Below are 72,089 nucleotides of genomic sequence, written 5' to 3' on the forward strand. Positions count from 1 at the left end.
TCTATTTTCACTAAATTGGTTATGGTTATTTACAAGCTCTAACAACCTGTCTCTTCTTAGTTTCTTGATAATCAAGAGAAGCTCTTTGATTATGTCCCTTGTTATTGAACAACCCTAGACAAGTGCTTAAGATTTAATCCACCAACAACATTAACCCCTAGAGAGACCACCAATTCTAGCCTACAAAAACACAAACTTCATTCATTTAGACTAGATTATATACCTTCATAACATAATAAAAAATCAACTCACTACAGCAAAATGGGCTTTTAGCGGCATTTTTAGTGTCGTTTTTTGAACAAACGCCGGTAAATACTCATACATTAGTGGTGTTTTTTTATAAACGCCGCTAATTACTATACTTTAGCGGCATTTTTGTATAAACGCCGCTACAAACTCGTACTCTAGCGGCGTTTTAAGAACAAACACCGCTAAAGGCCCCTACATTAGTAGAGTTTTCATATAAACGCCGCTAATTACTATACTTTAGCAGCGTTTTTGTGCAAACGCCACTAAAAGCTCTTATTTTAGCGGCGTTTTAAGTACAAAACCTACCCATTTTCAATGAAATTATCGCATTCGCCATAAAAAAATCCCCCCCAAATCTCACACCTTGTCATTTTCAAAACCTACCCATTTCTCTTTAGTCTTTACTCCTACCTGTTGTGCCTTTTGCCTCTCTCTCTCTCGACAATGGCCGCTGCCGCTACTTCTCCTCGTGCCATTTTTATTTTGATTTTTTTTATTTTCTGATGTCAAACCGAAGACTCCATCGTAGGTGTAGTTCCTAGTTTTGTCTTTCCTAAAAGGTATGATCGTTGTCTGTCTATTTGCAATGCAAATGTCGCTCTATTCGCTCCATTTTTTGTTTCTTTCTTAAATCTTGAATTTGATTACAAATAAGAAATAAGAAAAAATGGTAGTCATTTCGTCATTCTTCACCTTCATTCAATTTTCTTTTGATTTTTTTATTCTCAATTCGGCTTTTCTGATCTGACTTCGCTCGTTTGTTCTTAGTTCCTTTCTGGGTATTTCAGGTTTTTCTTTGTTCACTTCTGGTTTCATCCTTCAGTTTTGATTTACTTCGCAATCTAGTTTTGTGTGTTTCTTTTGGGTAAGTTTGCTTTCAACCTAATGTGCTAGTCATTTTTCCTATTTGTGTGTGTCTTATTTGTTTTGGTTTAGCTGCTTGGTATATTGACTTCACTTTTGATGTACATAATTTATGTTATGAACTATTTTAATTCGAATTCGGAACTGAACTTCTTTCCTGTTAGACGCTCAGAGATGGCATTCAACATTGGTTGAGGTCCAACTGTGGAAACCCAGGGTAAGTAATTTATGCTAATAAGTTTACTTTTTTTAATTATTTATTTTACTTTTATAGTCAAGATCTCTTATTACATATTCATGTCTAGGGATAAATCCCCACTTGATCAACTTTATTCATTGTGCAGCAAGGTATTGCGATATAGAGAGTTGAGACAGGAAACTAGTATGCCGTCTCATGAGCACAATTATTCTATGCCGTCTTTTACATGTTTTTTGATTTAATAGAATTTTACCCCTTGGATAGCAGTACAGACTAATCTTCCCTTAAAAGCCTTTGGTGATTATTTAGTACATAATGCATAAATATATCTATTTATGCAGAGTTGTATGTACATATGCACAACAGAAGGGATACATACAATACTATGCAGTACCTTATAAATAGAAAAGTAGTTTTTAGTTTATTTACTTTGAAGGATAATGTGATAGTTTCTATGGTGCAAGTTGATAACATTGATTTCATCTCTCTTTCCGATTCTATTATCCACTCAAGATTATTAGAATAGGGAAAATATGTCTTCTTTCCGATTGTTGTTGCTCACTTTATTTGTTGATTTAACTTACAGGAACCTCAGTCAAACTTGGAAATAAAGTACCTAGTAATCCCAGTGTGTAATTTTGGACATTCTGAAGTTTCTTCATCTCTGTTTTCGCTTGAGTTCTATTAACTTAAATGATTTGTTGAAAGCATCATATTACATGTTATTTCTTCCTTCGTTTTTCATTTTATGTACAATGCGTAAAAATCAAATTTTAGAGTGTGAATCTTATTCATTTGTGTCATTATATAACTTATATCCACACACTTTTGGTTGCCGTCTTGCAGGTACTACAAATGTAGCAGAAGAAGCTGAAGAGACTAAAACGGCTGGTTTGACTAGCCAGCTTATTCCAAATCCATCTGGGGTGAGTTCATATCTGTTCTTTTAAAACATTAATAGAAGCTATGTATGTTATGTCAAGTCATTATTGGTATCTTTTTCCACCTTTAAATTATAAAAATGTTTTGACCAGTAGATTTTGAAGTTACTGCACAGTAGCTGTTTGAAGCAACTGTGAGGAAATTATATATGGAAATTAGAAAAAGAATGTAATTGATTTTCTTCTTTTTGATCTACTCGTAATTTACAAATATGGAATAAATATGTTAATATTTCATGTTTTGGTATTTCTTTAATAAATGAATGAAAGAACTTATACTTCGAGTTATATTTGAAAAGTTTGTTGTTTATAATCTCTAACTGCAGGTGGAATCTCTAATCAGAGATGTATGCGATACAACTTCCATTGCAGAGCTTGAACTGAAAGTAGGTAGATTTGATTATTGTGCCATAAATATCTTTATTAATGTGAATGAATTTTCTACTTGAATTGTTTTGTTTTGAATCGAAGCAATTGCAGATGTTGAAATTTATTCTTACTCTTTCTGCTGCCTCCGTTTTAGCTTGATGGATTTCGGCAATACATTGTGAGGAACTTAACTGGAAAATTCTAAGGGAGGACGATGGTACGTCTTTGCCATCTTTTCAATATACATTTCAACTTGTGGTATTTTACGGTGTCCCATGGTCAGTTATTCTAACTTTCTTTACTTAATACGACAGATTCCGTTGGATACGGCGATGCTCTCATTGCACTTCTACCTTCTTTTCCCGGGATAAAGAAGCTGCAGTAGATGATTCGATAATTTCGCTCGTTACCAACTGGTTTGTCGCAGATGTAAGCTTTGTGTCATTTAGTACTTGAAATGTGGAACTTGTGAACATCACTGGGAATCTACCATTGAACATGAAGCATTTTCATTCATTGCAACCATTGAACGTACATTTTATGTTATTTTGATAACTATCGAAACAATGTTGGTAACCATTAATTTATCGTTTGTAACTTTTACTACATTTTAGCTATTTTTAAATTATTTGATACATTTTAATACAATTATTTTAATATCTGCAATATATGCTTTGATTTGTAGATCTGATTATTACTGTGGGTGTAAAGAATGTCTTTAATGGTGTTTTATGCAACTTATGCAACTACTCCTAATAGTGACATTTGCGGCGTTTTTAGATGAAAATGCCACTAATAATGGGCTTATTTACGGCGTTTTTAATTACAAATGACATTAAATACACAGTCAATAGCGGCGTTTGTAAAGAAAAACATCATTTAATACACAATAATACACAGTCAATAGCGGCGTTTGTAAAGAAAAACGCCGCTAAATGCACAATCAATAGCGGCATTTGTAAAGACAAACGCCGCTAAATACACAGTCAATAGCGGCGTTTATAAATACAAACGCCGCTAAATACACAATCAATAACGGCATTTGTAAAGAAAAACGCCGCTAAATGCACAATCAATAGCGGCGTTTGTAAAGATAAATACCGCTAATACATAGTCAATAGCGGCGTTTATAAAGACAAACGCCGCTAAATACACAGTAAATAGCGGCGTTTATAAAGACAAACGCCGTTAAATACACAGTTAATAGCAAACGCCGCTAAATACCAATACCTATTGCGGCGTTTTTTAACAAAAACGTCGCGAACTTTAGCGGCGCTATTTTCAACGGCGGTTTTCGCGGCGTTTGTCTTAACGCCGCATGTGTTTTTAGCGGCGCTTATAAACGCCGTTAAAGGTAAAAAAAAGTGCCACAAAAAGCCTGTTTTGTTGTAGTGACTATGTTACTTTACCACTAATATTAGAACGTTTAAACAATTACAGATTTAAAGTTCTAAATGACAATTTATCAACATGATAATGAACAACGGGCCTTTTGCAACAATCAACCAAGACAATAATTCTTAATAAATACAGAAGATATATAAATAGTGAAGAAATAAAAGAACAATGAAAATTATTTAGATCTCACAATCCTTGAAGAACCAAAACTTCAATTATCCTTCAGTTGGAACAAAAGTATTTAACTACTCATAGTTGAAAGAACACCCAAAAGAAAATAAAGATGAAGTCTGCCCAATAATCCTAGCGAAAACTTTAACTTAAAAAAACTTAAAAACTATGAAAACCCTAGCTCCCCTTTTATAAGGATTGCCCTATTCTAGATAAGGAAGTTTCCCCAAAGTAAATCCACCAAAATAGGGGTTTTTAAACACCCTCATCCTTTTCTAAAGATAAGAATGATTCAATAGTCTTTCAGTCGTCATTAAACTCATTTTCCCTTGTAAATTTGTAACCTTAATTTAGGGCTATATGGACTAGTAAGGCGTGCCCACACCTTAACTATAGACTTCTTTTACGATAGCTCAGGATGAATAAGTCGTTCCCACGCCTTATGCAAAAACCTCTTCTGGTCTTGCCAACTTCTTGATTTCCAATTTTTCCTCCTTAATTTGGGGATTTCGTGAAGATCATGCTATCCATTGGATTTTTAACTTGTTTAATCCAAATCTTCAACCTAATCCACAAAATATGAAATATAATACAAATCCATGATTTAAGCAATTTTAGTTATTCAAATATGAGGAAATTACCATAGAATATATGGCTAATATGCATCTTATCAAATTCCCCCACACTTAAAATCAATGCTTGTCCTCAAGTATACAATAGTTCAATTTCATAACTCTTCTCAACATCAATCCTTCTTCTTCCTTTACTTATCCTTCCACAATCAAAATTGTCATTCCTTAAAGACTCAAATCTAGACACAAGTAAGGAACGAGCAATTCGTAGAAGAAATTCTCATAAACCAACACATATGAATATTCACTCCATCAATCTTTTAGAAAGCAAAATGCAATAGGATCCAACATATTCCGATCTTCTCAAGATAATTTGAAATTTCCATGTGATGAAGCTCATATAATCCTCCAACTCAAGGTTCAAAAGAGGGGAAATTAACAAAAAGTATTTGATATTTGCTTATACCATGGTTAATTTCAAACAAAAAGGATCAAGCTCAAAATTGGCTTTATAAGGATGAGAATTAGGGTAGGCTCTTTACGAAAGCTAAATTGGTTTCCAACAAAAAGGATCAGGCTCAAAATTAGCTTTCTAAGGATGAGAATTAGGGTAGGCTCTTTACAAAAGCTAAATTGGTTTCATCTAAATGCCCTTATCGTTCTTGATGCATCCAAATCTAAAATGCGGTATTCAAAATGTATAACAAAGCAAGTTCTAGAAAAATCAACTATGTATGGCAATCACTCAATCAATAAATGGAGCATGCTGTAAAATGAGTGCTCATTGGCCCAAAAACTCGCATAAAGGGTAAACATGTATCATATCCCACACATTTTTCATTCAATCAGTCATCAAGAGTAATCAACTAGTGCGTAGCAAATAAGAATTCAACTACTCAAGCTAGTCCTATATTATGCTTCAACTTAATTCGATAATTCACAACAATCCAAATAATGCAAGGACAAACATCGAAAGAATCTAGAATTTCGAAGAGAAAAATCACAAACAATAACTAAAGCATATTTGTTTTTTTTAAATTGAAGCAAAATTATGTTCAAATCAAAACCATATATGAAATACTCTCCCCCACACTTAATCCATACATTGTCCTCATTGTATCAAAAGTAGATGCTCAAAAACCATAAAAGAATAAGAGGAAAACTCCCCTAAAAATGTTGAGCATCAATCATAATATATGTAACGAGCTGGGGGTGAAGGTGTTGTGCGTCGGCTGAGTTGGTTCTCGGACTAAGCGGAGTCATGGGTCGGGTGGAGCAGGGAGGAAGGCTGGTGGCACACGTTCTTCTGAAGGAGAAGAGAAAATAGAGAAAAGATAGGGCACATTTATATTTTAAAAAGTTTCTTTGAATCTTGCTTCCTAAACCAGAAGTGGTGTTGAGTTTAGACGTGGGCACGTCTTATACAAAAACATCTTCTGAATGGTGAGAGACTTTATGAACAATTCTAATTTTGTAAGGCATGCCCACGGGTTACAAAAAATCATCTTCTGACCTAAAGAAGAAAACAAGATTAATTGTACATCGAAAAATCAAGAATAAAAAAAATTAAAAATAAAAACAAAAATTGAAATTGAAAAAGAAAAATTGGGTTGCCTCTCAATAGCGCCTTTCTTTAACGTCTTTGGCTAGAAGTTGTAGCTTCTCAATCATCCTATGTTGGGTACTCCAAAATGATTTGACCAACAACATGCACCTGAGAGAACCTTCATAAAAAGGTTTCAAACGATGATCATTGACCTTAAATATTTGACCTTTATCCAAACTTTGTATTTCAATAATAGAGAAATTTTTCCTCCACCCAATAGATTTATTGTACTCTCTAATCATTCGAATCAATTTTTCTTCTTCTAAGCAAGAGAGTTTGTTGGAAATGGTCACTGGAAGAGTTTCCTCTTCTCCTAAATATGCATGCTTCAGATGATTTGGCAAAGGCTTTATTTCCAATTTTGGTGTCTGCACAAGAGAATGAAGAAGTTTGGTGTGAGAAAGAGGCAACTCAATAAAATATACATCATACCTCATGTGTTTGAGTGATTCTAGTTATTGTATTGCATCTTGCAAATCAAGATCCAATACAAACTTTTTCATGATTCCCTGCAATCCTTCAGAAGTGAAATTCATGTTGAGTGCAACTTTCAACTTTTCATCATCATTTAAATCAAAAGTTTCATGCGCTAGAGAGTCAATAACATCCATGACAAAAACAGAAGATACATCACTAGGATATCTCATGGCATCATAAATATTAAATTTAATAGTTTCACCATCAAATTCCATGGTAAGTGTACCATCATTTACATCAATTTTTGTCCTAGCTATTTTAAAAAATGACCTTCCTAACAAAATTAATGTTGATTTAGAAGAATCATTTTCTTGCATATCAAGCACATAAAAATCTGCGGGAAAACCAATTCATCAACTTGCATCAAAACATCCTCTAAAACTCCCTCAGGATATACATTAGATCTATCAGCAAGTTGAATAATCACTCATGTCTCTTTCAAAGGACCAACATTCAAAGATAAGTAAATAAAAAGAGGCATGACATTTATTGAGGCTCCTAGATCTAACATTTCTCTCTCAATCCTAACATTACCGAGTTTACAAGGGATAGTAAACATACCTGGATCTTTGCACTTGGGGGTAGTTTTTTCTGGAGGACGGCTGAAACATTTTCCCCCATACTTACCTTTTCATTACCCTTGAGCTTTCTCTTGTTGGTGCATAATTCTTTAAGAAATTTAGCATATCGAGGTACTTGTTTAATTGCATCAAGCAAAGGAATATTTACCTCGATCTTGTGAAATGTCTCAAGAATTTCTTTCTCTTCTGCTTCTTTCTTGGACTTAGCAAATCTAGCGGGAAAAAGAGGATTTGTGACAATGCTTTCGATTGTTCGCTTGGGAGTCCTTTGGGTTAGTCTTTCTGAGTCCGGGGGTAACAACTTCCTTTTTAGTTTATTCCTTTAAGGCTCTCCCATGTGCCAATGGACTAGGTTCCTTTAACTCATTCCCACTTCTCAATGTGATTGCACTAGAATTTTGCTTTGGATTAACAATGGTTTATGAAGGTGGCTTACCTTGGGATTCTAACCGACTCACAGAGGATGCCAATTGACTCGTTTGATTCTCCAAATTTTGTATTCTTGTTCTTGTTTCTTGCTAAAATTATTGTAGATTAGTTGCAAGTGATTTGATTATTTCTTCTAGAGACATACCTGGCTTTGAAGAATAATGCTCAGGTGGAAAACGCTGGAATTGTGATGGTCTTGGTCTATAGCTAAGGTTAGGATGATGCCTTAATCTTAGATTATAGGTATTTAAGTAAGGATCATACTTCCTTTGTGGTGGGCCTGGAAACCTTCGAACTATATTGGTGTGCTCATGAGAATCATCTTGAAGTATAGGGCATATATCAGTTGGGTGACCAATCGTAGACAAGCTTTCACTCAACTAGTTATTGACCAAGGGAGGTGAGATGTGATAATTGATGTTCAATGGAGAATGAACCTACCTCTTTCACCCTTCTTAAAGATGTGTCTTTCCTAAAGCCAAATTGTTATGAATTGGCGGCCATGATAGAGATCAATTCCCTAGCATCGCGATGAGTCTTATTCACTATGGCACCTCCACTAGCTGCATACATCATCTTCCTCTCCATGGGTAGTAGTCCTTCATAGAAATATTGTATGAGAAGTTTCTCAGAAATCCCATGTTGAGGGAAGCTTACACACAGTTGTTTGAATCTTTCTCAAAACTCATGAAGGGTCTCAATATCTTTTTGTTTTATTCCACATATCTCTCTTCGAATGTCAACGGCTCTTGAAGCAGGGAAAAATTTATCAAGAAACAACCTCACCATCTCTGCACATGTAGTCATAGAACCAGAGAGTAAATAGAAGAGCCAATCTTTAGCTCTATCGGTTAGCGAGAACGGAAAAACACGTAGTTTGATCTGCTCTTCAGCCACTCCTTGCGATCTCATACTTGAACATACCACGTGAAATTCCTTCAAATGCTTGTGAGGGTCTTTATTCTCAAGTCCATGAAAGTAGGCAACAAATAAATCTAACCATATTTTAATTCAAAAGCTACCTCCAAAATTGGGTAGTCAATGTAGAGCGGTTGTTGATTCACATTTGGTGAAGCCAATTCTCTTAGACTTCTTTCTTCATTGGCCATTGTTCATTCTATTTCAGAATCGCTGGATGAATCAACCAAGTTGAGTGTAGATTTCGATTCAAGGGATGAACAAGAAGAATCTTGTCTGTTGCGCAAGTTAGTTTATTTTCTTAACTTGCGAGCGGTCTTCTCGATCTCAGGATCGTATTGGAGTTCACCTGTACGAGAAGAACGGGACATCAAAACACGTCTAAATGACACCAATCCCCGGCAACGGCGCCAAAAATTTGGTGGGTGTCGAATCCAATAAATAATAATACCTGCTTTTAGAAATATAAATTGTAGTAGCGATAAGCAAGGTCGAATCCATAGGGATTAAGTAGACTTATTTTAATGAAAATTAAAGCAAAGAAAATGGTTTTGAAACTGAGAAAAATCAAAAGAAAAAGCAATTATAATCAACCAAGAATTTAGAGAAATTAATATCAAGCAAATGCCCAACTAAATGTATAATTTCATAATTGGTTCAGAGAATTGATCATAGATGTAATAATAAAATCTTCTATTTTTCACTAAATTGGTTATGATTATTGAAAAGCTTTAACAACCTGTCTCTCCTTAGTTTCTTGATAATCAAGAGAAGCTCTTTGATTATTTCCCTTGTTAATGAACAACCCTAGACAAGCGCTTAAGATTTAATCCACCAACATTATTAACCACTAGAGAGACCACAAATTCTAGCCAACAAATATACAAGCTCGATTCATTTAGACTAGATTATATACCTTCATAACATAATCAAAAATCAACTATGTCACTTTATCACTAATATTAGAACGTTTAAACAATTATGGATTTAAAGTTCTAAATCACAATTTATCAACCTGATAATTGAACAACGGGCCCTTTGCAATAATCAATCAAGACAATAATTTTTAATAAATACAGAAGATATGTAAATAGTGAAGAAATAAAAGAACAATGAAAATTATTTAGATTTCACAATCCTTGAAGAACCCAAATTTCAATTATCCTTCAGTTGGAACAAAAGTATTTAGCTATTCATAATTGAAAGAACACTCAAAAGAAAATAAAGATGAAGTCTGCCCAATAATCCTAGAGAAACATTTAACTTAAAAAAAACGTAAAAATATGAAAACCCTAACCGCTTTTGTAAGGATTGCCCTATTCTAGATAAGGAAGTTTCCCCAAAGTATATCCCACAAAAATAGGGGTTTTTAAATACCATCATCCTTTTCTAAAGATAATAATGATTCAATAGAGTCTTTCAGCCGTCATTAAACTCATTTTCCCTTATAAATTTGTAACTCTAAATTAGGGTTTACGGACTGGTAAGATGTGCCCACGCCTTAATAGTAGAATTCTTCTGCGATAGCTCAGGATGAATAAGTCGTGCCCACGCCTTATGCGAAAACCTCTTCTGGTCTTGCCAATTTCTTGAATTCTGATTTTCCTTCTTAATTTGGGGATTTCCTGAAGATCATGCTATCCATTGGATTTTGAACTTATTTAATCCAAATCTTCAACCTAATCCACAAAATACGAAATATAATCCAAATCTATAATTTAAGCAATTTTAGTTATTCAAATATGAGGAAAATATCATAGAATATAAGACTAATATGCATCTTATCACTTACAGAAGAAAAAAGTGGTAAAGAAATAAATTGGACACTGTGAAGAAATAGTAAATATTTGCACAGAGAGAGAAAGATAGAATTTGTATGGCAGACGATGGGGTTTGCTTTTACAATTTTTGAGCCCTCTTTTTCCCCAAACACACAGACCATAAATAATTTATACATTAAAAGAAAGAAAAAGAAAATTAAAGTAGTGGGGAGGATGTGGCTGTTTCTTCCCCTTTTAAGCTTATAACGTAATTTATGTGTTCGTCATAACCACATTTCAAACATATTTTATTTTTTATTCAGTATTATATTTTAGAGATTAAACACAATAATTGAATTGATTTTATTTATAAAATAGAATGTTATTTTTTAAAATATTTTAAATTCGTACAATTATATTTATAAAGAATGTATATATTGTCCATCGATTAATTTTTTTTAACATATAATATCTTATACTTATGTCATGCTATTAATATATATATACACTAGAAATTATAAATTTACGTGTATTTAGTGTAACTATCTTGAACTTGCAAATTTAGAGATTATAAGTTTTTTTTGTTAAAACATTTTTTTTTATTAATATAAGATAAGCATAAGATAATATTTATTCAAAGATAATTCTTAAGATATTCGAATCCGAAACTTTAAGAAATAATAACAATTTCTTTTACAATTAAAGTTACTTGATTCATGTTTTCACCAAAATAATTCAAATATTATACGAAATATATAATTTTATTTATATAAAAAGTGTATGTTTTTTTTATGTTACCTTGTCAATATAAATATTTACAAATAATATAGAACAATAATTGTACTTTTTATAGAATCTACTAATTTTTAAAAAGAAAGAGGAAATATCTTGAATTACAATAAATTTCACAATCATAATCGTAAATTAAGAATACAATTAATACATTTTCCTATAATCATTGACATAAAAATTAGTCATTTATGATCACATAAGAACCATACAAGGAAAGGTTAAAAAACTAACCAAATTTCTTGGAAAAAATATATACAAATAGATATGATCGTATCGACAAACGAATCACAAAAGGATATCAAGTTACTAAAAGACTATCGACAAATCGCAAACATAGTCGAGCCACTTTAGAAAACTATCCACTAACGCAAATCGGGTATCCAAATCCAATATAAAGGTCCAAAGCAGTAAATATCATCATGATAATAAATACACATCATTTTGATCAATCGTAGTAATATCAAATCAATCATTGAAAAAAATAAATGAAAACAATGAAAATGTGTCAAAAATCAAAAAAATATCATAAAGACAAAAAAATATATTATAAATATAACTTTATTAAAAATTAATAACAATAAAAAAATAAAGATGTGATATAAAACAATAAAAGAACAATAAGATATATTGACAACCACTATCAAAATTAATATTACCACCAATCAATAAAAAAGAAAAAAAAATAGTGAGCGGCGCACCAAAAATAATAAGAGAAATTAGGTTTTAACAACTCACATATATTTTTATTGTAATTGTGTTCCTTTCTTTCTTTATTTTTAGACTTTAAATATATTTTATGAAATGAAATTTTTATATATTTTTTAGATTTTTGAAATTAAGAATTCATATAGTCTAACAACAGATTCCATAACTGTTCATCTTGTTTGTGAAACTTTTTTACATCTCTTAGATTAGGAGTTGAAATACTGTATTAACAAATCACATAATTATTTTTGCATCATCCTTGACATATTAACTTTTATAATGTTTGTGTTTGTGTGTTCATATTATGTAATTTATATTACCAATTTTACTCTAAAAGTTCCCAAATCCAACCAAGAAAAATTTGGGAGATTAAAGTATAGTGATGTGGTAGGGGTCAGAAATGAACTTATTTTCCACCTTTTTCATTTATGACAATTATTATTATTTTTCTTTTAAATTTCATAATCGGGTCATTATTTATTAATTAATTTCCAGCTTTTCTCTCCAAACACATTTTATTGAAACGAAGGCCACTTTTACGTTAGAAAATTAAATTTATAAAGTTTAGATGGAACAATAATAGATTATCAATAAAAATACAAAAGAATATATAAAATATATAAAAATTTAAATTTTTTAGAGGGATGATTATCTCCACTTACCTCTTCTATCCATCCCAAATTGAATTAATTAAAAAAACATATAAAAGACTTCACCTCATAATAGTTGGTAAAATAATCGAATATTTAGAAAACCTGTTTTGTAAATTTTAGTAGCCACGATTATCAATAGAATGGCAGAATATAGATACATGAATTTTATTGAACACGAGTGTAATCTATTGAAATAAAATTTTAAATTATATATTTAAAAAATATAAATAGATAAAAATATTATTATACAAAATATTAATTATAATTCAAAATATATAGCCATTTCAATGTTAAATTAAATAATATAACAAACATATCAACAAACACATAAAAATACAAATAGATCAAAATCTGAATGACGCATATCATTGATATGTTAAAAGTTATATAAATACAAAATAAATAATCTTTACTTTTTCATTTCAAATTTGAATTTCTTTAATTTGAGAATCTATTGAATGATTATAGTGGTAGAAGAAAGTGTTATACTTTTAAGAGGACGTTAATCATACATTCATATATGTAGTTGTCAATTATTAATTTTTTTTAAATATATATTATCTTGTAATCATATCAAATTGTTATAAAAAATTTATGAACTTACTATAGTAAAAAAAAACTAAACATACAATGTAAAAATCTATTATGAGAAAATTGTTACTCAATAAAATGTCCAAATCATGAAAATAATTATATAGATTTTCTTCTATCGACTTAAATGTTATGCTCAATCAATAATATTCCTATAATTTATGTGGCTTCTTTTTCATCTTCAAATATTCTGGTCGCCAAACTTTAGGGTTGTGCTTTTTATCCAATGATGGATTCCCTTGATTTCTTATTTCCCCTTTTTCTTTTGGTATAATACCAAAATTAACCCCCAACATTTACCAAAATATTCAATTTACCCCTTATTATATTTTTTGGAGCATTTTGGTCCCCCAACAATTTATTTTAGGGTAAAAGACCCCTAACATTTGGCAAAATAATGAATTTGTTCCTTATTATTTTTTATGGCATTTTAGCCCTCAATGTTTCATTTTAGGTTAAAATGACTCCTGGTTTAGAGCATTAATCGTGTGTAACTAATAGTTTTATAAAGAGAATTTTTTGCCTCAAAGTGAAACATTATGGGGATAAAATGCTCCAAAAAAATAGGGACAAAATGACCTTTTTGGTAAACATATATGGGCTATTTTGACATTTTTGCCCCTCTCCACAACTGCTATGTCCTTTTTCTTTTTCTTTAAAGTAAGTGTTGTTTTTTATATATTAGATCAACTTCTTTTGACTTTGTTTAGCTGGTGACGACACCGGTTTTGATGCTGGTTACTGACCATCAATTCATTTTTTTCTTTGTTTTTTTATTTTTTAATAAAAATAATTTTACCTTTGTGACACGTTTTTCTATGCCTTTGTGACACTTTTTTTTGTCTTTTTTCTCATTTGTTTTACCATTTTTTTTATTTTTATGTTTTACCATTTTTTTATTTTTATGTTTTCTCAGGATTAGATTTGATGATGTCATAACTGATCAAGATGTTGCTTATTTGAAATCATGTTGATATTCCATGATATGGACCCTCATATTGAATTTAGATACAAGATTTTATTTTCGTAGATAGTTTCTCGTAACGCTTGGCTTTGATTTACGATTCTTGATGGTCTTTTAATAGCTTAATCCTTTTTATGGTTCGTTTGCTTATGTAGTCAGATTTGTTCGTGTATCTATTTTTCGTTCGAGTCTTTTGATTGTGTTTTTATCATTTTTCATGTATGGTTATGATATAAAGTAACTAGTTTTAATGTTATGAAAATGTCCAAATTATGTATTTAGTTTATGATGATAATTGTAACCGCTTATTGTAATATTAGTTATTTTTACTTTTTAAAAAGACCAATGGCTTCTATTAATAGAAGTACCGAATTTCTTCTATTTATTGCCCTATGGTTTGGGGATGCCTTGTACTAGAGCACAAAAAATCTAGATCATTAGCTCAAATTAAATTATATTAATGATCATTATTTTTTTTGGTATACTAGTGTCCAAGAATAGACATGATTTTATATTAGGGGTTGAACTTCTAAAAATTTAGGAATTGACAAACTTATAAAATTCTAGGGGCAAAAATGTTTTTAATAAAAAATGCATAAAAATATAAAATATATAATAATTTTAAATTTTTAGAGGTACGACTTTCTTACCCATCACTCCATCCATCTCTACTAGTGTCTTCATTTGTTTTATTGTTTGAGAGCAATCTTGCTCGAGTCACGTATGGTATTACGACTCCAAGATTCGAACATAGTTTGACATGCATGGAAAAAAATCCACCTCTGTTTCACTCCACCTGCTATTAATTTTAGAAATATCAACTTTAAAACCCTAAAGACAGAATACTTCACCTGCTATATATACCCCAAAACAACTCAAGCAACAAAAATAACAACCAAATCCGACGCAATGGTACTCATTTTGCTTAAATCGCTTCTTCATTCAATTCATATTTTAAAGTCTCCCTTTTATCGAAATGATATTTACTAGAATAGAAGCAAGTTTAGTTTGTTTGAATTGTTTTTCAGGAGAAGTATTCAAAGAAGCCTGATAATCTCACGAAATGTAAGTACGTACTTGTTACTTTCTTCTTGATATTCTCTTTACTTTTTGAATCTCAGTCTTTTGGTTAACTGTAACACCCCTTTACCGTATTCGTCATTGAACACGAGTCGTACATGTAATGTGAAACTTATGAAACTTTCTGTAACACCCTGAATATCGGTCTAGTAGTTACGTGTTGACCCAATAATTTATTCAATAGATTTATTATAGTATGAAGGTCCATTTGGTTCGAAATTGAGTTCAATCAGGTGAGAATATAATTTAATTTGAGATAAAAATGAGATTTTTAAGTTGAGAGAAAAAGAGAAATTACTAAATGTGTAATTAGATCACATGGTAATAAAAAGGCTGAATATCATTTATTTTTTATGAGGTCATCGTGGGGTTGAAGTTGAAAACTCTTTCTCCTATTTCTCTTCACTTTGTCTTCTACTTCATCTTCTTCTTTCTCTCTCTTTCTCCACCAAGCAAGAGATTTAGTCAAATTTTATCCAAATATCTAGAGGTAAGGTTCATAACTAAGAGTTCTTGAGCTTCATGAAAAGCTTACCATCTCCATAAATGGTGTTCTTGAGTTGTCATGAGTTTTTGGGAGAGTTTGAGCCCCAAAGGCTCATGACATGATTTTTTATCTGATTTTCATGTGTCATAGTCATTGTTTAATGTCTAGTGTCCTTCATTTTAATGTTACAATCATTTGATCAATTTTATATGGTAGAAGAGTGGTGCAAGAACCCCCAAAGAGAAATTGAGAAGGTTAGTTCTTGGAGGATCTAGAAAGGTATTTGGGTAGCTAGGAGCTGAGGTAACACACTTTAACTCTTCCCTACTACTTGTAGTGCTTATTATTGCATGACTTATTTGTATAGGGTGGAAAATCATGTGGGGTTTGTGTTCTTGATTTATTGTCATGGACTTTTTTTGTGTTAGATAGGTGTAAAAATGATGTATAATGACTCTTAATGACTTTATTAAGCTTTAATAACCAACCTTGACCTTAAAATAAGTGTTTGGGTGAGTTTGAGGTGTTTCCCGAGCAAAACAATGTGATTTTGAGCAATAATATCGATATTGTTCATATTTTAGGTGAAAACTGGGTTTTCTTTATCTTGGTATCGATACTGGATAAATTGGAATCGATATCGATCCCTTGGTATTAATACTAAGGGTTGTGGTATCGATACTAGACTCTTGGTATGGATACCCGATGAGCTGGTATCTATACTAGTGGGCCAGTATCCATACGAATAAATCAATACCCATACCGGAGGACTTGTATCCATACCAGATGAGTTGGTATCCATACAATATGAACTAATATCCATACTGAAGGCTTGGTATCAATACCCAAAGTGGTTGATTAGCTTCAATATCAAATATGCTTAAGAGTGAGGAGTTTAATATCGATTGAGATCAGGCATTTAACTCGAGTGTGGGAGGTTACTAAAATACCCTTAGGGGTTTAAATTATCAAATTTTCCCTTATAGGCCTTAGTGAATGAAATAGTGTATACAAGTAAGAGTTAAGTTGTATATTGGTTATATAATGATATAAGACATTTAACTCTATAACAGGATATGTTCATGAAGACTCAGTAAGAATAATATAAATTACTAATATCGGGATTTTTGGCTTGGTAGTGCCGTTACCTTATACATAGAGTATCAATATTATCTATTAGGTATCGATACCATCGTTAAGTCGCAAATTCTAGTGTCCAGTTTTGGCATCGATACCCAGGATGGTATCACTACCTTAAGAGAGAAGTATTAGTACTCCAATTAGGGGTATCGATACTATAAGGCCTTATCAGATCATATAATACAAACTTGGTATCGATAACAATGGTGAGTATCGATACTAAAGGGTTGGTACTGATATTTACCAATACTAAAGAGCTAAGTATTAGTACCATCGTATTGAGTTGGGCTAGAAAACCAACTTTAGCTTAACAGCTCGAGAAATGGGTCTAAAACCACAAAAACTTCTCTAATGAACTCACATGTGAGAACAATTATTGAATATAGCAAAATCTTAAATTCGTATGTAGTAAAATGCCATAAGACTTGTCCTTGTGTGAAGTTTGGGAAATAGTTAAGACACCCGAGTTACTCTAGTAATATGAATATAACATGTAAGTCATCCCTCTAGTTTAGGGGTGAACTGAAGGGAAGTGTGTTGAGAACGACTGGAGAGTTGATATTGATTAACCAATATTGAGGCGGGTGTCAAGCTAGCAATAATATATCAGGTGTATAGCGAGGAGTATTATCGCTTTAAGGTCGTGAAATACTAAATGACTAGTAAACCATTATATAACATTTTAGAGGATGGAAAGAGCGATACAGTAGCTAAAAGTATGTGTTGTTTTCTTATAGATTAGATCAACTTCTTTTGATTTTGTTTAGCTGGTGGCGACATCGGTTTTGATGCTGGTTGCTGACCATCAATTCATTTTTTTCTTTATTTTTTTAATAAGAATAATTATACCTTTGTGACACATTTTTCTCTATCTCTGTGACACATTTTTTTCCTTTTTCTCATTTGTTTTACCATTTTTTTACTTTTATGTTTTCTCCGGATTAGATTTGATGATATGATAACTGATCAGGATGTTACTTATTTGAAATCATGTTGATATTCCATGATATGGACCCTCATATTGAATTTAGATACATGATTTTATTTCGTAGATAGTTTCTTGTGACGCTTGGCTTTGATTTACGATTCTTGATGGTCTTTTAATGGCTTAATCTTTTTTATGGTTCGTTTTCATATGTAGTCAGATTTGTTCGTGTATCTATTTTCTGTTCGATTCTTTTGATTGTGTTTTTATCATTTTTCATGTATGGTTATGATCTAAAGTAACTAGTTTTAATGTTATGAAAATGTCCAAATTACGTATTTAGTTTACGATGATAATTGTAATATCTTATTGTAATATTAGATATTTTCACTTTTTAATAAGACTAGTGGCTTCTATTAAAAGAAGTATCGAATTTCTTTTATTTGTCGCCCTATGGTTTGGCGATGCCTTGTACTAGAGCAAAAAAAATCTAGATCATTAGCTCAAATTAAATTATATTAATGTTCATTAGCTTTTTTGGTATACTAGTGTCCAAGAATATACATGATTTTATATTAGGGGCTGAACTTCTAAAATTTTAGGAATTGACAAACTTATAAAATTCTAGGGGTAAAATTGTTTTTAATAAAAAATGCATAAAAATATAAAATATATAATAATTTTAAATTTTTAGATTTACGAATTTCTTACCCATCACTCCATCCATCTCTACTAGTGTCTTCATTTGTTTTATTGTTTGAGAGCAATCTTGCTCGAGTCACGTATGGTATTACGACTCCAAGATTCGGACATAGTTTGGCATGCATGGAAAAAATCCACCTCTGTTTCACCCCACCTACTATTAATTTTAGAAAGATCAACTTTAAAACCCTAAAGACAGAAAACTTCACCTGCTAGATATACCATAAACAACTCAAGCAACAAAAAATAACAACCAAATCCGACGCAATGGTACTTATTTTGCTTAAATCGATTCTTCATTCAATTCATATTTTAAAGTCTCCCTTTTATCGAAATGATATTTTCTAGAATAGAAGCAAATTTAGTTTGTTTGAATTTTTTTTCAGGTGAAGTATTCAAAGGAGCCTGATAATCTCACGAAATGTAAGTACGTACTTGTTACTTTCTTCTTGATATTCTCTTTACTTTTTGAATCTCAGTCTTTTGGTTAACTGTAACACCTATTTACCATATCTGTCATCGAACACAAGTCATACATGTCGTGTAAAACTTATGAAACTTTCTGTAACACCTTGAATATCGGTCTAGTAGTTACGTGTTGACCCAATAATTTATTCAATAGATTTATTATAGTATAAAGGTCCATTTGGTTCAAAATTGAGTTCTATCAGGTGAGAATTTAATTTAATTTGAGATAAAAATGAGATTTTTAAGTTGAGAGAAAAAGAGAAATGACTAAATGTGTAATTAGACCACAGGGTGATAAAAAGGTTGAATATCAATTATTTTTTATGAGGACACCGTGGGGTTGAAGTTGAAAACTCTTTCTCCTATTTCTCTTCACTTTGTCTTCTACTTCATCTTATTCTTTCTCTCTCTTTCTCCACCAAGTAAGAGATGTAGTCAAATTTTATCCAAAAATCTAGAGGTAAGACTCATAACTAAGAGTTCTTGAGCTTAATGAAAATCTTACCATCTCCATAAATGGTGTTCTCGAGCTGTCATGAAGTTTTGGGAGAGTTTGAGCCCCAAAGGCTCATCACATGATTTTCTTATATGATTTTCATGTGTCATAGTCATTGTTTAATGTCTAGTATCCTTCATTTTATTGTTACAATCATTTAATCAATTTTATGCGGTGGAAAAGTGGTGCAAGAACCCCCAAAGAATGAGAAATTGAGAAAGTTAGTTCTTGGAGGATTTAGAAAGGTATTTGGGTAGCTAGGAGCTGAGGTAACACATTTTAACTCTTCCCTACTACTTGTAGTGCATATTATTTAGCATGACTTGTTTGTATAGGGTGGAAAATCATGTGGGGTTTGGGTGCTTGATTTATTGTCATGGACATTTTTTGTGTAGATTGGTGTAAAAATGATGTATAATGACCTTTAATGACTTTATTAAGCTTTCATAACCAACTTAGACCTTAAAATAAGTGTTTGGATGAGTTTGAGGTGTTTACCGAACAAAACAATGTGCTTTTGGGTAATAATATTGATATTGTATGCACAATATCGATATTATTCATATTTTAGGTTAAAATCGGGTTTTATATATCTTGGTATCGATATTGGATAAATTGGAATCGATAACGGTTAAATTGGAATCGATATCGATCCCTTGGTATTAATACTAAGGGTTGTGGCATCGATACTAGACACTTGGTATGGATACCAGATAAGTTGGTATCCATACTAGTGGGTCGATATCCATACGAATAAATCAGTATCCATACTAGTGGGTCGATATCCATACGAATAAATCAGTATCCATACCGGAGGACTTGTATCCATACTAGATGAGTTGGTATCCATACAATATGTACTAATTTACATAATGAAGGCTTGGTATCAATACCCAAAGTGGTTGAGTAGTTTCAAGATCAAATAGGCTCAAGAGTGAGGAGCTTAATATTGATTAAGATCAGGCATTTAACTCGATTGTGGGATGTTACTAAAATGCCCTTAGGGGTTTAAATTATCAAATTTTCCCTTATGGGCCTCAGTGAATGAAATAGCAATACGAGTAAGAGTTAAGTTGCATATTGGTTATATAATCATATAAGATGTTTAGCTCTATAACAGGATGTGTTCATGAAGACTCAGTAAGAATAATATAAATTACTAATATCAGGATTTTTTACTTGGTAGTATCGTTACCTTATACATAGAGTATCGATATTGTTCGTTCGGTATCAATACCATCGATAAGTCGTAAATTTTTGTGGCCAGTTTTGGCATCGATACCCAGGATGGTATCGCTACCCTAAGAGAGAAGTATCAATACTCCAATTAGGGGTATAGATACTACAAGGCTTTATCAGATCATATAATACAAACTTGGTATCAGTAACAAGGGTGGGTATCGATACTAAAGGGTTGGTATTGATACTTACCGATACTAAAGAGCTAAGTATTAGTACCATCGTATTGAATTGGGCTAGAAAACCAACTTTAGCTTAACTACTCGAGAAATGGGACCACAAAAACTTCTCTATTGAACTCACATGTGAGAACAACTATTGAATATAGCAAAATCTTAAAATCGTATGTAGTAAAATGCCATAAAACTTGCCCTTGTGTGACGCTTGGGAAATAGTTAGGACACCCGAGTTACTCTAGTAATATGAATATAACATGTAAGTCATCCCTCTAGTTCAGGGGTGAAGTGAAGGTAAGTGTGTTGAGAACGACTGGAGAGTCGATATCGATTAACCAATATTGAGGCGGGTGCCAAGCTAGCAATAATATATCAAGTGTATAGCGAGGAGTATTACCACTTTAAGGTCATGAAATACTAAATGACTAGTAAACCATTATATAACATTTTAGAGGATGGAATGAGCGATATAGTAGCAAAAAGGAGATGGCCTCACTCAATTGTATTGAGTTATGATAGCGGGTAGTCGAACCACCTTGTTTGACCTTCTATGGCATTGATATGTGTGGCCTACAGGCACCCTAGCATGTTTGTTTGTACATGACGATTTTCTTTTTTGTTAGAAATATCTGGATATATCTCAGTTAGTGCCAAGGTACTTTAGTTGCTAGTAGGGTGTAGATACCCCTAGTACTCATAAGTAGTAGGTTTGTCGGGTGTACGTTTTTTATGTATAAATTTCAAATCTCACCCTAGGTAAGCTATGGTTTGTGTGTTTGATTATTATGTGTTGCATATGATGATACATAGTATCATGATATTGTGTTTAGAGATCAGTGCATCTATACTCATAGAGAGGATCCTAGTAGTAAACTATGGGAAGCATGAGACTCAGACCATTGTGATAACGGGTGTACTTTGAATTGATGGATCCTAGTAGTAAACTATGTAAATATTTTTAAAAAAATAATATGTTTTCAAAAGAAAAAAAAGAACGATTAGTCATCTTAGTTATTTCATGTGATACTTCAATCCTCAGGATTTGGGTGTTACACTTTCCTTATTAAAAGTTGGTAGAAATTTGTTTCTTTAAAACTATTATTACTAACATAAGCTAGCTTATAGATTATTACAACCTATGTTTGAGTAAAGTTTATATAAGATACTAATAATATATACATGCTAACTAGTAAAATCGAATAAATCATATGGATGCCCTTACTTATATTGTAGGTGTGCTTCTCGATAGATAAGATGCCTAACACTCCCTACTGATCTTTCTCTTTACCTACGCGTGAAAACCTTCACACGCTAAGTATACACTAACTGAGACATAATAAACAATATATAATAAAACATAATAATAATAATACAAAACATATCATATGTGAGTATATGAACATAGAAAACAAACTTATACCAAGTTATATCAAACTTAGGGATACATAAATTCATTAAATCATATAAAAAACATTTTATGATAATTCACTTATAATAAATGGAAAGTATACGAGTTAGACGAGTATCCATATTTGCACTTTCAGTGCTAGACAAACATATAGATACCATAAACACGATATTAATGTACCAATAATTAGGAATACTATAGTACCAATATCATATTAATATGTATTGTATTCCCAAGAGTAATATAGTACTAAAATCACATATACTATGTACTCAATGGAACTGCATAAAATAGTACTAAAATCACATCTACTATATACGTAATGCAGCTGCTAATACTTTACCTCTACGACATGCCAACTATACCAAGGTCTCTCAATGTACATACAATGGGAATTTCAATTAATTATTATTTGTTCTTCAATAATCAAAGATAACGATATATTGAACATTTCATATAATAGCACAATAGACACTTCATACCCTAATTATTTCATTTCCACATAACATGAATATTTCATGAAAATATCATTAATCACTTTCCTTTTTTAAAAGTAAATAAAATGTCTATCATATGATAAATATCATAAGTATCATGCCAATATAAAAGAGTTGTCTCCTTTTAAGCCTCTACAATAACATATAACATATAGGTAACATAAAATGCATGATTCACCACTCATCTTTCTATTATGGTAGCTTTCGTTACCCTTAAAGAATTATTTTTTATACTAGTCTACATAATATAATTTAATTACTCTTCTTCTGTCAGAAACTATATTTGAATACAATTCTAACCATATAAAAAATCTTTCTAGTTTGATTTTTAAAATTTATGGTGAATTTTCTAATCCAACTTACATAATCTATTTTGAGAAGAATCTGTTACCCTATTTTCTGATCTATTATTGATTAAAAATTCATATCTTCTAGTATACACATCAAAATTAGTCTCCATTTGTTTTACACAAAACTATATTGGCATACGAATACAATGACATAATAATCACCTTCTAATCATTTTTATAGAATTTATGGTGATTATCCAGATCTCCAGTTAAGATCATAAATTCTAGGCAAATTTCATTATTTTGCATCTTTAGCATATTCACTAATTATATTAGACTTTTAAATTCAATTTAACCTAAATGCATGAATCACAAAGTCACATAATATTCAAGAGTCACTTCTTACCATAGTAACAAAATCATTGCGACATCGCAAGACATTGTTTACATTGAACTTAAATATACCATAAACTTGCACTTACCTCGACACTTTTAAACATCAACCAGAATGTAGTCTTCCCAAAAGTTTTATGAGAGCTCTCACCCTTTCATTTGTTAATCACTTCACCTTGATTGAACTTGGATGGTTCACACACATCAATTACAAAGCAACTAAAATCAAAGACATGTTAGAACCGATTCTAACCTTGAGTAAAAATATAATGAATTCTCTAAAAATTCTTTCGATGCTCAATCATAACTAATTACACTTCATACTCTTCAAATTAATATTGAATATCAAAATTTCACTAAAACCTTATTTTCTCTCTCTTAGGGTTTCAAGGACAAAATTATAGGTCTTCACATTTCAATTCCAAATTTCATATTTTTACCATCAAAATGAAGCTTATAAGATTTCAAACAACATGAACACTTCAATTTCATCAAAACCATAAACCCTTAATTAAAAACCCTAATATCTAAATATACCATGGTGTATTCACAATTGATTTTTGCTTCAAACAATAATCTAAAGCTTTTACAACATTTAATCCTCCATGCTAAGCATCGAAACAAACTTGAATAATTTTCCCTAATTTTCTTCTTCATGGCCTAACCTTATATATCAACTTATCCATGAAATCCATCTTGATTTAAGCATGGAAAAACTATATAACCAACTAATTCTTTAAAATCAAACCTTTATCCAATTTAATTCATAAACCCTAATAATTATTTCTTAAAATTCCATAGCTCATATTAACCAAAACCATAAATTAATGGTACAAAATTGAAGAGAATTCAAAGAAGAACAAAATTGTATTTCATGGCTTCACCTTAAATCTTAACCAAAATGTTTGAAAAATCAAATGAAAGTGTTTTCCCACTTATCTTAGCAACCAATGGCAATGAAGAGAAAAGATGAATAAAGTTTTGAAATTTCCAAAATAATTAATAAAGCCATTTGTCATCTTTTAAATAAAATGAATTTAAAATTCTTTTTATTACAAAATGATCACTTCACCCTTAAAATCCATTGCTCAGAATTATGCCACATGTCAAAATCTTCATCCAAGGGCTAATATTAATCCATGGAGTTAATAGTTACCAACTTTGCCCTTTTAAAATCCCATATTTATAATCCTGTCATTTTCATTCAATGACTTAAATCTAACATCGAAATTCAACTTAAATCTATTGTTCCATATTAAATCTTATCATTTTAAAACATGGAAATGAAAACTTTTCCCTTTCTCTATCATCTAACAAAATATCTTGGATTTTCAATTCGATTATTTGATTTTTTCTCGAACTTTAACATTTTACAGCCTTTAACACAAAGTTCGTACCAAAAATCCAAGTAACACCAAAACATCATTCTTAGGGGTAAACTATTAATTCATTGGATAAAACTACCTATTTTGGGAAAATTTCATTTCAGTCCCTAAATGTTTCCTAAATTTATACTTTAGTAACCAAAATTTTAGTTTATTCATTTTGGTCACTAACAAAAAAATTTGGTATTACAATTCTCCCCTTAAGAAAATTTGATCTCGAATTTTTATACATGCCTAATTCAAATAGATGAGGATATTGCTCTCTCATCACTTTCTCGTTTTTCCCAAGTAGGTTCCTCTAAAGAACTTTGACAAGTGAGATTGTCTTATTTCACAATTCTTTGATTCCAGAAGTTATAAGCTTTACCGATTCTTCTACACAGATCAAATTCAGTTGTATTTCAATTTCTTTTGGAGTTATGGCATGAGAAGAATCATAACAATACCTTTTGAGCATCGATGCATGAAAAACATCTGAATTTTACCCAATTTAGGAGTTAAAGCTAGTTAATATGCCACTAGACTAATTCTTTTCACAATCTCATAAGGATTAGTAAATATCAAACTCGGTTTTCTCTTTTTGCCCAAACACATTTCCAGGTAATACTTTAAGAAATACCATTTCACTGACTTGAAATTCAATATATTTCCTCTTTAAATTTGAATAAAACTTTTATCAATCAACATTAATTTAAATATTATCTTGAATAACCATCAATTTATCTTTAACCTCATTTATCTAATAAGACCAATAATATCATGATCCTTAAGGGCAAATCGAATCCTTTTTACTTGGTGCAGGTTTAAGCCTAAAAAAATCCATTTTAACTTTTTCGCACTTTCACCAATGAATATTAATTGGTTGTAACAATCCTGAAGGCAATTAATGTTCTGCTTTGACCTGGTGGCAGGTTAAACACTTAAAAACATTTTCAACTATAGCTCTTTCTTGTCAGTCCACCAATATCAACTCTTTAAGTCTTAATACATCTTATTTCATCCCTGTTGCATATTTAAAGAACTAAAATGTTCCTCTGAATGAAGCTCTCACTTCAATTCATCGTCATCTAATATACAACTCTTTCTTGATAGAATAAGCATCCACCAATCTTAATCTTCAAAGTCTTTAGTTTCCCTTTACTCAACTTGTTCTGCTCTTGACAACTACTTTTCTTCTTTTCATTGAAGATCTTTGATTTGATCTAACAAGGTAGGTTTCAAATTAATTCGAAAACCAATACACCATCCTCTCTCATAGACAATTGCGTAATCAATTCTCTTAAAGGAGAGAATATCTTCTAACTTAGTACATCAACCAAAATATTAGCTTTTCTTAAATCGTAATCGATAACAACATCATAATCTTTGAGAAGTTTTATCAATCTTCTCTATATCATATTAAGCTCCTTTTGAGTTAAAAAATATTTCCAACTTTTATGATCGGTATAAATATAACAACTTTCACTATATAAATACTAACATTATATTTTCAAAGAAAACATAACCCTAGCCAATTCAAGATCATTAGTCAAATAATTTCTCTCATGAGTTTTGAGGTTCCTTGAAACATACGCCAATTTTTTTCTCCATTCTTTAATATATATCCTAAACCATTATGGGATGCATCATTATAAATTAGATATCTAATTCAAGTTATCCTAACACATTGGCTTCTTTTAATATATTCTTCGATCATTCAGAACTTTCTTGATACTTTTCAGTCCAAACAAATGGTATATCCTTCTTTTTTCATATAATATCGAGGCTCCCAAATACGATACACTTGATCTTATGAACCTCGATATAACAACTCTTATAATTGTTCTTTTAACTTCCTGAGATCAGTAGGAGCCATTCTATATGAAACCTTATATATTGATGCATTACTTGGTAAAACATAGACTCCAAATACCACTTCTCTATTTGTTAATGAAATAAGTGATTAATCTAGAAACATATCTAAATACTCAAAAATAGTTGGAATACTTTCCACTTTACCCTTTGAGGCTTGAATATCCACTGCACAAGCTAGATAAACTTAACATACTTGTATCACTATGTTTTAGTAGTTACTATCAATAACACACTAGATAAAGGATTTGATCTCTGACCAACTATTATAATCTTGAAACCTCTTAGTTCTTTGAAAGTTAGTCGCTTTAAGAGAGAATATATAATAGTATTGTAAATAAATAACCATAACTAAAATCACATCAAACTTTTCAAAAGGTAATCACATTATGCTTACTAGAAACTCTATCCTTTGATCTATAATAAAAACTATCTACAAACTTGATTTACTTATTTACTCAAATCTAATACAAATTTAATCAAATTAAAATTGTAAGGAGGGGCATGAAATCATAGTAGCATCATATCAGTAATCATGACATCCTACTGACATGTATACATTTACTGACTCAATAGAAACTCATTTTAGTTCGAGAACCGACTAAACCTATTACTCTGATACCAATAAATGTAACACCCATTTCTTGCATTTAGTCAGTGATGTCACATGAAACTTATAAAAATTTCCTTAATGAAAATTAATAAAAATTTGTTTCTTTAAAACTATTATTACCAATGCAAGCCAACTTATAACTTATTACAACCTGTTTGAATAAAATTTATACCAAATACTAATAACACATATATGCCAACTAGTAAAATCAAATAAATCATATCAATGTTATTACTGATACTGCAGGTGTGCTTCTCGATAGATAAGATACCCAACACTCTCTACTCTGATATTTTCTCTTTACCTATGCGTGAAAATTTTCACACGTTAAGTATACACTTAGTGAGACATAATAAAAAATATATAATAATAGTAATAATAATAATAATAATAACAACAACAACAACAACAACAACAACAATAATAATAATAATAATAATAATACAAAACATATCATATGAGAGTATATGAACATATAAAACAAACTTACACCTAGTTATTTCTGATTTAGAGATATCTGAAATCACCAAGTCATATAAAAAGCATTTTATGTTAAATCACCTATAATAAATGGAAAGTTTAACTTTCTCACTTATTTGTCATAATTTGCACTTTTCAAAAAAAAAATTAATGTAATAACCCAAGATATATAAAGGAGAATGCAAGGTATATGAGTAAGAAGAGTATGTACAATTTGCACTTTTAATGCCAGACAAACGTACAAATATCATATACACAATATTAATATATCAATAATCAGGAATACCATTGTACCAATATCACATTATGATGTATTGTATTCCCAAGAGTAATAGAGTACCACAATCACATCTACTATGTACTTAACGTAACTTCGTACAATAGTATCAAAATTACATCTACTATGTATGTAATGCAACAGTTAATACTCCACCTCTATGGCATGCTAACTATACCAAGGACTCTCAATATAAATACAATGGGATTTTAAATTAATTATCAATTGTTCTTCAATCATCAAAGATAACAATATATTGAACATTCATATAATAACACAATGGGTAATTCATACCCTAAATATTTCATGAATATATCATGAAAATATCATTGTTCACTTACCTTTTTGACGCGTAAATAAAATGTATATCATATGATAAATATCATGCCAATATAATAGAGTTGGCTCCTCTTAAGCCTATACAATGACATATAACATAAAGGTAACATATTATGCATGATTCACCACTCATCTTTCTATTATGGAAGCTTGCACTACTATCAAAGAATTGTTTTTATGTATTAATATACATACTAGAATATAGTTTCTATTATAAACTATATTTGAATATCTAACCATATAAAGCACTATTTCTAGTTCGATTTGTACAATATATGGTGAATTTTCTAATCCAACTTATAAAATCTGTTTTGAGCATAATTTGCTGCTCTATTTTTGACATAACATTGATTAAAAACTCGTATATTATAGTATACACTTCAAAAATTAGTTTTCATTTGTTTTACGCAAAACTAGTTTGACATAAAAATACAATGAAGCAATAATCAATTTCTAATCATTTTTATAGAATTTATGGTGATTTTCTAAATTTACTGTTAAGATCATAAAATCTAGACAGATTTCATTATTTTCATCTTTAGCATATTCACTAATTCTATTAGTCTTCTAAATATAATTTAACCTAAATGCATGAATCAAAAAGTCATATAATATTCAAGAGGAACATTTTACCATAGTAACTCAGTCATGGGTTCATCGCAAGTCAATGTTTACATTTAACATAAATACACCATAAACATGCACTCATCTCGACACTTTAAACATCAACCAAAATCTAGTCCTCCCAAAAGCTTTATAAGAGCTCTTATCATTCCCATTGTTAATCACTTCACCTCGGTTGAGCTTGGATGGTTCACACACATCAATTACAAAACAACTAAAATCAAAGACATATGTTAGAATCTATTCTAACCATGCCTACAAATATAATTAATTCTCTAAAATTTATTTTGATGCTTAATGAAGACTAATTACACTTCATACACTTCAAATAAACCTTGAATACTAAAATTTCACTAAAACATTATTTTCTCTCTTAGTATTTCAAGGACCAAATTAGGGGTTTTCACAATTCAATTCTAAATTTCATAATTTTACCATCAAAATGAAGCTTAGATGATGACAAACAACATGAACACTTCAATTTCCTCAAATTCCTAAACCCCTAATTGAAAACCATAATAGTTGAATATACCATGGTGTGTTCACACTTGAATTTTTGATTCAAACAACATTCTAAGGCTTGTACAAAATTTAATCCTCCATGATATGCATCAAAGCAAGTTTGAATAATTTTTTCCTAATTTTCTTCTTCATGGCCTAACCTTGTATATAAACTTATCCATGAAATTCATCTTGATTCAAGCATGGAAAAACTATATAAGGAACTAATGCTATAAAATCAAGCCTTAATCTAATTTAATCCATAAACCCTAATCTTTCCTTCTTCAAATTACATAGCTCATACCAACTAAAACAATAAATTAATGATACCAAATTGAATATAATTCAAAGAAGAACAAAATTGTGTTTCATGGTTTCACCTTAAATCTTAATCAAAATGCTTGAAAAATCAAACGAAATTGTTTTCACACTTACCTTAGCAACCCATGGTAATGAAGAGAAAAGATGGAGAAGGTCTTGAAATTTCCAAAATAATTAATAAACCATTTATCATCTTTTAAATAAAATAAATTTTCATTCAAAATAAAATATATTTAAAACTCATTTTATTACAAAATAACCACTTTACCCTTAAAATCTAATGCTCACAATTATGCCACATGTTAAAATCTCCATCCAAGGGATAGGATTATTCCATGGAGTTAGTAGTTACCAACTTTGCCCTTGTAAAATTTCATATTTACAATCTTGTCATTTTCATCAAATGTCTTAGATTTAACATGGAAATTCAACTTAAATCAAATGATCCATATTAGATCTTATCCTTTTAAAGCATGGAAATGAAAAATTTTCCCTTTCTCTATCATCTAACAAAATATCCTGGATTTTTCGATTCGATTTGATTATCTGAATTTTTCTCAACCTTTAACACTTTATAGCCTTTAACACAAATTCTGTACCAAAAATCTGAATAGCACTAAAAATTCATTCTTAGGAATAAACTATTCATTCACGAGATAAAATGCCTATTTTGGGAAAATTACCATTTCAGTCCTTGAACTTTTCTAAATGTATACTTTGATCGCCAAACTTTCAAGTTATTCATTTTAGTCACTAACCAACAATTTTGGGGTATTACATTAACCGATGGTGTTTATTGTTTGTTACATGAAGCCTGTAAGGCAAGGAGATATGCTCTTAGGGTTCATTTTTAAGGTATTAACATCATAACCATTATTTTTTTCTTAATACGAACTTTTGGGTATTGATTATATTGTTTTTGAGATTCAAGAGATCTTAATCTGACACTGATAAATGGTTGTTTAATAAATGTAGATTAGCTGCAAACAATAGCTTTCTTGAAAGCATTTATGTAATTACTCTTATTATAATTCATAATTGAATGCTGGTGCGAAACTTCTCTCTTAAATTTTTTAATGTTCATCTTTTCTTGACGACGAACTTTTGTTTGATGTTGCTTTATAGTTTTTAGCTCAATGTTTTGCTTTTTAAATCTGAAGCTAAAAAGAATACTCTTGTTGCCTTTTGTGAATAAAACTCGTGATCATCAGGCAAATTATCTGCGTTGTTATTGGGTGAACCTTTGGACTTTCTTCGTGAATGAATGGCTTATAGTTCAACAAATGAGACCACATCTTCTAATTTTTTGGAAGGAACATAGTTTTGGTATTAGTTATGATATGGGAATGAGTTTTCATTTGACGTTTGCGGTGTCTAGATGTTGGTTGTGTAACACTCTCATCTCGTGCTGTTAATAATTACAAGTCAAAGATCACTATACTTAAAAAAAAAATTCTTACAACCTCTAATACTTTTTCACCTTAAAATATATATGAATGTCTCTAATAATTTTACCTATTAATAATAATATCAAATTAATATCATTTGCAAAATAATTAATTTAACTATACATGCCACTATAATAAAACTATACTTTAAAAAAAATTCTTATAACCTCTAATACTTTTTCACCTTAAAAATATATGAATGTCTCTAACACTTGATAGATCCTCTCGAAGGTACCGATGTGAAATTGCTCACTTCAACTCATTGTATCATCTACGTGTGCACAGGTAAAACACACTCAATATAGATAAGTAAGTAGTTGCATCAAGTCATACAAGCATCATTTCTTTTACATTTATGACATCCTAGTGGTATATATACTTTTATAAACTCATAACCCACTCAATTTAAGCCTAAAGCTGACTAAACTTTTGCTTTGATACTAATAAATTTATCACTCTTACCTCGTACTGCTAATAATTACGAGTCAAAGATGTCCTATACTTTAAAAAAATTCCTTATAACTTCTAATACCTTTGAATCTTAAAAAATATGAATGTCTCAATAATTTTAATAATAATATCAAATCAATATCATTTGCAAAATAATTAACTTAATTTAATAATAATATAAAATCAATATCATTTGAAAAATAATTAACTTAATTATGCATGCCACTATAATAAAAGTTATAATATAAGATGTCGAAACATACTGTAATACTTTATAGATCCTCTCAAAGGTATCGATGCGAAACTACTCGCTTCAACTCTTTGTATCACCAACACGTGCAGAAGTAAAACACACACTAAATATATAATTTAGAGGCATAATTAAACATATATTTAATAAGAAATATAATTTATAACATCAATATATTATAAGCAATATAAATGTTTAAATAGTCTGACCATAAATGTCTCATTTTGTCACTTTCTATAAACTGTAAAATCTATAACCTGTGAATAACATGTTTATTTTCTTTAAATACTCATTAATATAAGAGGGGACAATTAAACGAGTATACGGTGCATCACCCCGAAGGATGTAATATGGTGCATCATCTCGAAGGATGGAATATAGTGCATCATTTTAAAGGATGGAATACTATGCATCATCCCGAAGGATGAAATACGGAGCATCATCCCGAAGGATAGAATTCTATTCATCACCCTGAATGGTGGAACTATAGATCATATTGAAAATTTATAGAGTTGTGAACTCTACAATATACCATTATATCCCAAACTCTCTTTCAACGTACTTGGACAATATACATACAAACCTTTATAACTTTTAGTGGTTTGTAACATTTAGTACTTATGATCATATTATGTTATTGAATTAATAACACTACCAACATCTAACATAACAGGATAGTTCATACCCCATTATGTATACATGCATATACTTTACTTGTAATACTATAAATTATATAACTTATAAATTTAAAACTTGTCAAATAGATAAAATTTGTCACAATTCATTCTAAACATATACGATTAATATATAAAATACACATAATGTACTTACATTACTATCTTACCAAAACCAACTTGAAGTAAAATATAAGCATTAATCTCTAACCTTTTTCCTTGTCTTTGAATTCGATTGGATCTCTATTTACTCAGGCTCTACATATACACCCTTTACATAACACATACAATTTAACGTACATGTTAGTAATGTATTAATTATAACTAATTAAAAACATGAAGAAATCATAGCTTTAGTCCTTACTACGAGCATACATTTACTAATTAAAAATAAGGCGTAATACCAAAAATAAATGTCCAAATTATACCACTTTTCCCAAATAGGTGGCTAAACTATTTTTTCTTTATCCCGATGTCTAACGTTACAAACGCTACTCATTTAGGTGTCTGGGTCGTCAACGGCATTAATTTCTCTATTAAGTAACACATGTCACAATATGATGACTTTGAAATTTTTATTTAATATTTTCATATATACATACATATATATATATTAAAAAAGCCCAAAAATTTAAAAAATCATAAAAACATCCCTAAACTTTAAAAACTCTAAATCTAATTCCCCATCACACCCCGTCATCCCCTACCTCCAGCCCCCTCCCTCTGCAATTCCCCACTCCACACTCGCTGACCACAATCACCTATCAAGTTTACAACATTTTGATTTGTCTACAAACAATTTATCCAACATTTTGAGCAGTGCAGGTATGGTACAACCAACAACAAAACTATGATTGACGAGGCCGCCTACAAAACTTGTTTATCTAAATGTATATAATTGTTTCCAAATCCCAAAACGCCACTAATATAACACTCAAATGGCAATCGGTTGCTCCGACCACCGACGATAACATGTTCTTGGGAATGCTCATACAACCGGTGACGAGAAACAAGACAAAAACAGTGAGAATCACCATAATCCCTTTTTATCTTGACGACTCCGATTCTCTGGTGAGTCTCGAGTTAGATCGACTCAGCCCTCTGGTGGGCAAATTTCGATTTGGGGACTCAGCCAACAACTCTACTCGACAAGGATCTAAACGACGCTAATTTCCTGAAGAGAAAATGGAATTCTGTTAAGAGTTCAAATATCGATTTCCAGAAATGGGTTTGAATCATTATGGAAAAAGATGATGAAATTAGGCAAAGTCGGGCTGGTTTTCAACCCTTGCGGTGGTCAAATGAACCGTGTTAACTCAGACGAGTCGCCATTTCCACATCGAGCTAGTAACTTGTTCAAGATTCAGTACTCTGTGAACTAGGAAGAAGTCGGGGAAGAAGATTCTTCAGCCAGATTCATGTATACTGAAATCTTAAAAGTCCCAAAACCGTTATTGTTAGAATGCTGCGTTGATGACGACAACACTGTTTCAGGATTCAAATCTGTCGAAAGGGAAGAATTGGATTGGAATCCGTTGGGAGGGGGAGGAAGGGGACTAGAGGGAGAGGGAGAGGGAAGGGGGAATGAAAGAAGAGGAGGGAAGGGAAGGAGTGGGGTTTTTAAATTTTGTTTAATATAATAAATTTTTTTATTTTTAAAAAATAAAATTTTAAAATTACTAGATTGTGACATGTGTCACTTAATGGAGGGAATTAATGTCATTGATTAGGGATAAGCAAAACTTTACTCGACTCGAAAAAATGAATTTTTTGACTCAGTTTGACTCGAAAAAACTCGAATTAACTTCGAGTTGCAATTTCATAAACTCAACTCAAATTGAAATTCACTTAAATATGTTTGTATTATATATTTGATTATAGAAAGTCATTTAAATTGAAATCAAATAATAATATAATATTATTAATATTTAAAATTAAATTTAAACATAAACTTGAAAAATTGACTCGACTCGAAAAAATTTCAAATCAAGTCTGATTGGTAAAATAAAACTCGTCAACTCGAATAACTTAATTTTTTTTTACTTGACTCGATCGAATGCTCACTCCAACCGTTGATGCCCCGAACACCTAAACGGATAATGTTTGTAACGTTAGGCACCGAAATAAGTCAAAAAATAGTTTAGACACATATTTGGAAAATACTATATAATTTATACACTTATTTTGGTATTAAGCCTAAAAATAACGAATTGAACTTTCATTAATACAAAAATCATATGAGGATAATGTTGTGCCGTTTAGGTAATTAAGAAGCTAATTCACTTGTACAAGTTGGTAAAGAAAGAATAAAGGGAATTTCAAATTAAAAGCTACACCAACATGCCACCGGTGATACAACCGTAATTGAATGAAACTTGGCAACAATTTCATTTTATTCATGTTTACTGTAAATTTAAGCAACATTTAGTTGAATAAATTATCAACTTAGCATCTCATAAAGAGACCAAACCTAAATCTAGAAGGTTCTAAAACATGACACGCTTTTACACCTTGTTTTATCACCTAAATGACATCAAAATAAATTCATTTCCAAACAACATAAACATCAGCAAAATTGGGAAATAACTTCTCTTTCTTCTAGTTTCAAATTTGTTTCTTCCATCATTAATCAAGCATGAAAATGGTAGAAAAATACACAATTCATGTTTTCAAACATTAAATCTCATGATTCATACCTAAACATGTAAACCATGAATTACTAGTAATAAATGAAACAAAATTTAAGAGAGATCAACTTTGTATTTCATGACTTACCTTTGAATCTAACTATATTTAAAGGAAAATCAACTTGAAAGTTTCTCCCCATTACCTTTGGAAGCCACGACAGTAGCTTGGAGAAGACAGGTGAGCTTCCATTCTTTTCTTTTCTTCTTTACCTATGATGTGTTATAACTAAATACTATTTTAACCATTTCAATAATATAATGACTAATTTGTCTTTGATTTTTTATGATCCATAATGTCGACACTCATTTTTTCGTCTCATTTAATATTAATACTATTATTTTTTAATAATAATAATATTAATATTACTATTATTATTTCAGGTTTTACAGACTAAATACAACAGTCCAGGTTGGGCCCAATTACAAAGGGTCATTTGACCAAATTCCAGCAACCTAACCCAAGACCCGTTTGGGGGCCAGAATTGATCCAGGCCTAAGGGGAAACCCTAAACCCATTTAGGATTTCTACTAGGATTTCTAGAACCCTTCAGCAGCCGCTTTGATGCTCAATCGTCAGATTTGGACCCATCCAACGGTCCAGATCGCGTCTTGCTACCAACTCTCCACTAGTAGGATACCACCGCCATTTCGACCACTCAGCAACCATTGCCATTGGAGCAAATCACAGTAGTCCACTGCCGGCCATCCCACGTGAACATCATCATCAACCCTCCAACACCAATAAGGCAACCAATAAAAATAATTTACTATTATTAGACTAGGAAAACTGGTATAAAATCCAGTAGCAAAATATAAACTGGTTTCCCCCCCTTCGGTGTATTTTCCAGAATACAAAAGCAATAAAACATAAAAAAATTTCAGGTATTTTTGTTTTTATTTTTTATTTGATTTCGAGCACAATAAAAAATAAAAAAAACCTTGCATGTAAATAAAAAAAATTAGATTAAAGGGATAAAATATTTTTACCTCAGTCACAGAGATACTTCGCGATGACCGAAACAAGTAGGAAGCCGAAAAGTCAGGATTTTTTCGGCTCATTTTGGAGCGTTGAGGTCGTGTTTAGCCTCCGATCTTTGTCTAGGAAGGTAGACTGGAAAAAAGGGGTTGATTTGGGTGAGTTTAGGGATTTCGGTCGAAAGTGGCTCGCGCCGAAGAGAGTTGAGAGAGAGATGAGACTCTTTGTCTCTCTCTCTCCTTTTTTCTTATTTTAGGTTCAAATGAAAAAAATGAAATAAGTGATATATATAGGTAACTTTTGGGGTATAATTGCATATTAAATCCCTCAAATTTTACATGTGTTTTACGAAATAGTCACCTGTGAGGACTGTAAATGAAATTTGACCATTTTCACGTATACCTTAATTTTTTTTGTAAAATCATGATTTAGTCATATTAAGTTTCGTGTGTTTTGCTTGTTAGTCCATGAAGGGACAGTTTCTATAATTTCCCCTTTTTTGGCCTGATTTTTATTTTTTGGGATATTTTATTTACAACCTCCTATATTTTTAAATATTTATATTTCAAGCACTATATTATGTTTTATTTATTTTAATTCATCCCTGTAATTTTGATTTATTTTAATGTAATCCCCTTGCTTTATTTATTTTTATTATTTATAATTTGAGCCTTCAATTTTGAAAGTTTTCATTTTAGTCCCTTATATATTTTATTTTATTTTAGTTTTGGCATAATAATTTAATAACTAATATTTTAGTCCTATTTTTTTTAATTTTTGCATGTTGATTGCATCTTAATTCATTTTAGTACTGATAAATCTTATATGATACCCTCATCAGCATCACCGGATTCGAATCAAATTAAATTGATTAAGGGTAATATTTGATCGTTTTAATATTGTCATAAAACAGCTACCTTAACCTATAAGAAAGTTACTTTCGGTAATTTTAAAACAAAAGTTTATCCCGTTAAGTGATACAAATTAAATTGAATTCATTTTTAAAATTTGGGGGATCGAGGAAAAGACTGTATTCTTTTAATTAAATCCATCGAGAAAAGATTGGTAGATTAAATCTAAGGTCTTGTCTCAAGATATTTAATTAATCGAATATCCTTATTCTTGTTAAATATTGGTAAAATAAATAATATAATTGATTGCTCGTCTTTTTAATTTGTTTGACTTTTGCATGTGTTTTCAAAATAATAATGTTCGATCATAAATAATTAAATATTATTATTTTCTCTCTAAAATTTATTTTGGGTGTTATTATTTTGAAGTTTAGAATGAAATTTTAATATTTTTTTAATTTCGTTTGGAGTAAGAATCGAATGCTTCAAGGTATGATAGATCAATTCTTCTCGATAGGAAATAATTAAATATTATTATCTTTCATCCAAAATTTTGAAAAATATTATTTTAGGGGATCTTAAATTAAATTAGACTCAAACTTGTACATTTTTTTGCAAAGATAATTAATTAATCGACTAGGTACTTGTGGGGTGCTAATCCTTCCCCACACATAATCGACTTCCGAACTCAAATTTTGGTAACACAGACCCCAAGTTATTCATTTTAATTAAAATTAATATTTTATTAAAATGAAAAATATATTTTTGGGTGCCCAATCACACCATAATCAAGGATTGGTGGTGACTTTGCATACCACGTTTTTATCACAAATTGGTCGTTCCAAAGATCATTTTTAAAGTGGGGCCAACCCTTTTCCCCGAGGAAAAGACAGTTTCGACAGCTTGGCGACTCTTTTGGGACTTTTAGAAAGTCAGGCCATTAGTCGATTAATAAATTGTCTTTGCAAATAAAAATTATAAGTTAACTCTAATGTGGCTTTTGATCCCCTGTTTGGTTTAAATTAGTGTTTAATTAACCACTTAATAGTTGTACTAATCTATTTGATGATGTTTACAGAGTAAATAGTTGTTCAGGATTTTGAGTTTTCTGTTTATTATTGTTTACTTTATTTTCGTTTTTCCTCACACACAGTACAGGTGCATTTGCGTAACATGAGCTAAAACTCCGCTCCGTCCTATTTAAGAATGAGTGAGAAGCTACTCCCTCGTGTGGTTTTCACCTCCGTGCGGGATAGTGAATCGCTCATTGGGATCACGCCTTATGATCCTCGTGATGGTTTTCACCTCCGCATGTACATAAGGAAGTGTGTCCCCTCAAATTAAAATCGATCCGAAAGCTTGTGATGGGTCATGATTGAGAGTTCGGTAGCCCAAGGGGGCACCGACAAGGACAATTCGAGAACCTATTACTTTTTAACCGAACCCAACATATAGTAAACTTAGAACCTAAATAGAGCCTTACCCAGATCATATGATCTCGTAAGGAGAATACACAAGGAAAAGCCTGTTTGACATTTTTAATTGTTCTAGCATAATTCTGATTCTCGAATACGTGTATGTGAACTAGAGATCATGCAATTAGGTTTAATTCTTCGAATAAGCATGCGAACTAGATGTCATAAGGATAAGATATTCTATAAACAAAGCATGTGGGTAGAAATCTTGTTTGAGTAGGATATACTAAAGCATGATTGGGTAGACAACATGTGGGATAGGTTTTATCGACAAATCAAATTATATCCGATTAATTCATTCATGATTACTAACCAATTTTCTCTTGTCCTTTTGTTTAATTTTGTTACCATTTTTGCATTGCATTATTCATACCATGGTGTTTATCTTTGAATGATGTCCATATAAAAGGCTAGAAATATGGAACGAAAGATTCAAAAAAGGTAGAAAATGATGCAGATGTTCTTAGATGGTCCAAGCAGTCACAGCTAAAAAATGGAGGCAGTTTGAAGACTGGCTCAGATCTAATTTGGCATACACATCAATAACCGTCAAAATAACCTGATCACTAGCTACCTTCAACATACTCAAGGAAGGGCTCAGTACTTGGTTGACTTATCACATGATGCCGATGCTGTAAGCGAATGGTTGAAGCTCGAGATTGAAGATGCTCATAGAATCCTGGACTTACTGGGCACATCCAACAATTAGGAGAAATAGCTTGTATTTATCTGTGATCTGTTTAATCTTTGTAATTGAACTTCATTTATAAATATGAAAGTTGTTCTAAGGAACCATTCCAGAATCAACACCTTGCATTACATTGCATTGTATTTACATTGCATGATCATTGCATCCACATCGCATTATATTTTAATCATATTTTTCACTCATTAATAAAACACCAATATTAATAAAAGGATACTGTGGCAGAGTTTCTGAAAGCCAATTGAAGTTACCTGAAGCGTGTCTATAAAAAGATCAAAAACAATGAATGAGATATTAACGCGTGTTGGTAGGATTGAGAAAATTCAAGAGTAACTCGTAAAGACCCAACAGGAGATGATCGATCAAGCAAAAAGGTTTTAGAGTGAATCAAAATAACAGATGATGAAATTAATGGATATGGTGAATATTGTGATCCATGGAGAGAATCAACTAGAGGACCCCGTTGTAAATGATTTGGATGATATTATGAAGGCTAGTTTTGAAACTGAAATGATAGTTGCAAATGATCAAGACCCTGTTAAGGGGCCAGATATTTCAAGCATGCTCTAAAAATCAAATATGGTTGTAGAGGGTTTCACTGGACCAACAATGAATCAAGAGCTAATGAGGGATAAAGTTTCCCTTCTGAGAAATAAGCTTTACTGAAAGAGGAGGGGCATAGAAGAGGACCGAATGCTGATCAAGAAAGCTATGAATGACCAATATCCCATGATTAGATGTTCTAACCCTTCGCAATCATCCAGTGAAGACAACCAAGTTCTATCTATAAAGTCATCACTAAGTAGTCTCTCGTCATGGGGATTAGATGAGAAGAAAAAGAAAGTGCAGGGTTTTCAGTTCCCTCCCTCTACTTTTCACTTGAAAAATTACATTAAAAAATGCTCACTGCTGGATTGGTTATACCGGGATATGTCCAGCCACAGTGGCCCCCGAATGAGAAGTGGACCTATAAGGAGATTCCTTGGATAAACCAGACTGGAACCCCATATTGTTCAGTTAAGGTTCCTAGTAACCTTGAGGGAAAATTCCAGTATCCTTTAGAGCAAGCAATTCAAAGGTCCAAGGTAGAAGAGAAAGGGATTAAGGTTCAATGCTCAGAAATCATTGCTTCAATAGAGATTAATACACTCAAATCTTGTGAAGAACACATGGCGCAAGAGGATGGAAAATAAAATCCAAGCAAAAGGGCATCCATGGATGTAATTCGGGATTGACCCATAGGTTTAAGAATGAATTGGGCAGATGCAACCTTAAAGGCACCTCAAACACCTATATCAAATTTCCTGAGAGCAAGTGGGGCTTTGGGTAGTTTGGAGGGCCTGACGAATATTACGCCAATCAAAGTTGTAATATGCATTCAGAATCCGGAAAAAACTATCATAACCAAGGAGAATTGTTTTGGATCTAAATTTGGGCCCAATTTTCAACCAGGGAAGGAAAAACTGATGAATAACAAGGAAGTGGGATTTTACCAAGAGGCTGCTCAGGAGGAATAAGAGATTTATGCATCTAAGGGAACATCAAAAGGAGCCATGGCAATTGAAATGATCGAGAAATTGGGAGCGAATACGGATAAATACCCTAATCCAATTAGACTCTCAATATTCTAGGAATAATGGGGCATCCTAATTATGAATAGATTATTTCATCCATCATGGAGCTTTATGTCATTTGCAACATCTTATTTGAACTCGTTTTTGTCCTTATTCTTAACCTTTTTTGTTAGGGTTTTTAGAGGAATTTGTGTCGTTTTCCAAGGTCATGAACAAATAATCAAGTTTTAATCTTGTAATTCTTTGAATATCAAATGAATTAAAGGTTTTTTTACTACTTCATTAATTATGGATCTTTGATAAGTGGAAAGATTAGACCTTTCATAGCCCATCCAAAGCCGAAAGAACCATTGTATGTTTCTTTACCCAAAATAACATATGCTCACTATCAAAGGATTAACCGGTACATTACCTTCCCAGACAGAAATAACCTCTCCATAACTTTACCTTTTTCATAATTATGACTTTAAAGTCACATATTTCCCTTCCTAGACATAGAACCAACATTCATTTCTCAACCTCAATAAATTTAGGGTGCATAACGAGGACTTTTCTTGCGAGAAAGATAGGAGAGAGTGTTTCAGATCAAGTTTTTACAAGAGAATTTGAATAATTGGGGCATACTATGAGAAAATGGAGGAAGAAAAATAAAGGGAATCATTAAAATAATTCTATCATGCATTAATTATTTTTTTCATGTAAATAAGGTTAATCTCTTGAATACATGTCCCTTGGGGATACCTCTTTTACAAAGACTTCCATGTATGAGATGATGAATGACTTTGTTTCATTTATCCATTCAAATATATGTGTATATATATAAATATATATCCCTTGTTATCCTGTTTTGAGCCTATAGTATTTTTCTTCTGATTCAACCCTAACCAATGATCACTCTCCACACTGGGGACAAAGGTGAAGGACGTCTGCTCGCATGAGTGAATATCATCAATCCAAATGGTGTTACAGAAACAAGTCATGATAAAATAAAGTAAGAGATAACAAGATGTTGTAAGGTGGACCAAACACAAAGCGCTCAAAGATCAAATCGAGTTGACAACACGGGGAGGAAAAATAAGAAAACATATATAGAAAAAACACAAAAATAAAGAAAAAAGAAAAATAAGAAAAATAAAGAATAAAAAAAAGAAATGAAACAAATCCAACATTTTAAGACGAATGACTCAAATCAATTCACTCGCAAATCATGAAACACCAAAGGAAAATAAAAAAAGAATGAAAGACACTCGAGCAGATTCAAATCAAGCAAGATCATATTGAAGACATCAGAACTAATCGATCCTTGGTTCAATAACCCTTAAACATTTGTTTGGGCCTATTTATCCATTTCTTTCATAACCATGAGCCCTAGCCTGTGTTACGTACCTGAAAAATCCCTTCTAATCATACATGGATTTCTAAGTGGAGAGAATATCTTCAGATTTCATTCCGCCCTCAAGGTTAATTTTATTTACAAAATAATTAGTTTTCTAAAAGTTTTAATGCACAATAGGGAAAAATAATAAAAGGAGGGTTCAAGACGTAGAATTTTAGATGACTTTTTGAAACAAAAGGAGAATTCGAGTTAAAAACCTGAAAAGGCAGCTCGAACACAAAGATTGCTAACCGTTTCACAGAAGTACGATCTTATGCATCTCTTGATAAACACTACACAACAAGATGGCATTCGCGAGGGCTAGGAACCAGTGAACATTTCAGAAGAGAAGCATGATGGTTTCTTCATCAGATTAATAAACACCAGAATCAAGGATACAATATTTTAACCAAAGAAACCAACCCTGAAACAAATTACCTTCCCAAGTTAGCCTAAGCTTTATATCAGCATTAATCTATACACTTTTCAAATGTATATAATTTTGGAATGATTAAAAGAAAATTTGACTTATTTGATATTTAATGAACTCTTGTTTTACAATTTGTTTTGATTGTGAGTCGGAAGAAAACGACAACACTTTTGAATTTTATTCAAATTTGTTTTCACATTTCTAAAATAAAATAAAAGAAAAACATTTTCAAACAGGACAATCTCAAGTGAAAAAGTGGAAAAGGTCCTTGAGGCTATTGAGGCTCATTCTACCTCTATCGAACAAAAAAACAAACGATGATAGAACTTCTAACACTTCCTTGAGATGTCATCAGAAACCCATCAAGAAATAAATGATCTCCTTATTTTAAAGGGACACATATCCCAGCTCATGGCAGAATGCAAGAGTCAGACCAGTCAAGGATGAATTTTGGCACCCAAGTGGGGAGCAACCATGAAAATGCCCACTTTGGGGTATTGACTAGAAATCCAGATCATGTTGAGATTACAAGATTTAGACCAAAAAGAAATTGAGAATCAGTCTTACAACTTGATGTGTCAAGAGCAGAACATAAATTTGAGTAGAGCTTACCTTGTAAAGCAAACAGTCAAGCATAAATTAATGGCATAGTCCTAAAAAACAACTCTGATAGTGCATTTGAGCCAAAGGCAGAAAGGGGCATCAAGATCATATTATTGACCGCAATAAGAAATAAAGCATTTCTTCTGAAACTTTAATGCATATGAGGGGCAAAGAAAAAACAAAGACCACAAGATGATTGGGAAGATCTTTAGAAGTTGCAAACTGCTACACCGATATCTGCGTAAACCCTAGAGAAGAATGATCAAGAGAAGGAAGGCATGGTTCCCCACTTTAGAGTCAAAGGAAAACTGAATCAACATTTACGCATACATGAGAACATCATTTGCATAAAAGAAAATACATTGCATTGCATTCACATTTCACACATAAATGTATGGTTTTTACAGATCTTCAAAGGAAAAGGAAAGATTCATGATATCAAAATCCCAACAAGTGGAAGATAAAATTCAAACCTCAAATACATGAAATCATGTTTAAGGAAGTAGAGCCTAAAGAACAGGGTGGGTCCAATCCACAGAGGAAGCATTACTTTAAAATAGGGCATGTTCCTAAACCATTAAGTTATTTTATAAGTAAAAAATGAAATGAGAAAGGTTTCTCATTCAAATGTAAGAAAAGTTTCTTACCTAGTAAACTATTTCCAAAATTTATAAGTCGTTCGGGCCATCAGTAAGTCTTTTGAGCATGATGCTTAAATCTTTCAAGTCATCTGTAAGTCTTTCGAGTAAGATGATAAGTCCTTCGGGCCATCCATAAGTCCTTTGTGTAGGATGTTTTCATATGTCTATCAAAATATGAGAAATGTTTATCATTTATATTTGAAAATTGAAATTGTTGAAAGGTAATAAAGGTTTCTTACCTAGTAAACTATTTCCAAAATTTATAAGTCCTTCGGGTCATCAGTAAGCCTTTCGAGAATGATGCTTAAATCTTACGGGCTATCTATAAGCCTTTCGAGCAAGATGATAAGTCCTTTGGGTCATCCATAAGTCCTTCGAATAGAATGTTTTCGCATGATTTTTCGAAAAATGAGAAAACAATGGACATATAGTAACAATTGATGCAAGACAAACTCCCATATTCAATGGATGCAAGACAAATTTGCACAAGAAAAATCGATCCAAATCTTCAATTATGATCTTTCAAATTTTCGAACATATAGTAACAATTGGTAATGTTTAATTTGCAGATATGATATTCCCTTAAGAGAAAGCGAAACATATCTCTTTTCTCCTAGATTTGATATTCCCTTCAGAGTAAGTGGAACAAGTCTGCCCTAATTCAATGGATCAACTCCCCCCAGATATGATATTCCCTTCAGAGTAAGCAGAACATGTCTCTATTCTCCGAGATTTGATATTCCCTTCAGAGTAAGCGGAATATATCTCTCTTCTCCAAGATTTTGTATTCCCTTCAGAGTAAGCAAGTCTCTCTTTTCCATGATTTGATATTCCCTTCATAGTAAGTGGAATAAGTCTGCCTCGATTTAATGGATCAACTCCCCCATAAATGATATTCCCTTCAGAGTAAGCAAAATAGGTCTCTCTTCTCCAAGATTTGATATTCCATTCAGAGTAAGTGGAACAAATCTGCCCCGATTCAATGGATCAACTCTCTCAGATATGATATTCTCTTCAGAGTAAGCGGAACATGTCTCTCTTCTCCAAGATTTGATATTTCATTTAGAGTAAGAAGAACATGTCTCTCTTTTCCAAGATTTGAAATTCCCTTCAGAGTAAGTGGAATAAGTCTACCTCGATTTAATGGATCAACTCCCCCAGATATGATATTCCCTTCAGGGTAAGCAGAACCTGTCTCTCTTTTCCAAGATTTGATATTCCCTTAAGAGTAAGTGGAAAAAGTCTTCCCCGATTGAATGGATAAACTCCCACAAATCTGATTTTCCCTTCAGCATAAGTGGAACAAGTCTCTCTTTTCAAGGATTTGATATTCCCTAAGTAACAACGGAACAAGTCTACCCCAATTCAATCTTCCCTGAGTGACAGCGAAATGAATCAGTTCTCCTCCCAGATCTGATAATCCCTTCGGAAGAAGCGGAATAGATCCCTCTCATTCAAAATTTGATATTCCCTGAGTGACAGCTGAAAAAAATCTACCTTGATTCAATCTTCCCTGAAGAACAATATAATAAATCAACATCCCCAAATATGATATTCCCTGAGTGACAGCGGAACAGATCCCATATCATATTTCAAACTATGAAATTGACCGGACGAAAAATGCATTGTCTTTTCCCTATTCTTGTTGACACAAGAATAGGCAAAGAGGGGCAACAATAGTCACTCATTTTTTTGTCCCATTTAATATTAATTCTATTATTATTTAATATTATTATTATTAATATTACTATTAATATTTATTTTTAATATTGGAAGTTTTACCAACTAAATACAACAACCCAGGTTGGGCCCAATTACAAAGGGTCATTTGACCCAATTCCAGCAACCCAACCCAAGACCCGTTTGGGGCCCATAACTTATCCAGGCCTAAGGGGAAACCCTAAACCCATTTAAGGTTTCTACTAGGGTTTCCAGAACCCTTCAGCCGCCGCTTTGATGCTCAATCATCGGATATGGACCTATCTAATAGTCCAGATCGTGTCCTGCTGGCAACCCCTCTCCACCAGTAGGCTACCACCATAATTTTGACCACTCAGCAGCCACCACCTTCGGAGCCAATCACAGCAGTCCATTGTCGACCATCCCAGTGAACATCATCATCAACCCTAAAACACCAACAAGACAACCAATAAAAATAATTTACTATTATTAGACTAGGAAAATGGGTATAAAATCCCGTAGAAAAATGTAAACTGGGTTCCCCCTTCGGTGTATTTTCCAGAACACGAAAGCAATAAAACATAAAAAAAATTCAGGTATTTTTGTTTTTTTTATTTGATTTTGAGCATAATAAAAAATAAAAAAACCTTGCATGTAAATAAAAAAAAAGAGATTAAAGGGACAAAAGATTTTACCTCAGTCACAGGGAGACTTCGCAGTGACCGAAACAAGTAGGAAGCCGAAAAGCCGGGATTTTGTTTTTCTCATTTTAGAGTGTTGAGGTCCTGTTTAGCCTCCGATCTTTGTCTAGGAAGGTAGATTGGAAAAAAGGGGTTGATTTGGGTGAGTTTGGAGATTCTGGTAACCATGTATGATGGCCAAGACGGCGGCCGACGGTGGCTCGCGGTGGCCGACAGTGGGCCGGTCAAAGAGAGTTGAGAGAGAGATGTGACTCTCTCTCTCCTTTTTTTTATTATTTTAGGTTCAAATGAAGAAAATAAAATAAGTGATATATATAGGTAAAATTTGGGGGATAATTGCATCATAAATCCCCCAAATTTTGCACGTGTTTTACGAAATAATCACCTGTGAGGACTGTAATTGAAATTTGACCTTTTCATGTATACCTTAATTTATTTTGGTAAAAGTACGATTTAGTCATGCTAAGTTTCGCGTGTTTTTCATGTTAGTCCCTAAAGGGATTATTTCTATAATTTCCCCTTTTTTGGACTGATTTTTATTTTTTGGGATATTTTATTTACAACCTCCTATATTTTTTACATATTTATATTTCGATCATTATATTATGTTTTATTTATTTTATTTCAGCCCTGTAATTTTGATTTATTTTAATTTAATCCCCCTTGCTTTATTTATTTTTATTATTTATAATTTGAGCCTTTAATTTTGAAATTGTTCATTTTAGTCCCTTATATATTTTATTTTATTTTAATTTTGGCATAATAATTTAATAACTAATATTTTAGTCCTATTTTTTTTTTTTTTTTTTTTGCATGTTGATTGCATCTTAATTCATTTTAGTATTGATAAATCTTATATGATACCCTCATCAGCAAGGATTCGAATCAAAATAAATTGATTAAGGGTAATATTCAATCGTTTTAATAATGTCGTAAAGTAACTGTCTTAACATATAAGAAAGTTACTTTCGGTAATTTTAAAACGAAAGTTTATCCCGTTAAGTGACACAAATCAAATCGAATTCATTTTTTAAAACTTGGGGGATCGAGGAAAAGACCGTATTCTTTTAATTAAATTCATCGAGAAAAGATTGTTAGATTGAATCTAAGGTCTTGTCTCGAGATATTTAATTAATCGAATATCCTTATTCTCGTTAAATATTGGTAAAATAAATAATATAATTGATTGCTTGATCGTCTTTTTAATTTGTTTGACTTTTGCTTGTGTTTTCAAAGGGTTTTTAAAATAATAATAATGTTCGATCAGAAATAATTAAATATTATTATTTTCTCTCTAAATATTATTTTGTGTGTTATTATTTTGAAATTTAGAATGAAATTTTAATATTTTTTTATTTCGATTGGAGTAAGAATCGATTGCTTCAAGGTATGATAGATCAGTTATTCTCGATAGAAAATAATTAAATATTATTATCTTTCATCCTAAATTTTGAAAAATGTTATTTTAGGGGATCTTAAATTAAATTATACTCGAACTTGTACATTTTGTTGCAAAGACAATTAATTAATCGACTATGTACGATTTAGGGCGTTGTGGGGGTGCTAATCCTTCCCCACATATAACCAACTCCCGAACTCAAATTTTGGTAATGCAGACCCCAAGTTTTTCATTTTAATTAAAATTAATATTTTATTAAAATGAAAAATATATTTTTGGGTGCCCAGTCACACCCTAATCTAGGATTGGCGGCGATTCTACGAACCATATTTTTATCACAAATTAGTTGTTCCAAAGATCATTTTCGAAGCGGGACCAACCCTTTCCCCCCGAGAAAAAGACAGTTTCGACACATAACATATCACATGTCACTTATAATAATCTCGTGGTTTATATTAATTTCATGGCATGTCAAATGACCATTTTACCATTAAAATAAATTTTAATGTCAATCTAGTCCTTTTTGATCCAATAGTTTGTATTTAACATGAAATTTAACTTAAATGCAATGATTCTAATTATTCCAAGAATCCATCATCTTAATCCAAGAGCTCATATTAATCCGAATTGACATATTTTCCCCTAAATTCAATGGCTAGACATAAATTCTTGAATTTTTATTCGATCTGATTTTTTAAAAACTCTCAAAAAACTTTAATTATTAGTTCATTTCAATAGAAATCCTGAATCTATCTTATAAATTCATTTTCCAATCCACTTTTCATAGGTAAACTATCTACTTATGCTGCTAAAATTATTTTTTGAAAAATTATCATTTAAGGACTTCAATTTTTCTAAATTTTTACTTTAACCACCAAAATTTTGAAAATTTCATTTTAGTCTCTAACCAAAATTTGGGGTGTTAAGGGTTGGTTATGCTTGTGAACGCTTATGGTCTTGGTTTCATAATGTGTTCCCCATCTTATTTTGGTTCTGCTTGCTCACATTGTGTTATTTCCTCTAGTTTGTGGTCACTAATGAGTCTCATTTAGCATTATTGTTCTATAGAACACGAGGGAGACAACATTTTCCATAAGAAACTTTCCTTTGGTTAAGATGTATTGGGAGGGTGTTATGACCCACAAGCAGGCTATACCCTTCCGACGCTTTTATCGTGGTATTGAATGTTCAACTCAGGAAAAGAACAAACATTCTAATGGGCAAGGTCATAAGCCTGTAAAATCCTCTAAGTTCATTCTAGATTTGTTGAAGAATGCTAAGAGCAATGCCGGGGGTATGCCTACTATGAGAATTCAACTTTTAGAAATTTGTTGCTTGCTCTCATTTCTTAACAACATGAAATTAATTTCACAGGTTAAGGTTTGGATGTTGATGCACTCTATATTTCTCACATCCAAGTAAACCAGGCTTAGAATCAGAGGCATCAAACCTACTGTGTTTGTGGAAGAATCAATAGTATGTATTCGAATCATACACTTAATGGCTATATAGAATCTATGATGTTATCTTATATTCTTATCGTAATGGTATTATTCTTTTTGCCAGCTTAAATATCTTCTCCATGCCACATTGAATTGATTTTGTATGAGAAGGAAGAGCCTGTCAAGAAAGAGGTGATTTAATTAAACCAATTGATTTTTTCAGTTATTTCGAAGGATTTGTGTTCTACAGCCATATTTGAAGCATATTAAAAACTGGAAACTATATCTTTTCTTTTGTAATTAAGATGATAAAATCTTTGTTTCCTTTTAGCCTGAAACTCAGTTGGCAGCTAAAAAGTCCTAGAAGTCTAGAGTTGCTTCATCTTAAGTCAAAATTTTAATATTTTAGCGAGTGAAGGAGTGTTGATTTGATATATCTTGCTTTTGGGGATTTTTTTTATATTTTTCAAAATAGATTGAGTTATATTGGATGTTGAAGTTCATTTTAAACCATATCTAGTCTAATGTTTCTCATAGATATTTGTTTAATCTTGCCTTTGGTAAACCTATGATGATTAATTTTTGGGTTGAAATATTCGTGTTCTATATATTTATATATGACTAATATATTAGCCTTATACTCCATTCTCATGGGGTTTCGAGGTGGATTTCATGGCAGTATCTACGATCGCAAATCCGGGTTCTTCATTGAACGTGCTTCAGGTTTCTTTTGGTCACCGCCATGGATTTATAAAGGAGGATATGATAAGAGTACTTCTCTAGGGAAAGACGATGATCCTTGGTTTTGAAAGCAGGATAGCTTTTCCAAAGGATCTCAAATTTTGATGGGACTATAGCTCGGCCAAACATATAAGGGAATAGCCTCATGGTTTACATGGAATCACAGGACGAGGGTGATGTGCCTGATGCAGTGAGGTAGTCGTCCGAGTGAGCGGTATTTGGCAACGATTTCATGGAATAATCATTTGATAGTACGAGTGTATCAGGTTAGTAATTATAATGCTAATATCATTATTTCATTCAGGTTCTTGTTCCACTAGCGTTTGATTCCATGATTGATCATAACCTGGACCACATTGGTCTGTAGTTGCTTTATTTGGAGTATTTCGTTGCTTATAGGATTTAGAACTAAATTTTCAAGAACAAGATCCTCGTATTTCTTTCTTGGCTTCTTGTTTATTGTTTCAAACACAACAAAACAGTGTTTATTCGGTTGGAAATTAGATTATCATTGTCTCTGGATTTTGGTTGGAATATCATATGTTTATGAAAATTTCATTCAGATTTCTTCAATTGCATTTGTGTCATGTCCTTGGATGAGAAATTAGAAATTGAGGAGGAGAAATTAGGGATTGAAGATAAGAAATGGGGGAATTGAGAAACGAATTAGAGATTTTGAATTGCATAAAAGGGAAAGCAAGGAAAAATGAGTTACATGTTGCTAGCGTGGGCAGATGATGAGGCAAATAAGAGATAACGGTAACTGGGCTGAGGATGGCAACTGGGCTGAAGAAAGTCAATAGATAAGGATGATACGGGCCAAAGCTGGACAAGGAAACAGTTATAGTTGTTAGAAAGAATATTAAAACTGTTAATAAATAATTGAAAAAGCTAAGGAATATATAGAAATGTAATTGGGAAAATGAGATCTATGAATGAAAATACTGAGAATTTCTTTGTGTAATCTACATTTCTTCTCCGTTTCTTCAACCTTTTCTCGCCATTTCAGGTGTAAACATGACAATTGGTAATCAGAGCTAGATTATTGATCCTAATAATTATATTCACGCTACATAAGACAAAAAAGATGCGGAAGACTGGAACCACAGAGGTACTAGAACAATCTTGCAGAAAAGTGAGCTAGAAGCAAGGATACAAACACTGGAAACTGGAATGACTGAGAATAGAGGATATTTATTGAGAATCTTGCATATGGTGAGCCAAGCAGCTGAGGAAAAGGTTTCACCTTTGTCAGATAAAGGTCGATTCCAAGTAGCTGTGAATCAAACCAGGAATGAAGGTAAGCATCCATGCTTAATAACAGTTCTTAATGAGCATGAGAAATATACTTTAAAGAAAGATGAACCTGGAATATTATCATCTAGACCTGTTGTTATTCCTTAAAATTATGAAAGTCCACTTAATGATACTATGGATGTGAAAAAGCTAAAAATGGGAGGAAATACAGTGGACTTAGGGGAGTCATCTATTGGTGGAGATGTTCAGTCAAACTATGTTTTTAGGCCTAAAATAGAAATTCAAATGTTTGATGGAACAAACCTGAGAGGTTGGATAAGGACATGCCAAAAGTACTTTTCCATTTTTAAAGTAACTGAATACCAGAAAGTGGAACTAGCTATAATGTACTTAATTGGGAAGTCTGACACTTGGTTTGATGGTTATATAGCTCATAAGCATAGGGTGAACTGGCATGAGTTTACAGTAGATATATGCCATAGATTTTGTGATTAGAAGTTTGAAGAGCTGAGGTCCTATATGTTGCAGTATAGTCTATTTTTGGAGGAAGGGTATTTTGTTTCCAATTTTTTGAGTGGATTGAAAGAAGAAATTAAGAACAGAGTAAAAACTCATAATCTAACAACTTTGGTTGATGCTTTTAGACTAGCAAAACTGGTTGAGTTGACTTGGGAGGTGGAAAATAGGAATTTGAGGTTTCAACCTAGAGTGACATCTACAGGACAGAGTTCCATCTACAAATCTCCTAACACCACCTTGAATCAATCACAAAAGGGAGTTGCTCAGAATACTAATCAGAATAAACAATCATTGGTGGAATATAGAAGAACACAAGGATTGTGTTACAAATGTGGTGAAAAATTTAGTCCAGGACACCAATGTAAAGTCAAACAACTGAATTATATGGAGGAGATAGAGGATACAAGAGAGTTTGAGAATGTGGAAACAGAATATAATGAGTTGAAGGTAGCAGAATATGTGGAAGGAGAACTTGAAATTTATATAAATGTTATAACAAGCCAAACATGCCATAACACCTTAAGGATCTAAGGTCACATATCAGGGAAACCTTTGAACATCCTAATAGACAGTGGAAGCACTCACAATTTTATAACTGGTCAGTGGTCTAAAGAATGAGTAGAATTGGAGTAGACTCATCCTTTAACCATTACAGTTGTTAATGGAGAAAAATTGTACAATTCAGCTATGAGTAAAAATTTAAGGTGGGGAATGCAAGGTTCTCAGTTTGAACATGATTTTAGAGTTTTAGCTCTGGAAGGTAGTGATATGGTATTAAGAGTGGGTTGACTGAGAAAATATAGTCCACTACTGATGGATTTTAATCACATGACTTTGAGCTTTTTGAAAGATGGGAAAGATGTTACCTTAAAAAGAGGGCAAAGTCTATCAACTGTTAGATTGATATCAAACAGTAAACTGCAAAAATTGATGGAAAAAAACAATGATCTAACTGGATAAATTTTTATGTTGAGTGGGGAGGTTAGTCATAATGTGGTAACTGCGAGTTACAAAGTTTATTGGAAGAATATTTAGTTATTTTTGAGGAACCAAAAGGGATGCCACCTCCAAGAGAACATGACCACTCAATCATATTAAAAGAGGGTACAGAGGCAGTGAACATCAGACCCTATAGGATGCCTTACCATTAGAATTCAGAGGTTGAAAAGCAAGTTAAAGAATTGCTATCTTCTTCTATAATTCAGACAAATAAAAGCCCATTTTCCTCACCTTGTTTGTTGGTTAAGAAGAAAGATGGGAGTTGGAGGATGTGTATAGATTATAGGAAATTGAATGCCTTAACTATAAAAAAATAAGTTTCCAATTCATGTGGTGAAAGATTTGTTGGATGAGTTGATTGGAGCAACTTATTTTTCTAAACTGGATTTGAGATCAGGGTACTGGCAGATTAGAATCACTCCTAAAGACATTCCTAAAACAACCTTTAAGACTCATCATGGCCACTTTGAGTTCAAGGTTATGCCTTTTGGGTTGACAAATGGTCCAACAACTTTTCAGGCATTAATGAACAAATTATTTGAGCCTTACTTAAGAAAATTTGTATTGGTTTTTTTTATGACATACTCATCTATAGTTTTGAATTGGAAAGTTATACCAGGCATCTCAGGACTGTTCTGGAAATTCTAAAGTAGAATCAGTTGTTTACAAAAAGAACCAAGTGTTTCTTTGATCAAAAGGAAGTATACTATCTAGGCTACATCATATCTAAACAAAGAGTAGCTACTGATCCAGCAAAGATTCAGGCAATACAGTAATGGAAATTGCTAAAAACCCTAAAATTTCAAAGTGGTTTCCTTGGATTGACAGGATATTATAGGAGATTTATAAAAGGGTATGGAGAGATTGCTAAACCTTTAACTACTATGGTTAAGAAGGACCAGTTTCAGTGGACAGAAGAAAGGAGAGCTTCCTTTGAACTTCTTAAGACTGCATTGTGCAATGTTCCTCTTCTAGTATTGCCTGACTTCACTAAAGGTTTATGCTTGGAGACAGATGCAAGCTCTAAAGGAATTAGAGCAGTTTTATCTCAAGAAGGTAGACCAGTGGCTTATCTTAGCAAGGTATTAGGACCTAAACAACTAGATCTGTCCATATATGAAAAGGAGTACTTGGCTATACTTATGGACATTTCTAAATGGAGAGCATTACATAGAAGGGGATCTTTTATTATTAAGATAGACAATAAGGCTCTAAAGCATTTGTTGGAACAGAAGTTGACTACTTCTATATAGAAAAAGGGGCTCACAAGGACTGAATTATGTTATTCAGTATAGGAAAGATAGACATAATTTGGCAGTAGATGCCCTATCTAGAAGAGATGAGGATGAGGTGGAATTACAATAATTGACAGTTACTGTTGTTATTCCAACCTCGGTTCAAGAGGTTGAGCAGAGTTATCAAAATGGTTCATTGGCTGCATAAATGATCACTAAACTAGCTGTCTCCACTCAAGATGCAACATAATGGTCTTATTCAAAGAGTGTCCTAAGGAACAAGGGCAAGGTTTATATTGGACAAACATGCTTCCTAAGAAAGAAGATCATAGAGCCTCTACATAACTCACCCCTAAGGTGGTCATTCAGGAATCCAAGCTACATATCATAGGGTGAAGTCCTATTTTTATTGGAAAGAGATCAAAAAGATGGTTAAAGATTATGTACAGCAGTGTGATATTTGCCAAAAGATTAAAGATTAGCATGTTTTGAAACCGAGGCTACTTCAACCACTCCTAATTCCCCAACAAGCTTAGGAATTTGTTATTATGGACTTTATTGAAGGACTCCCAACTTCTAACAGGTACAATTTCATATTGGTTATCATTGACAAGTTTACTAAATATGCACACTTCATACCCCTGGTACACCCCTTTACTGTAGCAGAGATGGCTAAAGTCTATTTGGATCAAGTGTATAAACTACATGGACATAAAAAAATAGCTCTATCTGACAGAGATAAGAGTTTTACAAGTCTTTCCTGGATAGAATTACTTAAGCTATTGGGAGCTACTACCCTATTCACTACAGCCTACCATCCAAAAACTGATCGTAAAACAGAGAAATTAAACCAGTGTTTGGAACAATATTTGCGAGGGATATGTTTCATGAAACCTACTAATTGGAGTAAATGGTTGTTCCAAGCAGAATGGTGGTATAATACCAGCTTCCACACTGCTTTGGGAACAAATTCATTCACAGCTCTCTATGGGTACACTCCCCCTACCATGACATGGTCAACAGAATCAAAAGTGGAAGATGTACAATAATTGCTACAGGAAAGAGACATTATGAATACAATTCTACAGGATCAACTTGACAAAGCACAACAACGCATGAAGCACTATGTAGATAAAAAAACGAAGTGAAAAAGTATTACAGGTGGGAGATGAAGTTTACCTAAATTACAACCATATCGACATACATCAGTGGCATTAAGGAAGAATCTGAAGCTATCATTCAGGTACTATGAACCCTACAAAGTCATAGAAAAATAGGATCAGTGGCTTACAAATTGCTGCTGCCTGAAAACTCGAAAACACATCCTATTTTTCACATTAGCTTGTTGAAAAAGAAAATTGGAGATAAAGCAGTTATCTCTTGAGATCCACCGGAGGTCAATGCAAAGGGTCAACTTCGCATTTATCCTTACCTGGTATTATACAGATGCATAGTGAAAAGAGACAAAAAGGCAGTAACTCAGTTGTTAATTCAATGGGTAAATTTGGGACCAGAGAATGCTACATGGGAGGATTTTACTGTACTGAAATCACAGTCCCTGATTTCGATCCTTGGGGACAAGCATCGACTACAGGAAGGGGTATTGTCATGGTCTTGGATGAGAAATTAGAAATTGAGGAGGAGAAATTAGGGATTGAAGATAAGAAAATGGGGGAATTGAGAAACGAATTAGGGATTTCAAATTGCATAAAAGGGAAAGCAAGAAAAAATGAGTTACCTGTTGCTAGCGTGGGCAGATGATGAGGCTAATAGGAGATAACAACAACTGGGTTGAGGATGGCAACTGGGCTGAAGAAAGTCAGCAGATAAGGATGATACAGGCCAAAGCTAGACAAGGAAACAGTTATAGTTGTTAGAAAAAATATTACAGCTGTCAATAAATAATTGAACAAGCTAAGGAATATATAGAAATGTAATTGGGAAAATGAGATCTATTAATGAAAATACTAAGAATTTCTTTCTGTAATCTTCCTTTCTTCTCTGTTTCTTTAACTTTTTCTCGCCATTTCAGGTGTAAACCTGACAATTTGTTGCTCTGGTGAGAAATTCGCTAGTCATCGAAGCCATTTCGATGGTTTGTCGATGCAAGGTCATTGGTTTTGGCTCGGAGACAGTCATGTCTTTCGACTCGGCTCGGCTCTACTGAACTGTTTACCAATAATGGTTTCCTGAAAGTCCCTCTGGATGGAGGGTACAAGAATGAGAATTCAATGGCTAAAGATGGTCTGACAAGGTGGCGCGTGAACAACAACCTCTATGAGGTATTTGGGATTGGTTATTCCGAGATTCAAGGAAAAAGTTTGGTTTCGTATCAAATTACTTTCTTGGATAAAAGTATTTTCAATTTTCATGGGCGATTTCAACTACATGTTTTTCGGTATTTCAGATGTTGTGTGAAAGGTTCCAAGAATACATTACAGTGCTATTTGATAATAATTGGGGATTTGATTATCAAACATGTGCAAGGTAAAGTGAATTTAAAGAGTATATACTACATTGCTCTGTGGCTATTCAAAATTCAAAGCAACGAAGGGAGAATTATACATTTCATACATTATGGTTCGGGATGGATACATATAGATGTTAAACATTATTGGATTGAACATGAGCAGACTCAATTTAAATTATTACTTTGTTGGTCTAAATTTCATTAAATTAGGCACTACAATCTAATGTGAAGTGGCAATGGGTCCATAGGCCCTAAAACGTTTCGATCCCACCATCTTATATGTTTGAATGTAATCAATGTCAGTATTCTTAAGATAGTTTATAATAAAGGTATACTGGATCTTTGTCTTGCTGGCCATACTATATATTATATACCACGACCAGTATATATAATATTAGGGAATCGATGGATTATAATTTGGTTTCACCGGGTTGTACCATTAAACATATGGCATACGAGTCTTAATGTACGGCTTAATGCTCAAATTCATGAAGGAATGAGGGCATGACCTATATGATTGAACAATATTAACATATCCAAAAGGTTTACTATGGATGCACGATTTTCCCTCTCGCCTGTGAGCGACAAGGTGAATGTCGCATCTACGGAATCATTGATCTCGCCTAAGGAGCAAAGTGCTCCTTTGAATATTAAGAGTTCTAAAGCTAAGCAACCAAGACTAAAACGAATATTATCTCAAATCCCATTGCTTCGATGACTGAATCTGATGGTAAGTATGATTCTAGGGGTAAGGTTGCAAAGCATCAACTCGACGGCAAGTACGAAGTAACGAATTCCATAATATCAAAACAATCCAAAGTGTCCTCTACTTCTGAAAACGTTGTTGGGGCAACTAAGAAGACAAAGAAGATATCGTCGGAGGCTGCAAGTCAGTCCCGTCGGATGCCATGAATATGTTATCTTGGAACTGTCCTGGTCTCTTCAATAGAGCAACTGTTCAATCACTTCGGCAATTGCTTACCAATCGTCCTATATCTCTTATTTTTTTATATGTGAAACTAGATTAAGGCAGAATAAAAGTGAGTCTATTCCTAGTCAACTAGGAATGAAAATTACTTTATAGTGAACGAGGATACTAGTAGTATTGGCCTTATGATGCTTTGGGCTTATGGTGCTTTGGGCTTATGATGCTTTGGACTAATGAAATAAAAATTGATCTTTGTCTTACTTGTCATGTCATATTGATGTTATTGTGCATACAGAACAAAAACATTTTTGATTTACTGGTATTTATGGCAATTCTAACTCTAATCTGAAACACTAAATTGGACTTTACTCGATACCTTACGTAACGCATATTTGCTACCTTGGGTAGCCTGAGGAGACTTTCACGAGGTGTTGAGTGATAATGAAAAGATTGGAGGTCGACGTAAGCAAACGTAGGTATCCATATCAATAGCTTTAGGGATGCATTAAGTCGAAATAAGTTTATTGATATAGGACCATCACAAGGGTGATTTACATGGCTGCAAGAAAAGAGTAATGACACTCAAATTATGGATTGCTTGGACATATTTGTAGCAAAAAAAAGTTGGCTAGGGCTCTTTCCTAATGTTTGAATGGTTTCAGACTTTGCCGAAAGATCTGACCATTGCTACATTTCGATAACCACAAACTAGAACCAGTAGAATTAAGACATCCATGCTAAATGTGAATACTTTAGATTTGAGAATAGTTGGGCCTCCGAGAAGGTTTGTATTTCCATAGTACAAAATTCATGGACAACAACAAATGGTACAACAAATAAATGCTTTTCCTTTATCCCTCTTCGCCTGCATATCATCACAAGAGCACAATATTTCCCATCAAGAAGCACCGATTTTCAAAATAAAATGCTACAACAAAACATTAACACCACATGCAACTATATGAGTCTAAATGCAATTAAATGCAATGACATTGGCTTTTAGACAACTAATAACCTAAGTAAAAAGGCACAAAGTATAGTCTTTTTACGGGGTTATCACACCCCAAACTTAAGTTAATGCTTGTCCTCAAGCAATGGAGAGTGATTAATAGAAGAAAAATGTTATGGTAAAGTTCAGATCAAGATAGTTGTATGGCATAAAATTTCAAGCCTCAGACAATTGGCTTGAACATGCTAGACTTGATAATAATTTTAGAAATTTCTCATAGAACAAGATCCTTTAAATGTATGTACGTGTTTGTATCAAGTCTATGCTTAACGAAGTTAGAAAGATTCTAGTCAAGTTCTCTATTACGCTATAGCATTTATTCAACCATTAAGCAAAAGGTTACTCTAATTTCTTTAAAAATAAAAAAAAATGTTATACTAATACGAGGGGAGTCAACCTATCACACCTACTTTCCTATAATTGAAAATGAAGTGGAGCAAACACCCAATTCCCTAGCCAACTGAGCAGAGTCATCTCATGACTACTTTTATTCATTTATTTGTTATAGATGCCATTTATTCAAGGGGGTTTCTAGGAAATGCCATAGCAAAGAGAAGTGTCCCTCTACAGTTATGCCGAAACATTTATTTGCAATTTAACACATTTAATTTAGCCTTTTAAGCATCATTTAGCATTTAACTTCATCAACAACAATTTATGCTAAGGCAAGCAAGAGTTATTTTATAAAAAGTTTCTAAAATCCTTGAGCATGGAAAACATACACTCATTTATCAATGAATCATAAAGAGTCAAGTCCTAGAGTTGGTTCTATCAATCTCAACAGTCATGTATATTCAATCACAACCATAACAAAAAAAATTATTATCATCGGGCATCATCAATTTATTAATAAAACTATCTCTTAAGCAAACAAATGTTATAGTAAAATTCTGTTAACAACTACGAATGCAAATGACTAACTATGAACACTTATTCCCCCAAACTTGAAGGAAGCATTGTCCTCAATGCATAAAAACAAAATTAAAAATGAAATGCAATGCAATGCAAGTTACCTTGACTAACATCTACTTTGATGGTGGTGGGGTTGTTTTGCTCGCCATATGCTTAACTCAATGCTTCCTTGGCTTAGAAATAGGTTGTTCAAGTTTTAGGGTAGTGGGTGGTGGCTTGTCTTCCTTAGATTCCTTAGGTATAGAAGTTCAAACGTGCTTCAACTGACATTTGGTAAGAGATGTTGCCACACCAAAATTTATGGGGTAACCCCATTCCTAAAATAAACTCTCCGTCTTCAAGCTTTCCATCTCTGATTAACCTCGCTCCGGCCGCAGTTGGTGTGCCTCTCAACAAAAAATTGAACCGATGCCCCTCCGCGACCCAACCCATTCTGGGAACCACCCGTATTGACCATCTTTTGGCTTGAATCGAGAGAAGAAGACAACGTTTAAACCACCCTTATCGCCTCGGTGATTTCGTGTTTTTCTGTCGTTCAAGGCATTATTCTACAACACCGCCACCTCAGCTAGACTACGTACATCTTTTTGGTCAATGCCCAACTCAAAAGTAACCGTATTGTCGTTGATTTCCCTACATCGTCAGCATGGGTAAGTCCCAGATGTTTCCAGTTATTTTGGCTTGGTTTGGTTAATGTTTTTGGTTAATTTTTGGTTGGGAATGTTGTTTGATTTCCTTGGATTAATCGGCCAACTGTCATGATCCTGTCATCGCCGTCACGCGCCGCCAAGCCAAGGAAACCTTTTGGAACCGTTTTGGGTGGACCGAAATAGCCTGACTCGATTTGAATCAGGTCTGTATGACCCAAACTGGTCTGAACATTGACCGATCTAACTGTTGATCATTGATTGGTCCGACCATTGACCGGTCCGACCGTTGACTGTTGACTTTGACCAAAAAAGTTAAATTTTTTGAAAAGTTATATTTTATGTTTTTTGACGTCCTGAGTTCGAATCCAAAGTTTGTTTACCCAAATTAAAACATGGTAAGTTTTTTCCAGCATTTTACATTCCCATTCGACCCGTTTTCTGCAATTAAGCCTTGTTTCTGATGTAATTTCTATTTATATGTATCCGAGATATTATTGGATGTTGGATTCAAGTTTGAGAGTGATCGAATGGAGTTTAAATGTTTGATCTACAGAGCACAGAAATTAAAGTAATACATTACTACCTTATGCATGCTTAATGGAACAATTTTGTATTGGTAAATGTATGGTTGAATATATATAGTTACTTGTGTGTAGTTAAAATTTATAAATTCGATCCGGATGTGTAATAAAGTAAATTACATTGAATAAGGCTCAAACAACATGCATAGACACAAGAAGACTAATAAGAAATGATTTCAAGTTCGGTGATTATTTGAAAAATGAAATAACCTCAAAATATCTAAATTCTATTTGTCATTGTTAAAAACTTTAATACCGAAATTATTTGGTTATGAAATTAAAAAATTTCCCCTATGAGGTAAAAATGGCCTGGACTGACCTTGATAGTGAAAGTACTCTGAGAATTCGTAATTAATACGATAAACTACTAATTTACATGTTAAATTCCTTATATGCTCGGATAGTCACTAATAATCAGATCCTAACATTCGAGAAGGTACAAGACCTATAATTATTGATTAATCAGTAAGCACCTAAAGACGAAAACATCAGAAGTACTATTCATGTTTGAATTATTCGGAAAAATTGAATTAAATGGAAATACTGGACAGAAGAAAAGGACTGTAATACCCTTGAACTGTAAAATGCCCCTAGAGTGTAAATGACCTAAGATACCCTCAAGTCATGGAATGACTAAATATTTGTTCGTCTCCTCAAGGTTCCTTCGATGATAATAATAAAAGTGCTCAGCTCAGCTCAACTCAACTTTATGGCGCAATTAGTACTAAGAAGTGAATATTCGTGAGACTACTCTACCCGTAAACTCGGTAAGTACCGCATTATTGGGATTTGATCAGTTTGACTGGATTTGGAAGCTGAATAAGACACTTGAAATCTGAAATACTATAAATCAATTCTTGCCTTTATTAAACTAAATTACAAAAATTTCTCAGGAATTTAAATGACTATAACGCCTTATGTGTGTATGATTTACAGAATCACTACGAGAATATCCAACTCTTAAATAATTATGATGTAGTAGTTTCTCACACATCTTAGGGTTATATCTGAATATTATTTGATACTAATGTATCACTTTCCTAATGATCTGTAGATATTGTTTCTACCGAAAAAGGCTTAGACTACATGCATAGACACAAAAAGGTGGATAAGAAATGATTTCAAGTTCGGTAACTATCCAGAAAAGTAAATAACCTCAAAATATCTAAATTCTATTTGTCATTGTTAAAAACTTTAATACCAAAATTATTTGGTTATGAAATTACAAAATTTCCCCTATGAGGTAAAAATGGAATGGACTGACCCTGATAGTGAAAGCACCCTGAGAATTCGTAATTAATACGATAAACTACTAATTTACATGTTAAATTCCTTATCTGCTCATATAGTCATTCATAATCAGATCCTAACGTTCGAGAATGTACAAGACCTATAATTATTGATTTATCAGAAAGAACCTAAAGACGAAAAATCAAAAGTACTATTTATGTTTGAATTATTCAAAAAAATTGAATTAAATATAAATATTGGACAGAAGGAAAGGACTGGAATACCCTTGAACTGTAAAATGCCCATGGAGTGTAAATGACCTAAGATGCCCCAAGTCATGAAATAACTGAATACTTGTTCGTCTCCTCAAAATTCCTTCGCTGAAAATAATAAAAGTGCTCAACTCAGCTCAACTCAACTTTATTGCGCAATTAGTACTAAGAAGTGAATATTCGTGAGACTACTCTACCTGTAAACTTGGTAAGTACCGCATTATTGGGATCTGATCAGTTCGACTAAATTTGGAAGCTGGATAAGACACTTGAAATCTGAAATATTGTAAATCACTACTTTCCTTTATTAAACTGAATTACAAAAATTTCTCAAGAATTTAAATGACTATAATGCCCTTACGTGTGTATGATTTACGGAATCACCACGTGAATATCCAAATCTTACATAACTATGATGTAGAAGTTTCTGACACATCTTAGGGTTATATATGAATATTATTCGATACCAATGTATCACTTTCCTAATGATCTCTAGATACTATTTCTACCGAAAAAGACTCAGACTACCTGCATAGATACAAGAAGAATGATAAGAAATAATTTCAAGTTCGGTGATTATTCGGAAAATGAAATAATTTCAAAATCTCTCAAATCTATTTCTCATTGTTAAAATCTTTAATACCAAAATTATATAGTATGAAATTACAAAATTTCCCCTATGAGGTAAAAATGGTCTGGACTAGCCTTGATAGTGAAAGCACACTGAGAATTCGTTATTAATACGATAAACTACTAATTTACATGCTAAATTCCTAATATGTTCGGATAGTCACTGATAATCAGATCCTAACATTCGAGAAGGTACAAGACTTATAATTATTGATTACCAGTAAGAACCTAAAGGCGAAAGTATAATAAGTACTATTCATGTTTGAATTATTCAGAAAAATAGGATTAAATGGAAATACTAGATGGAAGGAAAGGACTGGAATACCCTTGAACTGTAAAATGCCCATGGAGTGTAAATGCCCTAAGATACCCCCAAGTCATGAAATGACTGAATACTTGTTCGTCTCCTCAAGGTTCATTCGATGATAATAATAAAAGTGATCAGCTCAGCTCAACTTAACTTTATGGCGTAATTAGTACAAAAAAGTGAATATTCGTGAGACTACTCTACCTATAAACTCGGTAAGTATCGCATTATTGGGATCTGATAAGTTCGACCGGATTTGGAAACTGTATAAGACACTTGAAATCTGAAATACTGTTAATCACTTCTTGCATTTATTAAACTGAATTACAAAAATTTCTTAGGAATTTAAATGACTATAATACCCTTACGTGTGTATGATTTACGGAATCACCACGAGAATATTCAAATCTTAAATAATTCTGATGTAGCAGTTTCTAACACATCTTAGGGTTATATCTGAATATTATTCGATACTAATGTATCACATTCCTAATAATCTCTAGATACTGTTTCTACCGAAAAAGGCTCAGACTACATGCATAGACACAAAAAGACTGGTAAGAAATGATTTCAAGTTCGGTGATTATACGAAAAAGGAATTAATTTCAAAATCTCTAAATTATATTTGTCATTGTTAAAAACTTTAATACCGAAATTATATGGTTATAAAATTAAAAAATTTCCCCTATGAGGTAAAAATGGTTTGGACTGGCCCTGATAGTAAAAACACCTTGAGAATTCATAATTAATTCGATAAACTAATGATTTACCTGTTAAATTCCTTATATACTTGGATAGTCATTGATAATCAGATCCTAACATTTGATAATGTACAAGACATATAATTATTATTTATCAGTAAGCACCTAAAGATGAAAATATCAGAAGTACTATTCATGTTTGAATTATTCAGAAAAATTGAATTAAATGGAAAAACTAGACGGAATGAAAAGATTGGAACACCTTTAAACTGTAAAATTCCCCTAGAGTGTAAATGACCTAAGATACCCGTAAGTCATGGAATGACTGAATACATGTTCTTCTCCTCGAGGTTCTTTCGATGATAATTCTAAAAGTGCTCAACTCAGCTCAACTCAACTTTATGGCACAATTAGTACTAAGAAGTGAATATTTGTGAGACTACTCAACCTGTAAACTCGGTAAGTTCTGCATTATTGGGATCTCATCAGTTCAACTGGATTTGGAAGCTGGATCAGACACTTGAAAAATAAAATACTATAAATCACCTCTTGCCTTTATTAAATTGAATTACAAAAATTTCTCAGGAATTTAAATGACTATAATGCCCTTACTATTTATGATTTACGGAATCATAAATAATTCTGATGTAGTAGTTTTTGACACATCCTAGGGTTATATTCGAATATTATATGATATTAATGTATAACTTTCCTAATGATCTCTAGATATTGTTTATACTAAACAAGGCTCAGACTACATGCATAGACACAAGAAGACTGATAAGAAATGATTTAAAGTTCATTGATTATCTGGAAAAGGAAATAATCTTAGAATCTCTAAATTCTATTTGTCATTGTTAAAAACTTTAATACCAACATTATCTTGTTATAAAATTAAAAAATTACCCCTATGAGGTAAAAATGACCTAGATTGACACTGGTAGTGAAAGTACCCTGAGAATTCGTAATTAATTCCATAAACTACTGATTTACCTGTTAAATTCCTTATATTCTCGGATAGTCACTGATAATCATATCCTAACATTCGAGAAGGTACAAGACCTATAATTATTGATTAATCAACAAGAACCAAAAGACGAAAACATCAGAAGTACTACTCATGTTTAAATTATTCGAAAAAATTGAATTAAATGGAAAGATTGGACGGAAAGAAAGGACTGAAATACCCTTGAACTATAAAATACCCCTGGAGTGTAAATGACCTAAGATACCCCAAGTCATGGAATGATTGAATACATTTCTATCTCCTCGAGGTTCCTTCGATGATAATTCTAAAAGTGCTCAGCTCAACTCAACTTTATGGTGCAATTGTACTAAGAAGTGAATATTCGTGAGACTACTTTATCCTCAAACTCGGCAAGTACCACATTATTGGGATTTGGTCAGTTCGATTGGATTTGGAAGTTGGATAAGACACTTGAAATCTAAAATATTGTAAATCACTGCTTGCCTTTATTAAACTGAATTAAAAAATTTCTTAGAAATTTAAATGACTGTAATGCTGTTATGTGTTTATGATTTACGGAATATCTATGGGAATATCTGAATCTTAAATAATTCAAATGTAGAAGTTTCAGACACATCCTAGGGTTATATCCGAATATTATAAGATACTAATGTATCACTTTCCTAATGATCTATAGATATTGTTTCTATTGATCAAGGCTCAAACTACATGCATAGACACAAGAAGACTGAAAAGAAATGATTTAAAGTTCATTGATTATCCGGAAAAAGAAATAACCTTAGAATCTCTAAATTCTATTTGTCCTTCTTCAAAACTTTAATACCGAAATTATCTTGTTATAAAATTACAATATTTCCCCTACGAGATAAAAATGGCCTGAACTGACCCTGATAGTGAAAGTACTATGAGAATTCATAATTAATTTAATAAACTACTAATTTATATGCTAAATTCCTTATCTGTTTGGATAGTCTTTGATAACCAGATCCTAACATTCGAGAAGGTACAAGACCTGTAATTATTGATTTATCAGTAAGAACATAAAGACGAAAACATCATAAGTACTATTCATGTTTGAATTATTTTGTGAAAATAGAATTAAAATGAAAGACTGAACGGAAGGAAAGGACTTGAATACCATTGAACTGTAAAATGCCCCTGGAGTGTAAATGACCTAAGATACCTACAAGTCATGGAATGACTGAATAACTATTCGTCTCCTCAATGTTTCTTTGATGATAATTCTAAAAGTGCTCAGCTCAATTCAACTTTATGCCGCAATTAGAACTAAGAAGTGAATATTCATGAGACTACTCTACCTGCAAACCTGGTAAGTACTGCATTATTAAGATCTGAGCAGTTCGACTGGATTTGGAAGCTGGATAAGACACTTGAAATCTGAAATACTGTAAATCACTTCTTTCCTTTGTTAATTTGAATTACAAAAAATTTTCAAAAATTTAAATTACTATAATGGCCTTACGTGTGTATGATTTACGAAATCACCATAGGAATATCTGAATCTTAAATAATTATGATGTAGCAATTTCTAACACATCATAGGGCTATATCTGAATATTATACGATACTAATGTAACACTTTACTAATAATCTCTAGATATTGTTTCTACTGAATAAGGCTCAGACTACACGCATTGACACAAAAAGACTGATAAGAAATGATTTCAAGTTTGGTGATTATCCGGAAAAGGAAATAACCTCAGAATCTCTAAATTTTATTATTCATTTTTAAAAACTTTAATACTGAAATTATCTGGTTATAAATTACAAAATTTCCCCTATGAGGTAAAAATGGCATGGACTGATCCTGATAGTGAAAGTACCCTGAGAATTCGTAATTAATTCGATAAACTACTGATTTATCTGTTAAATTCCATATCTTCTCGGATAGTCACTCATAATCATATCCTAACATTCGAGAAGGTAGAAGACCTATAATTATTGATTTATCAATAAGCACCTAAAGACGAAAACATCGAAAGTACTATTCATGTTTTTATTATTTGAAAAAATTGAATTAAATGAGAAGACTGGAATACTCTTGAACTCTAAAATGCCCCTGGAGTGTAAATGACCTAAGATACCCCAAGTCATGGAATGACTGAATACCTGTTTGTCTCATCGAGGTTTCTTTTGATGATAATAATAAAAGTGCTCAGCTCAACTCAACTCAATTTTATGGCACAATTAGTACTAAGAAGTGAATATTCGTGAGATTACTCTACCCACAAACTCGGTAAGTATTGCATTATTGGGATCTGATCAGTTCAACTAGATTTCAAAGCTGGATAAGACACTTGAAATCTGAAATATTGTAAATCACTACTTGTTTTATTAAACTGAATTACAAAAAATTCTCAAGAATTTAAATGACTATAATGCCCTTACATGTATATGATTTACGGAATCACCACGGGAATATCCGAATCATAAATAATTCTGATGTAGCAGTTTCTGACATATCCTAGGGTTATATCCAAATATTATACGATACTAATGTATTACTTTCCCAATGATCTCTAGATATTATTTCTACCGAATAAGGATCAGACTATATGCATAGACATAAGAAGACTAATAAGAAATGATTTAAAGTTCGATGATTATCTGTAAAAGGAAACAACCTCAGAATATCTAAATTCTATTTGTCCTTGTTAAAAACTTTAATACTGAAATTATTTGGTTATGAAATTACAAAATTTCCCCTGTGAGATAAAAATGGCATGGACTGACCCTGATAGTGAAAGTACCCTAAGAATTCATAATCAATTCAATAAACTACTAATTTACATGTTAAATTCATTATATGCTCATATAGTCACTGATAATCATATCCTAACATTCGAGATAGTAGAAGACTTATAATTATTGATTTATTAGTAAACACCTAAAGACAAAAAGATTTTGTGGTATCAGAGCTTAGGTTGAGTAAAGTCTTCTGAGTAGATTGATCGATCAATTGTCATAAGATGTATAGTCTGTACATGCCCCTAGAATTATGACCGTACTCTTCTGAGGCAAAACTCTGATGTCAAATTACATTATGAAACATCTAAGTATTCTTATCGTTAATGTTTGATCTGTGAAGTAAAAAAAATAGCGTTTAACATTTATCTAGATTCTAAAAAAGTACTTCGTTAGTAACGTAAAAGTTACTTGTTTAAAAATTTTGCCCCGATTCTCGACCTGAATATGAGTTTTGTTACCCTCAAGCGTTTTGGTGTTTGAATTGAGCCAGGGGCTTCTACATGTATATTTATGGTTATTTCTGTTTCTTACTATGCATTTCTATTAACACCTTTTCCATATTCGAGTTCTGTATACTAAGACCCTTAGAATTTCAACAAAATACTTCGAGACCATCGTTTCTATTCCGAGTTTAGCGACATATTTCGTTGTTATCAATTTCATAATTAACTTTTATCCTCAAGGAAGCATTGGAGATCTAGGTTATGTTTTCTGTCCGACTCGAATGAATTTCGAGGACGAAATTCTTTTAAGGGGAGGAAAGTTATCACATCCTAATTTTTGGGGGGAAAATAATATAAAAAAATAAATATAATAATAATTTGGTTTAGGTTATAACCCAAAACCAAACCCCCAGGTGAACTCTTGTTGAGTTAATCGATCGGATGAAATAGGCAAGAGGGGGTGAATTGACAATTAAAATTTTGGAGGAAGCTTTGACAGAAAATTGAAAAGATTTGCACTGCGATTTAGAGTGGTTCGACTTTCTCAACCAAAGTCTACGTCCACTACCTTAGCTATCCACACTAAGGATTTTCTACAAATTCACTAATTTGCATTTCTTTTGAGACAAAGAGTAACCTTACAACTCCCTCAAGAATTATAACCCAAATTCTTGAGAACACTCTCTCTCAAAGAGAAAATTACAAACTTATAGAAAAACCTCACAACGTAGAATGTTTGCAAAATTATAGAACAAAGAAAGAACATTAAAAAATGAATACAATTGAGCACAAATTGTGTTCTTGAAAGTAAAATGAATATTGAATGGATTTTGGCTTGAATTGCTTCAAGCATGTTGTTTAAGGCTTTTTCTCTTTTCTCTTTAGCTTCTCTTTATCACCAACGACTTTAAGACTTATTTAAATACACCTCATATGAATTCTAGACGTTGGGGATAATCATGGGGTCAATAGGGCCGTTGTAGTGTGAAATCCACTTGAAAAGTTTGTTGGGAGCGTATGGGTATTGGTACTCCTTCATAGGGGTATCAATACTACCTGTATAAAATTCAAATATTTCGACCGTTGCAAAACCAACAGTATCGATACTGGCCAAGGGGTATCGATACTACTATGTAAAGTGGTATTGATACCGGTCATGGTATCGGTACCCATTTTGCATTCTGTTATTTCTTGGAGTCAGAAACAAAGAGGTAGTATCGGTACCATTAGTTATGGTATCAATACTACTAAGTATAGGGGTATCGATACCGTGTAGGGGTATCAGTACCACTTTGGCATTTGATGTTTTGGGGGATATCGATACTGTTGAGGTTGTATCGGTACTACCGTTATGAAATCTCAATTTTGACTCGATTGTGGTTGAAATACCTAGTAAAAATTGTTTCAAATATATTTTAAGTATAAAACTCAAATTTTCATTTAGTAAGGAGTAAAAATGATATTTGTAAACTTTGGAGTGATATTTGAAATATTCTAATAATTGAATCGAATATAATATTTTAAATCGAATATAAAATCTTAAAATTACTTAACACTTTATTTGTTATATCGAAATATCAAAATGTTTTCAACAATCTCCCCCTTTTTGATATAACAGAACATTTTTGAAATTTTAAGATTTTATTTTGAAAAATCATTTTTGAAAAATTACTCCCCACTCCCCCTTACTATATTCTCCCCCTTTTTGTTAAATCAAAAAGACTCTATGATTCATTATATAACAAGTTTTCCAATTTGATGTATATATATATAGCTGCTAAGATCAAAGTCAAGAGAAATATTAGCCATTTGTACATAAAATCAATATTCATAAACAATATGTAATGGGGATTGGTCAGAATTGAACTAAAATGTAAATGATGCATGAACTAATAAATTAAAATTCAATATAAGTTCAAATGCCAAATATCATTCATAATCAAACAAAATATCCAAAATAAACACACATCCAAAACATTCAAGTTTAAATATCCAAATCCATCAAAATGTTTATAAATTCTAAGTTAATATTTCAACCAAAGAAAAACAAGCAAGAGTGGTCAGTCATCCATCAGAGGATCGGGAGGAGATAAATGTGCTCATATAGCAGCTACATCTCATGCGAGATCATCGATCCTAGCATTGAGTGCTTGATTTTCCCTTTGTTGCTCTAAATGTTGAGCGGTGAGTTGGGACTCTCTTACCTAGCTAGCTCATCCTCAGGCTGTGTTCCGCGATCGTCGATATCCCGTAGAAGATCGTTAAGCTCTTGAGCAGTAGCCAGAGCCGAAGCAGCTCGTGAAGAGCTAGCACTGGGAGTTTTCTTTATTGAACAAATCCAATTTTATTGTCGTCTACAGTCCATCTCAATTTCTTAAAGGATTTGAGATTAATTTTGATTGTCAATGGGATGGCTATGTCTAGGTCTACCTTAAGACCTTCTTTGATGAACATATTAATAAATAGACAACCATAAACTAAAGTTTCTACACGTTTTGAAGGAATATTGTTTACAGTTTCTACGAGTTCCCCAAAGATAATTTGAGGGAGATTTATTTTCCTATTATGTTGGATACAATGCATCCACCATAGGTCAAGAGCTTTAAAACTAGAATATTTACCTCCGGATGGTCTAAACCACCAAGAGATCATAAAGTGTATGAAAAGCTCTTGATAGTCAAGAACGCTTGCACTCAAATTGACTTCATATTGTAAAGGCACAATCTCTCTCTCATAATCTAACCCTTCATTATCATATCCATAGGCTGTGGCTATAAAGTTTGAGTCCATGTTTATGTATTTCCCGAAGAGATAGGAGCGAACACTTACGGTTTCAGTTTGTGACTTCTTTTGTATACAAACAACATTGGAGTAGAAAATTCGTACGAGTTGTTGATAAACAATAGATTTAACTTTAAATAGTTTATCAAACTTCCATGATATAAGGGTAGGGAGATACCTATAGTTCATGTCAACCATGGATTGTAAGGACGGATACACTCTTCCCTAATGTTATATGACTCAAAGTGGTTAACGTACCTAATGTAGAGACCCCTACTGCTAGGTTCGTTGAAACAAGAATTTAGAATGGTCATATTGGGTTCATTAGGATTGGGATTTGGAGGTGGAATAGATGGTGGGTTTTATGGTTGGGAGGAACGACTAGATGATGACCTAGGACCTTTAGACATGATTTACGAAATCGGAATAGGATACCTATAATTAAACAACATATGTATGTAACACAATTAATACCAAAACTCAATATAAGTCCTCAATATTCAAGGTTCTCTAGCACTAGAGTCTAATAGGCAATATTTGAAAATTATTTTGAAAATTGAGTTTGAAAAATTATAATATGTATAGTTTTCATTAATACAATATAATTAAATCAAAAAAGACAATTAAATAAAAAACAATTTTTTTATTATTTTGAAATTAAAAATTGAAAAAAAGTGTTTTAGAAAAATTACCTTGAAAAAATTCGATATTGAATGTAATGTAGTGTTGTTTGCACGATTTTGATGATACTAGAAGGATTTTGAGTTGAAAAACTTATGAATTCCGACTTGTATAGTTGGAATGAAGGCAAAGTAGGGATTTAGTAGAGAAAGAGGAGGAACAACGGGGAGAGTTTTAATATTAGGGGTTTTGGCAAATGATGTTATTTTAGGGATTTTAAAGCCTAAACCAGACAGGGGGTATCGGTACCCCTCGAGGGGTATCGATACTTCAAGGCATTTTTATGTAGTATCGATACACGAGTATCGATACCCATTGAACCAGTATCGGTACTGTTAAGAACAGTATCGATACCTATTGAAGCAGTATCAGTACTATGCTAGTAGTATCGATACCTAGCAGGAGGAGTATCGGTACTGGGTAACCAATACCGATACCAAATGCACAAAATGGTCAAAAATCTGCATTTAAACACTTTGCATGCAAAATTAATCAACCCTAGTGGTATTGGCAACTCATATTACGAAAATTAATTATGTTCAATCAATAAAATCAAATTTAAGCCTAATTTGCACATATTTTAAATTTTCACTAAATATCATAAACTCTCCCTAATTATTAGCATATAAGACATTCAAAAATGTTATTTTTACTTGCATTTTTCTTAATTATTAAAAGTGCTAAGATTATTTT

At 32.3% G+C, this 72,089-nt stretch overlaps 1 pseudogene; it reads left to right on the top strand.

Annotated features, from left to right (window-relative positions):
* The first annotated feature begins 16,015 nt into the window (after positions 1–16,015).
* On the top strand, positions 16,016–49,657 carry LOC120187637 (annotated as a pseudogene).
* Positions 49,658–72,089: the final 22,432 nt, after the last annotated feature.

The sequence above is a fragment of the Hibiscus syriacus genome, unplaced genomic scaffold (genome assembly GCF_006381635.1).
Source record: "Hibiscus syriacus cultivar Baekdansim isolate YM2019G1 unplaced genomic scaffold, ASM638163v2 tig00113725_pilon, whole genome shotgun sequence".
Lineage (NCBI taxonomy): Eukaryota > Viridiplantae > Streptophyta > Magnoliopsida > Malvales > Malvaceae > Hibiscus > Hibiscus syriacus.